Genomic DNA, 72,089 nt, shown 5'->3' with positions numbered 1-72,089 from the left:
TCCTTTTCTTTTCTTTACCATGTCCTTGGTATTTTGTGTAATCAGTGATTTATTAAAATCAACGTGATTAGGACAACATTCATCAGCCCATGACAAACTAGAAGTGTTACTTTTAATGGTCACAGCATTGAATGGAGAGGTTCTGACTGTATTCTGATCAAGATCAAGTAATTTAATCTTTCCTACAAGAGTACTTCTAGAAAGAGTATCAAGGTTATTTCCTTCAACGATGGCATGCTTCTTAGAATCGTATCTAGATGGCAGCGATTTGAGAATTTTCATCACAATGTCCTTTTCAGGAATAGTCTTACCCAATGCAAAAGATGCATTAACAATTTCAGACACTTGGTGATTAAACTCATCAAATGAATCTTCATCTGCCATACGAAGGTTTTCCCAATCGGAATTAAGGTTTTGAAGCCTAACTTCCTTTTCACTGGTATTACCTTCGAATACGGTTTCTAAGATATCCCAAGCATCTTTAGACCTAGTGCACGTAATCACATGGTGCTGAAGATCTGGGGTAATGGCATGTATGATGGCATTAAAACCATCGGAGTTTTGCTTTGCAGCACGTATCTCGGCAGCATTGTATTCACCAATGTTCTTTGGAACGTTCACATTCCCTACTACCACAACGGGAGCATCATATCCATTAACTACATAAACCCATGATTGAAAATCACGCGCTTGAAGAAAGGCACGCATAGCAATTTTCCACCATAAGTAATTATAACCATCAAAGATTGGTGGTACGTTTATAGAGATAGCACCTTTGTCCATATCAGATCGCTACAAACACAGACTTATGAGGTCTTTAATGTGTTTGCCTGCTCTAATACCAATTGAAAATGCAGGGGTACAACAACCACACCCAACAATTCGTTTGGCAATCTGAGAGGACTTACTCCAATACACTTTCTAGAGAATCAACTAGACAGTCAGACTCAATCTAGATTAAAGTATATCAAAGAGTTTAATATCTCTAACTCTTAATTCAATCCGCAATAAGCAAATAGAAATCTGCGAGCCTGATTGAATATAAAAGGAATTACTTGAACGGTACCAAAGACCAATGTTCAAGTGTCAATCAAATGTAAATCAACAACCAAAGGTTTGATATTCTAATTGAGTGATCTTAACGCACAATCTGTGATATTTCAATTATATAACAAAATATAATGCGGAAAAAAAAACACAGACACCAGAATTTTATTAACGAGGAAACCGCAAATGCAGAAAACCCCCGGGACCTAGTCCAGATTGAACACCACACTGTATTAAGCCGCTACAGACACTATCCTATTACCAATTAACTTCAGATTAGACTGTAGTTGAACCCTAATCAATCTCACAATGATTCAAGGTACAGTTGCGCTCCTTACATCTCTGATCCCAGCAGGATACTACGCACTTGATTCCCTTAGATGATCTCACCCACAACTAAGAGTTGCTACGACCCAAAGTCGAAGACTTGATAGACAAATCTGTCTCACACAGAAAAGTCTATAGTATTGAATAAATCTGTCTCCCGCAGAAATACCCAAGAGTTTTTGTTCCGTCTTTTCATAAATCAAGGTGAACAGGAACCAATTGATAAACCAGACTTATATTCCCGAAGAACAACCTAGTATTATCAATCACCTCACAATAAACTTAATCGACTAGCGAAACAAGTTATTGCGGAATCACAAATGATGAAACGAAGTTTGTTTGTGATTACTTTTCTATCTTGCCTATCGGAGATATAAAATCTTGAGCCAATTATTCCAATTGCACTCAACACGATAGAAACAGCAAGATCAGATCACGCAACTACAAAGATAATAGTTGGGTCTGGCTTCAAAATCCCAATGAAGTCTTCAAGTCGTTAACCTACAGGGTCTCGAGAAGAAACCTAAGGTTAAAGGAGAATCGACTCTAGTTATGCAACTAGTAACACACAGGAGGTGTGGGGATTAGTTTTCCCAGTTGCTAAAGTTCTCCTTTATATAGTTTTCAAATCAGGGTTTGTAATCCAAGTTACCTTGGTAACAAAACATTCAATATTCACCGTTAGATGAAAAACCTGATTCAACCAAGCTAATATCTTTCAACCGTTAGATCGAATTTAGCTTGTTACACACAAATGAAATGTACCCTCATTTAGGTTTATGTAGCCGTACCTAAACGTGTACACCATGTTGGTTCACAAATAGTTAACCGAGGTTAGCCATATGATTACTCTCATATCAACCTTATTCATCTTAACCATAACTAGTTCAAATGACTCAAATGAAACTAGTTAAGAGTTGTTCAATTATTTAGAAAACACAATTGAAATCAAATCGGTTTGATTCACTTGAATCAATCATGAACATTATAGCCACGATTTGCAAAGATTGCATTCCTTATTATTTAAATGTTTAAGTTCATGAACTTGACCGATTTGACAAAGTAACCAGCTTAAGTATGTGTACGGTATGCGTACTTAAGCAACCGGTTTTGAGTTTGTGAAGTTTCCAAACTCAGCAGAAATTTTCGGTTCAAAAACTTCCGTCAGTATGCGTACGGGTACGCATACTTAAGGTGATTGGTTTGTGAGTTTTGCCAAAACCAAACTCAGCAGAAATTCTCGGTTTGAGAACTTCATCCAGTATACATACGGGTACGCATACTTAACCTGTCTCCTTCACTAAATCCGTATACACACATATGCATACTCTTGGCTTCCGGATTATGGACTTATACACTAATGTGCGAACACACTATATATGCTTATATCCAAAGATGGTTACATCATCAACTCTTTATTTCAATCATTGATACATTCTTCTATAATGTTAATAGCCGTTTTCACACACTATCAACATCAAAGCAATTTTCAAGATATTGAAATAATCATTATTGAAACCTTCCAAGTCTTACACCAAATGATTGTATCACACAAACCATGTAAGATGTTACTCGGCAATTTTCACATGATATAAGATGAACTTGGTCGAAGCGAAAGCTTAGCAACACATATTTCGAGAAATATGTAAGCGAGATATACTCAGCTTGAAATCTCAAATGTGTATAGAGAAAACTATATCGTAACACGACTTATTTCTCAATATAGGAGATAATAGAAATAAACTTTCCAAGTGATAGATAAGTTCAAGTCTCCACATACCTTTTGTCGAAGAAGTTCCACAAGCTCCCCTTAGTAGTTCTTCGTCTTCAAGAGATGAACGTCGAGAGATTTAAGCTCAACTACACTATCTATGTCCTAGTCCGAGACATCTACAAATAGGCTAGAAATCAAGACTTATAGTTTTGATCACTAACATTGACAAACATGCTTGAGATAGCAACGCATGCGAGTTTGACCGAGCAATGCTCTAAAAATCTACTGCAACACCTATAGCATCTTTGTCTTTGTTATTTCTATTCCTAGGTTCTTGCTTCGGCTTCCTGCATTCAGTTGTATAATGACCTTTCTTGCAGCAGTTCTAACACTGAAAGTCTTTTCTGCTTTTTCTTATCCCCCGCTTCTATGTAACAAGAGCTTCTGAATGAGATGAGTCTGATGACTTCCTTCTAACTACTTCATTCAACAAACCGTTTATTGCAATAGCTATAGTTAACTTCTTGTCTTCAGCAGTATAACTAAAACACATCCTTAATGCATAAATATAACTGTCCGGTAAAGTATTTAGCAACAGATAAGATTGCATTTCATCAGGAATCTTCAAATCCATAAATGTGAGATGATTCATGATGCACTTCATCTCATTTAAATGATGCACCATTGAACTTCCGTCCTTGTATTTTAACTTTTCAAGTTTTGCAAATTGAAGAGCTTTTGCACAAGGAGATTGTTGGCCATATATCTTCTATACTTTGTCCAAAAAGAATATGCTAGTGTCTCATTAGCCACATGATGAAAAATAGAACCATCAATATATTGTCGAATAAAAAGCTTTACGGTTAAATTTACGCCACACATCTTCATCTGTCTTGTCAGGTTTTATTCCCTTCTTCTTTATAGGAGCATAGATATATTTGCAGGACAATAAGTCTTCCACCTTCGCCTTCCATATCACGTAATTTTCACTGGTCAAACTAACCATTCTAGTACTAGTGCTACTTTCCATATTTCCCACGGTTATCCCGACCAACGTAGCTCTGATACCGCTTGTTGGGGAATTACCCATCCGAGACGCTATGCACAATATAGAACCTACACAAGCAATAATACGCAACACCCAAATACGACGAAAATAATACCAATCACACAATACCAACGATTAGGGAAAAACTTCCACTATGATAAATAATGGGTTACAACGATATCTCCCAAATTGGGGTTCCACAAAACTTCAAGGTGCATATAGCACTTGGATAACAATGTCCTCTTTCTCATCGCTAACAATGGATAACCAAATTCTTTACCAAATAATTAGGTAGATTCAACCAATAACAAAATAAGGAAGATGAGAAACTTACTACTACTAGGATTTGAACAAACCCTGGAAAATACCCTTTTGAAGAGATGTAGGATGCGGTGGATAAATCTTCACCACCCAAACTGGTTCTTCGCTAGAACATCCTTCTTCTTCAATCTCACAAAATCTTCACCAAGATCCTCTAATGGTGGCTTCCTTCTTTTCTCCTTCTCCTAGTTTTTCTCACGGCAGCAAAGACCCTTCACTGTGTTTGCTCACGGCTTCTTCTTGTTTTCACGGATAAGATATATATATAGATTGAAGTTTCTTTATTATAGATGTATGTTATTCTTCTAATTTTTTGTATCATGTGAACCTTGAAACTACATTTGTTCATATTTATAACCTTTTGATGGTTTAAAAGGTGAGTATTTGTTTATCTTAAATTCTTCATGCATAGTCAAATACTGGTTATACGCAGTTGACATCTCAAAATGATTATTCTCTTAGAAGATCATCTTAAATTTTTTATACATAATCAACAACCTTGCTAATACTAAAACTTAGGAAGCCTCAAAACAAGCAACGCAAAACTAGCTTTTTGAAGCTCACCTATAATCTTTCATTTTATGATTTTAGAAGATTGTTTGCACACTTTGTAAATGGTTCATCCTTTGCACAACTCTATTCTCAAGGTATGACTCATTGTTGTATTGGTTGATTGAGATAATTTTTGTTAGATATTGTCTTTAATTTTTTGTTTAACATCAATGGATTCATGGTGCTTCGCGCCTAATTTTTGTGTCATTTATGCAGTTTAATTTGTCTTTGTTACTCTTCATCAATATTGTATTTTGTAGTCTCGATTTTGTTTTTTAATTTGCAGTCAAAAGATACTGATCAGATATGATTCTTATCTACTCATTTTTTATTCTTATGTTAGGTTCCTTTTAATATCATACCATTTAATTTCTATTTTTTTACACTATATTTTTTTATTTTTCTATGGACATGGAATTGTCCAATTATACTTTGACTTCTTCAGGCCAAAATCAGAGGATTTACATGGAGTGAAAATAAATGACGAAATAAACGATGATTCCATTGTTATGCACTTAACTTGGGTCGGTAGATAGCATTGTTTTATTGTATTTCTACTGATGTTGGAGAGCTCATACTCTTAGTTGGATTAGAGTGGTGTATATGTTGGTATCAAATGGATTGAAGTTTCTTGATTATATATGTATGTTATATTTCCAATTGAGAGACAAAATACAATATTAATGAAAAATAAGAAAGACAAATTAAAATGCAAAAATGACACAAAAGTTAGGTGTGAGGCTCCATGAATCCATTGATGTTAAACAAAAAATTAAAGAGAAAATCTAACAAAAATAATCTCAATCAACCAAAACAACAGTGAATCATTCTATTCCTTGAGAATATAGTTGTGCAAAGGATCTCTTTGTTACTCTTCATTAATATTGTATTTTGTAATCTCGATTTTGTTTTTCATTTGTCCTCGAAAGATACTTATCAGATATGATTGTTATCTATTTATTTTTATTCTTATGTTAGGTTCTTTTTGATACCATACCATTTAATTTCTATTTTTTACGGGTTATTTTGTTTTTGGTACTCAAGTTTTGTCCAACTTTTGAGTTTGGTCTAACATTTGTCCATCTTGGAGTTTGGTACTTGGAAAAGACGTTGACCCGCATTGACTCAGTTATAGCTTTACTTCTTTTAATGAGTTAACAAATAAATTTTTAGAAAATGGTAAAAATATAATTATTAGATGAGTTTACTGTCATACCCATCACTTTCTTAATATTTACATTAGATCCAACGGTTTTAATAAACCCATTTAGTCTACGGTCGTGATCAATCTATTAACCCTAACTTTTTATTTTCATTTCTTCTCTTCGTTTATTCCGCCTCTACTGTTAACTTAGATCAAAACAGAGTAAATCGAGAACAGAGAGACAGATTGAGAGAGGGGAGATTTATGATGAGAGATCGAGTGGAATTATGAAAGGAGATCAAGAACAGAGATTAGCAGGGAGATTGAAGATGATGTTGATTGAATGAAGATGAAATTGAAGAACAGAAGATAAAAATTGAAGTGACAAGAAGATACAGGTGGTAATAATGATGGTTTCTGCAATCGAAGAACACAGAGAGGAGATGGTTGTAATGGAATCGATTATAGGTTGTCAGATTTAGTTCTACGGCAAGAAATTAAACTCAACAGATGATTCTTGAAGTTACAGAGCAGAAAAGTGGGTGTTTCTGAATCGATAGGAAGAATGAAGGTTAGGGTTTGTGACGAATTAAAACATGAAATTGAGATCGAGAAGAACAAGACGCTGGTGTTGTTGATTAAAAAAATTGGGTTGCAGTCAGATTTGATTTTGGTTTGTGTGTGATTGATTTATGATGGGTATTGGTGCTGGTAGTAGTATTGCAAAGGTGGTCTAAGTGAATTTTCCCGATGGTGCGGGTGAACTTAAGCTGCAAATGGTAGTGAGTTGCTGTTGTAATTTGGATCTTGATTCAATTGTATTTTTTTGCTTTAGGAGTTGAAATTTTAAGTACTGATTTTTGTTTTGGGGATCTTGAATGTGTCAATTGATTTCCTGAAACGACTGTGAGATGGGTGATGGTAGGAATTGTTGGGAATGATTTGGTAGTGATTGGTAGGGTTGTAACTGAATTTTAGTATGCCTTAAAAGGTTTCATTATAACTTGATGGTGATAATGGCGGTAGAGTGGTGGTGGTGGTGGCGGCGGAGGCGGACGACACATCATGTAAACTCGGTGGGAACATATGGTAAACTTTACTCCCCTTCAGTTTAAAATGAAGGGCATAATAGTAAATTCAGTCAAATATTAGATTTTATATTAATTTTAATAAATCTTAAACAGAAGTCAAGAGTCAACGTGGGTCAACGTTATTTTCAAGTACCAAACACCAAGCTGGACAAATGTTAGACCAAACTCAAAAGCTGGACAAAACCTGAGTACCAAAAGCAAAATAACCCATTTTTTACACTATATTTTTTATTTTTCTCTGGACATGGAAAATTGTCCAATTAGATTTTGACTTCTTCAGGCCAAAATCAGAGGATTTACATGGAGTGAAAGTAAATGACGAAGAAAATGATGATTGTTATGCCCTTAACTTGGGTCGGTAAATAGCATTTTTTAATTGTATTGCTACTGTTTTTGGAGATTTCACACTCTTAGTTTGATTAGGGTCGTGTATATGTTGGTATCAAATGGATTGAAGTACCTTGGTTATATATGTATGTTATGCTTCTAATTTTTTGTATCATGTGAACCTTGAACTTACATTTCTTCATCTTTTATAACCTTTTGATGGTTTACAAAGTGAGTATTTGTTTATCTTAAGTTTAAAAAAGTGGATGTCTAACAACCACACCCAATATTTCGCTTAGCAATCTGTATGGACTAACTCCAATATACTTTCAAGAGAATTAACTAGACAGTCAGACTAAATCTTAAGAAAATTATATCAAAGAGTTATATCTCAATTTTTTAATTCAATCTGCAATCAAACAAATAGGAATTTGCAATCCCGATTGAATATAAGAAATAACTTGGACGGTACCAAAAACTGATATCCAAGTTTCAATCAATTTAATCAACAACCAAAGGTTGGATTCACAATTTATTGAACTTACGGACAACCTGTGATATTTCAATTATATAAACAAATATAATGTGGAAAAGAAATAACACAGACACCAGAAGTTTTGTTAACGAGGAAACCGCAAATGCGGAAAAACCCCGAGACCTAGTTCATATTTGAACACCACACTGTATTAAGCCGCTACAAACACTAGCCTACTCCAAGTTAACTTTGGACTGTAATGTAGTTGAGCCCTAACCAATCTCACATTGATCAAGGTACAGTTGCGATCCTTACGTCTCTGAATCCCAGCAGGACTCTACGCACTTGATTCCCTTAGATGATCTCACCCACAACTAAGAGTTTCTATGACCCAAAGTCGGAGACTTGATAAATCAATCGGTCTCACACAGAAAAGTCTATTGAATAGATAAATCTGTCTCCCACAGATAAACCTATGAGTTTTGTTGCGTCTTTTGATAAATCAAGGTGAATAGGAACCAATTGATATACTGGACTTATATTCCCGAAGAACAGCCTAGAAATATCAATCACCTCAAAATAGTCTTAAGCATATGGTAGCGAAACAAGATATCGTGGAATCACAAACGATGAGACGAAGATGTTTGTGACTACTTTTTATCTTGCCTATCGGAGATTAAATCTCGAGCAAATCTTAGAGAAGATAGTAGACAATCACGATAGAAAACAACAAGATCAGAACACGCAACTACAGTGAAAATTGTTGGGTTTGGCTTCACAATCCCAATGAAGTCTTCAAGTCGTTAACCTACAGGGTTTTGTAAAAACCTAAGGTTAAAGGAGAATCGACTCTAGTCGCAACTAGTATCACACAGGAGGTGTGGGGATTAGGTTTCACAGTTGCTAGAGTTCTCCCTTCAAATCAAGGTTTGTAATCAATACTACCTTGGTAACAAAGCATTCAATATTCACCATTAGATGAAAACCTGATTAGATTCAAGCTAATGTCTTTCAACCGTTAGATCGAACTTAGCTTGTTACACACAAATAAAATGTGACTTCATTTAGATATGAGTAACCGTACCTAAACGTGTACACCTTTGTTGGCTCAATAATAGTTAACCGATCTTAGCCATATGAACACTATTATATCAACCTTATTCATCTTAGACATAACTAATTCAAGTGATTCAAATGAAACTAGTTCTAGAGTTGTTCAATTGTTTATATTCTCATAGAAGTATACAAGACACAATTGAAACAAAATCGATTTTGATTGCATTCCTTAATATATAAATTCATGAACATTATAGTCAAGGTTTGCAAAAGATTGCATTCCTTAATATATAAATGTATTAGTTCATGAACAAACCGATTTTAGAACATTATCCACTCAAGTATGCAAACGGGTACGCATACCTTAGTGGCCGGACTAAGCTTGGGTTCGCTATTATGCGAACGGGTACACATACCACCAAACTCAGCAAAGTCCCGGAACTAGAACCTCACGCCAGTACGCGTGCCGATATGCGTAATTAGTTCCCAGACCTATACTAAACCAATCAGTACGCAAACGGGTATGCATACCATGGTTCCCGGACTTGGATCACACATATGCAAGTACGCATACTGTGCTTATATCCAATTGTTCTAAACTACCATTTCAACCATTGAAACATTCTTGGAAGACGACAATAGCTGTCTCACACAAACTATTAGCTTCAAAGCAATTTTCAAGTGATCGAATGATCAATACGAAACATTCCGAGTCTACATCAAATGACTGTCTCACACAAATCATGTAAGATGTTACAAGGCGATTTTCACATGATTATCTTTTGACTTTCATCAAGAATATAAGATGAACTTGGTTAAAGCAAAAGCTTACCAACACATATTTCGAGAAATATGTAAGCGAGTTAAACTCAACTCGAAATTTCAAATGTGCATAATTAAAGTCTATATAGCTATACGAATTTTGTCTCAAATAGGAGATAGAGTAGATAAACTTTTGAGTGATAGATGAGTTCAAGTATCCACATACCTTTTGTTGATGAAGTTCTACAAGCTCCCCTTAGTAGTTCTTCGTCTTCAATCGATGAACGTCGTGAAGTCTAATGCTCAACTACACTTTCTATCCTAATCCGAGACTTAGCTATAAGTAGACTAGAAATCAAGACTTATAGTTTTGGCAACTAAACTTGACAAACAAGCTTGAGATAGCAACACTTGCAAGTTCGACCGAGCAGTGCTCTAATAAAATTCTTCATGCATAATCAAATAATGGTTATTTGCAATTAACATATAAAAATGGTTATTCTATTAGAAGATCATCTTAAAATTTTTATACATAGACAACCATCTTGCTTATACGGGAATTTAGGAATCCTCAAAATAAGCAACACGGAAGTGGCTTATTGAAGCTCACCTATAATCTTTTATTTTTTGATTTCAGGAGATTGTTTTTAAGCAATGAAGAAAGTGGTTTAGGGAGCAATACAATTATGCAAAATGTCTTTTTGTGGGATGCGTCACTATACCTGTATGTGTCAGGACTAGATAAATTTCCATTCCATGCATTTTATCATTGATGCAGATGAAGAAGTTTTGGTATCCCAGAAAGGTACAAGTCTAATTTTTGCTAAAAGATGTGGTTCATATTCACATATGTGATTGCGATGAATAAATTGTCGAGTTTTCTGAAGATTATCTTGGTTTGAGAGATCTTTGTGCATAGGAAGTATGAACCCATCTACCATGACTAATACTAGATCCATCACCTATCTTTTACTATGTGGATATCATCTAATACTTGAGCTTCTTTTATTTCATTGAAGATACCAACTAACCAAACTCGGTACAAATACCTTACACTTTCTAGAAGTTGATTTAAGAGATATTTTAATATTCAGTTGTATTATCATGTTCATTTTGTGTTAAAATTATAAAATTATGCATGTTTAAGGTCTCTTATGTACTCTTAGGTCAAGGTGTAATATCAGTTCCATTTGAAAGTTTTATACCATTGGTATTTAGACTAGGTCTCTTATTTTCTTCTAGGTCTCAAACGCATATGCTAACAAAGAGTAACTCTCTTATACATGTATCGTATTGGAGGGGGAAATTTCTTTTGTTTCGATCTGCAGTTTTACTTAGTGCGAGTCTTTAACTATTTAGTAAGACAACAAGATTGTATTATTAATTTGCAAGAAAAAGCATACTTGGCATATGATGTATGCAACTTCATCATGCGCGTCATTTTTCACCGTTAAGAAAGATTCAAGGACACTTCGTATCAGAGATATCCAAGGAAATGTTGTAGGACTTAATGTCTCTCAAACCTAAAATATTATAGGGAATGATGATGTTCAATGGTCATAAAATGACTGGTCATAAATTATATTAACCCAACCGACCATGGGTTCGAGTATTACTGATAGACGCATTTATGTGTCTATTTTCATCTCTTTTGTGTATTTTGTTAGTACTCGTTTTCGTCCTTATTATGGTGTTTTGTGTGTTTGTAGGTATTTTTAGGAAATAAATAATTTTGGAAAAATCGGCTCGAAAAATTATGCGGAGCATCCCCGGAGGACATTTGTTATTCGGACTCTCTGCTTTGGATAAGGGGCACCCACTTGATAAGGGGTGACCACTTGCTATTCGCACCCCTGAACTGGATAGGGGGAGGTCATCTTCTTTGTTTGAATTTGGTTTTGGCGGGAATACTTAATGCAGACGCTGTTGATTTTGGGTCGGATTGTTGGAGGGATTTCAGTGAGATTCAATCGCTAGAAACAGTTGGGCTGGGCCTGAATACACTAGACAGGGTATATGCAAGCGATTTGATCGAGTAACTTGGGCCAGAAATCCGAGTTTGGAAGTAAACAGGGGACCGAGATATTTTAGAAGATTATGTTAATTACGGAAGCTGTGTGAAGATTGGGAGAAGATATTTGGGAAGATATTCTCTCATGATATTATACGAACAATTTAAGACAATCCAGAGATGCGTAGAAGAGTTAAACAGGGAAGAAAATCCCATATCCTGCATGAAATACAAAGAAAATATTCCCGACGTTAATGGAGATTTTTGGGAGTTATTGTGAAGATTTGAAGGCATTAAACAGTATATAAAGGCTCTTTGGGTCAGCTAGCGAATTTTAGAGAGAATTGGGAGAGGTTTAGAGCACTACAGAGCAAGAAAATTGAAGTTGCATAGATTCTGGTTCTGCTGCTGCTGCTGCTGCTGCTCGAGGAGGAAGAAGAAGAGGAAGAACAGACTACCAAAGGCAGTCGTTTACCAACAAAGACAACGACTGTCGTTCGTGGGTCATAGTTTTCACCACTATCTACAACAACATTTGAAAATACATCAAATTTTTGGCGTCGCCGACGCGGACCTGTGCTTAGCTAGATTTTTTTTTTTAGGTTTATTATTTTTTTTCCTTTTTACGTTTGTTTTTGTCTTTGATTTGCAGGTTCGAAGTGGAGTACTAAGGACCTTGGAAGGAAAAGCTTAAAGCGAAAGGAGTGAAAGAGGATTTTTTTTTTTTAGGTTATTTTTTCTTTTTCTTTTGCACTTTACTTTATTTGGACTTTGGACTGGACTCTTGGACTTTTTTTTTAAAAAAAAACCCTACGGAAGGGTAGTTAAATACAAACTGTGTGCAGGGAAGGACGGTGATTACAATATCACCTCGGCCCCTCGGGTTCGCACACGGCATATGAGTCGTGGCCCGAGTCGACGACAACGGTTCATCCCCCGTCTGGTACGGGAGGTAAGTCCAATCGAAACACTCGCGAATCTCATGTAAGCGAGTTACTGTATTCCTTAAGGTGATCATTGATTGAGGACGAATTTGGACTGTCTTTATTTTCCTAGTAAAGGGCAAGGCCTGGCCTAAACAAGATAAGGGTTCGGATTTCATCACCGCTCCCTTCTTGCCCGCTTTAGGAGAACAAAACCTAACGCGAACCCAATCTTTAAAATCTGATTAGAAAGAGACCTATAGGGTATCGAGCTTGTTAGGAAAAAATTTCGAAGGATATTGGTTATTATTTTAGCATACTTCGAAGTTCATGACGGTTTCTGTGAGTTGAATGCGTGACTACGCCGCCTTGTACTGCGGTGAGGCCTTGGGTATCAAAGCTCCACTAAGCTTTCCTCGCCTCGATTCAACTTACTTTGACTCGGATTGATTCCAGAGGGGTTTGCTTAAATTGTAACGAATTACCTTTCGAGATATAGAAGCTAGTCTAGAAACAATCTAAGTGAGCCATCATGCTTGTTGTTTGCTAGAAATCTCTAGGTTTGCTGTGGTAAAGTCGAGTCAGCCTGCTGTGTGATTGCTAAAACCTTCCTGTTAGGATTTTTATTTCTTTTTGATTTTTTTTAGTGTATGCCCGATTTTGTTAATAGGGCTTGGAAAAGAGATACTCTAGGTCGTCTGATTAGTGATAAACCTAGTAGTTCTTCTTGTGGAGGCGGGGAGCTCGAAGACTTTTCTTTAGAGAGCCCCGTTTTTGGAAACTTCAGTTTTGAGAATCTGCGTCTTTGTGAAGAAATTTCTCCTAGTCCTTTGGTAGTGCCAGAAATGGCAACTTTAAAAGCTTTATTGAACCCAACTAGGATCTCTCGTCCGTCTTGTATCAAGTTAGCTGAAACCGAGGCAAATTATGAACTCAAACCTGGGACTTTACAGATGCTCCCAACCTTTCTAGGAAAAGAGAATGAGAACCCCTATTTTCATGTTAGGGAATTTGAGGAAGTATGTAGTACTCTGAAAATTAAAAACCTTAGTGATGATGCACTGAAACTTAGGTTATTCCCCTTTTTCTTAAAAGATAAAGCCAAATCTTGGCTGTATAGTTTGGATTCTGTGTCAATTTAAACCTATGAACAACTTACATCTGCCTTTATACATAAGTTTTTCCCAAGGCACAAAACATCGTCTATTAGGACACAAATTTGTACTTTTTCTCAACAAGAGGGAGAATCTTTATATAGGTATTTAGAAAGGTTCAATGACTTAATTTCTCAATGTCCTCATCATGGTTTAGAGAAGGTTAGGTTAGTTCAGATCCTCTACGAGGGTTTAGACTATTCAACAACGACCATGGTTGAGTCCTTATGCACAGGTGGGTTTGAGAATAAAACGGTTGATGAGGCGATGACATTTTTGAATGAAATCGCCAATAAGACCCAACAATGGGAAAATAATAGGGAACCCCAGAAAACAATTCTTCTAAGTAGAGGAAATGTCAATAGGGTAGAAGGATCCTATGAGTCAGATGTTAAAATAGCAGCCATAGCCAAAATGTTAGAAGCGTTGGAATTAGGTCATTCTAGTGGTACTAGTGGTAAAATAGAGCCTTTTGGGAAGACCATACTGTTGAAGAGCAAGCCAATGCTCTTTATAACAACACTAGATTCGATAACCGTCAGAAGTTTGACCCTTATTCAGAAACCTATAACCCTGGCTGGAGAAACCATCCCAACCTTTCTTGGTCTAAGGGCCAGAATCAAGGTCAGTCTAGTAACTCTCAATCTCCCCCAGGTTTTGGCTATCCTAAGAATCCTTCAGCCACGGCACAGTTTCATAACCCTTCGGATAAGAAGATTATGAGTTTAGAAGAGTCTCTTGCTTTGTTAACTCGTAACACTATGCAGTTTCAGCAATCTGTTGCTCAAGGTATAGAAGAAAATAAGAAAATAGGTCAGGCTAACTCTCAGGCTATTTCCGAGTTGAAAACCCAGGTTAGTCATATAAATGAGTCTTTGAGGGAAAAAGGTAAGTTTCCTAGTCAAACTCAACCCAATCCTAAAGCAGAGATTTCGTACAATCATGTGAACTCTATTACAACCCTTAGGAGTGGAAAGAAAGTTGACAATAAGGTTGCCATGCCTGATAGTGAACATGTTGTAGTTCACCCTCATGAGCCAGAAAATGAGAAGACTGATAGAGTCTCCAAAGAGACCAATGAGGGTCCTGATGAGCCCGGCTTTGTTCTCAGAGCCCCGTTCCCCCTCTAGTTCCGACTAAGAGGGAGTCCAACTTTAATGATATATTGGAGGTTTTTAAGCAGGTTAATATCAACCTTCCATTATTAGATGCAATTAGGCAGATTCCCTCTTATGCCAAGTTCCTTAAGGACTTGTGTACGCGAAAGCGTAAGCTCAGTGTCCAGAAGAAAGCCTTCATAGCTAGTCATGTGAGTTCTATTATTCAGAATACCACTACTCCTAAGTATAAAGACCCAGGGTCCCCTACCATTGCTTGTACAATAGGTAAGTACCGTGTTGAGAAAGCGTTGCTTGACTTAGGAGCCAGTGTGAACTTACTGCCATACCATGTGTACCTTAAGCTAGGACTTGGTGAGATGAAACCTACACAGATGACACTTCAGTTAGCTGATAGGTCCGTTAAAATTCCTCGTGGTGTGATCGAGGATGTTCTCATAGAGGTCGACAAGTTTATATATCCGGTGGATTTTGTTATCCTAGATACCCAACCTATCCCTGACCCAGAGAACCAAATACCAGTGATTTTAGGTCGCCCGTTTTTAGCTACATCCAATGCGATCATTAACTGTCGAAATGGTATTATGAATTTGTCTTTTGGTAATATGACTATTGAGCTGAACATTTTTAATATTAGTAAGCTACCCTCTGAACTAGATGACTCGAATATAGAAGAGGTGAACATGATAGGAACATTAGTCGAGGAGTCATTACCAAACACTTTGTTAGAAGATCCATTAGAGAAATGCCTAGCTCACTTTGGGATTGATTTTGATGATGATAAGGTGATTAATGAGGTGAATGCTTTGTTAGATTCAACCCCTTTGTTAGATACTAGTAATGGATGGAAACCTAAGTTCGAACCACTACCAGTTTCTAAGTCTACCCTAGTTCCTTCTTTAGAAGAGCCTCCTAAGTTGGACCTAAAACCATTGCCAGATACCCTGAAGTATGTGTTTTTAGGCCCGTCTGAGACTTTACCTGTGATTGTTTCTTCCGACTTGGATAGAGATCAGGAAAGTAGGCTAGTAACCGTCCTTCAAAACAACAAGGAAGCTTTAGGGTGGACCATAGCAGACATTAAGGGTATAAGTCCTACTGTTTGTATGCATCAGATCTATTTAGAGGAAGACACCAAACCTTCTAGGGAGATGCAACGTCGACTAAACCCCAATATGAAAGAAGTAGTTCGAACTGAGGTTCTTAAGCTATTAGATGCAGGCATTATCTACCCTATTTCAGACAGTAAGTGGGTCAGCCCCGTTCAGGTTGTTCCCAAGAAATCTGGTATTACTGTAGTCCAGAATGATAACAATGAGTTAATCCCGACCCGAGTGACCACGGGTTGGCGTGTTTGTATTGACTATAGGAAATTGAACAAGGTCACTAGGAAGGACCACTTTCCCCTTCCCTTCATCGACCAGATGCTAGAGAGATTAGCTGGACATAGTCACTACTGCTTTTTAGATGGCTACTCTGGATATAATCAGATCGTTATTTCCCCAGAAGACCAGGAGAAAACCACTTTTACCTGTCCCTTTGGTACCTTTGCGTATAGACGCATGCCTTTCGGGCTATGTAATGCCCCTGCGACTTTTCAGCGTTGCATGATGAGCATATTTTCTGACATGGTAGAACGGTTCTTAGAGGTCTTTATGGATGATTTTTCAGTGTTTGGTTCGTCTTTCGATGAGTGCTTGCATCATTTGTCATTAGTTTTGACTAGGTGTAAGGAAAAGAATTTAGTGCTTAATTGGGAGAAATGTCACTTTATGGTTCGTTCAGGAATTGTTCTAGGGCATATTGTATCTTCAAAGGGTATAGAGGTAGATAGAGCCAAAGTTGACCTTATTAAAACTTTACCGGTCCCAAAAACCGTAAGAGATATTAGGTCATTCTTAGGGCATGCTGGTTTTTATCGTCGTTTCATTAAGGATTTTAGCTTGATGTCTAGACCTCTTTGCAATTTGCTTGCAAAAGATGTTAAGTTTGTCTTTGATGATGCTTGTTTAGAGGCTTTTGAGAAGCTTAAGTCATTACTCACTACCGCCCCCATAGTCCAGGCACCCAACTGGAACCTACCCTTTGAGATCATGTGTGATGCTTCAGATTATGCTATTGGTGTTGTGCTAGGTCAGCGAGAAAATAAGTTACTTCATGTGATTTACTATGCTAGCAAAACTCTGAATGATGCCCAGTTGAACTATACCACTACCGAGAAGGAACTATTAGCCATTGTGTTTGCCTTAGACAAGTTTAGACCCTATCTCTTAGGTTCTAAGATCATCATATATACTGATCATGCTGCTTTAAAATATCTTTTGTCTAAGAAGGATACTAAACCTAGATTGATTAGGTGGATTCTGTTGTTGCAAGAGTTTTCTCCAGACATTAGAGACAAAAAGGGTGCCGAAAATGTTGTAGCAGATCACTTGTCTAGGCTAGTTGTTAGTTCCCCAGATGATTCCCTTCCTATAAGGGATAGCTTTCCTGATGAACAATTGTTCTTTGTTACCCAATTACCTTGGTATGCGAATATAGTGAACTATCTTGTTACTGGTCGAATGCCCCAACATTGGGGTAAACAAGATCGTTCTAGATTTTTAGCCGAGGTTAAGCACTTCTTTTGGGATGATCCTTATTTGTTTAAGTATTGTCCAGACCAGATTATTAGGAGATGTATACCTGAGAGTGACCAGTCCAGTATTATTTCCTTTTGTCATGATCATGCTTGTGGGGGTCACTTTAGTGCTAAGAAGACTGCTGCTAAGATATTGCAGTGTGGATTCTATTGGCCTTCGTTGTTTAAAGACTCCCATAGTTACTGTTACTTGTGAACGTTGCCAGAAATTAGGAACCATTTCCCGTAGGAACATGATGCCCTTGAACCCGATTTGATTGTTGAGGTCTTTGATGTGTGGGGTATTGACTTTATGGGTCCGTTCCTAATTCTTTTGGTAACCTATACATCCTTGTCGCTGTAGACTATGTCTCTAAGTGGATTGAGCGGTTGCGTGTAAAACCAATGACCATAGGGTTGTGATAGAGTTCTTGAAAGAAATATACTTACACGTTTTGGTACACCACGAGCTATAATTAGTGATGGAGGGTCGCACTTTTGTAATGGACCTTTTAGGCTTTTAATGAAGAAATATGGTATTACATAAGGTAGCTACCCCGTATCATCCACAGACTAGTGGTCAAGTAGGTTTCCAATAGGGAGATAAAACGTATATTAGAGAAAACAGTTAATCCTAATCGGAAAGACTGGTCGTCTAGGCTTACTGATGCCTTATGGGCTTACCGTACTGCGTTTAAGACTCCTATGGAATGTCGCCTTATCGGCTTGTTTATGGCAAGGCATGTCATTACCTGTTGAGTTAGAACATAGAGCTTATTGGGCTGTTAAGCAGCTAAATTTTTCACTCGACAAGGCAGGAGCCCATAGGAAACTCCAGCTCAATGAGTTGGAAGAGATTCGTAGAGATGCGTATGATAGTGCGAAGGAGTATAAGAACAAAATGAAACTTGTGCATGATAGAATATTCTAAGAGACATTTTCTCCAGGTCAAAAAGTTCTTCTGTATGATACCCGCTTACATCTTTTCCCTGGGAAGTTGCGTTCTCGGTGGACGGGTCCTTTTATTGTTCGCACTGTTTTTCCTCATGGAGCTGTTGAATTAAGTCACCGGATGGTAGTAGTTCTTCGAAGGTTAACGGTCAGAGATTGAAACCCTTTTTAGAGCCCTTTCCTACAGGTGATGTTGAGGAGGTCCCTCTGGAGGACCCTGTTTACCCTTGATTGACCATCGAGGCGGATTGTATGTTGTATATTAGTTTTTGATTTTCTTCACCCAGGTACTATCTTTCCAACTTCTCCTCGTGTTATGTTTACTTTTGCTGGTACTGCTCTTTCATTAGAAACATTGAGGACAATGTTAGATTTAAGTTTGGGGGTGGGGAAGAAACTTTTTGTTAGTTTTAAGTTGCAATAAATAAACTCCAGAGCCTAGAAATTTACGCCTATTAAGGATAGCACTAACCAATCTAAGTGGATGGAAACATTTTTGTTTTAGGAGTTGAGGAACCAATCTGACTAGATGGAAACATCTATAGAGTCTATTCATAAAAGCACAGAGCTCAGGTGTTAGAAATAACATGATAGTTTCGCCATATCTCGTCGAGTCCTTTTCACTTTCTATTTTCAGTTTTCTTTTATTTCAAGTGATTTGGTGGGGCACACGATTCAAGTTGTTACCTTTGCTAGGGTGAAATAGAGTGACTGAGTTACCTTTTCAAAAAAAAAAAAAAAGACCAGACCAGTAGACCAATCGGAATAAATACTAACACTTGGATAGCAATATGTGTGTGTTCTCCCTGTCTCCGTCGCCTAAACAAGCGTGGAATGCAGGATCCACGGGAATTACCATGTAATCTGCTGACAAGAAACATGCGCTTGGGTCCACAAGGTCCAATCATGTTGTTAGTTCTTAAATAAATGTGTGTTTAATAAAGTCGACCACTGGTACCCTTGTATATGCCAGTTGTGTTGACCTAGAGTTAGGATTATTGACCACTGGTTCCCTTGTATATGCCAGTGTGTTAATATTAGTCAGACCGGTATCTCAGTCATTTAGGTTCGGTTCACCTTGGCAGAGGCCTTCAGACAGATATGGGAAACACCGTTCACTTTTCAACCATCTACATTTTTATTTTTCCATCTACTTAATCTTTTCATGTGATTAGTCTGACTCCGAGTATGATGTCCATCGTGAAACTATCTTAGTAGAGCTCTGTCACTTATATGAATTTTAGTATGCTTGAGTGAAAACTCGTGTACAGTAATTGGAATTTCGCATCAGGGTACTTCCTCTTATAATTAATAAGTATGCCAACCAAGGAGGTTATTTAGTGCTTTCCAAGATTTTGCGTAGATAGTTAGGGTCTGGAGTAAAGGTTTTGTGGGTACACCTCTGGTAAACCCTCCGGAGACAACACTCCGCCACTAGGGCCACCTAGGGGTTCAAATGATTTTCCTTTCTAGAATAAATTTTCTCGAGGACTAGCAAATAATAAGTTTGGGGGTATTTGATAGACGCATTTATGTGTCTATTTTCATCTCTTTTGTGTATTTTGTTAGTACTCGTTTTCGTCCTTATTATGGTGTTTTGTGTGTTTGTAGGTATTTTCTTGGAAATAAATAATTTTGGAAAAATCGGCTCGAAAAATTATGCGGAGCATCCCCGGAGGACATTTGTTATTCGGACTCTCTGCTTTGGATAAGGGGCACCCACTTGATAAGGGGTGACCACTTGCTATTCGCACCCCCTGAACTGGATAGGGGGAGGTCATCTTCTTTGTTTGAATTTGGTTTTGGCGGGAATACTTAATGCAGACGCTGTTGATTTTGGGTCGGATTGTTGGAGGGATTTCAGCGAGATACAATCGCTAAAAACGGTTGGGCTGGGCCTGAATACACTAGACAGGGTATATGCAAGCGATTTGATCGAGTAACTTGGGCCAGAAATCCGAGTTCGGAAGTAAACAGGGGACCGAGATATTTTAGAAGATTATGTTAATTACGGAAGCTGTGTGAAGATTGGGAGAAGATATTTGGGAAGATATTCTCTCATGATATTATACGAACAATTTAAGACAATCCAGAGACGCGTAGAAGAGTTAAACAGGGAAGAAAATCTCATATCCTGCATGAAATACAAAGAAAATATTCCCGACGTTAATGGAGATTTCTGGGAGTTATTGTGAAGATTTGAAGGCATTAAACAGTATATAAAGGCTCTTTGGGTCAGCTAGCGAATTTTAGAGAGAATTGGGAGAGGTTTAGATCACTACAGAGCAAGAAAATTGAAGTTGCAGAGATTCTGGTTCTGCTGCTGCTGCTGCTCGAGGAGGAAGAAGAAGAGGAAGAACAGACTACCAAAGGAAGTCGTTTACCAACAAAGACAACGACTGTCGTTCGTGGGTCATAGTTTTCACCACTATCTACAACAACATTTGAAAATACATCAATTACTAATGTGTAACCATGCCAATTATACATTAATACAAGTACAAAGTCAATATTCGACTTTGAAAACAGTCAATGGTTCCAAATGCAGATATAACACTTTTTAGGATATGAAAGAAGCCTTCCCAACTTAGATTCAAATTTTTGAGTTTCGAAACAAAAATTATTAATTTTCTTTTAGCACAAAATGATAATCTATTTAAATGATGATTGAACTGCATTTGTAATTTGGAATGCAATCGACAAGTAACTTTTATTCAAACCTGGAATTTCTATGTGTTCCCACTTGGGACATTAGGTTTTCAAGTTTGTTGGTATTATTTGCAACAAATATGAATGGATGGTTATCTCAATTACCATCCAGTTTGGATATCTTAACCACAAAAAAAAAAAAAATACTTGTTATTGTATACATGTCGGTGTACATCCATGTGTGGACATCCTAATCACCATTTAACAAGAAACCGATCCTCTTAATGCTAATAATATCGATCAAAGATTCGAATTCAGTTTGAGAAATATTAGAGTTCCTCCAAGTTTTCCACACTCGGCTCTTAGTAGTCTCACAAGAAAAAAAAATCTAACCAACACCAAAACAACTCATAGCCCCGTGTCGCATATCCTAGTGTGTGTGTATATATACCAAAACAAAATTGTTTCCTAACTTGACCTAACCTCCTTTATATACCTCCCCCTTGTTTGACTAAGGGACGCCTAACTGTTGGGCCGTAAGGAGTGACCAGCCCAACAATTTTGACATCTGAGATATCCCGACGGACCGAGACCAATATACGATATTCACTACAGTGGTCCGGATGTAAAAGAAAAAGATGACTTGAATGCCAGTGGTCCGGATGTAAAAGAAAAAGATGACTTGGATGCGATACTGTACTCTTATACTGCCTGAGAGCAATCACAGTCATAGACGGGACTAAATACTAAAAACCATACCAAAAGCTAAAAAAAATAGTTTTTTTTGAGCTGAAGCGCAGTGGTGGAAGACTAAAATTTAGTCTGGCGAATAATATAACAATGTCTGATAAAGAGCGGACGTATAATGAACGTATGAAAGTTAAGCGTTGATATAGTGTACGCATGTATGGGGCGCATGTATTGTCTATGCTCGATGCGGAACGCACTTATAATGCTTAAAAATAACGCCCAAACAACAAGCGGACATATAATGTACGTCTCCTCAAGTGTACATATACTAATATAATAGCTCTCCATTTGGGCGCAAACTATATCAACGCCTAATGCGATGCGCAGGTATAACTATTGTTTTCTCTTGCGGAGTTTATAATAGCGCCCCACACATACGTTGTTTTCATTAACGTTCCACACTCGGACGCTCACTATCCTCACGCCTAAATCTATACGCTCACTATACCCACGCCTACCTTCACATGTTCACTATACGTACGCCCCGCTATATTTGGGTTTGGTCTGGGTTGACGACCACTTTTAGTCTCAAATCCTAGAAATCCATACCAAATATAACTATAGTCCGTCCCATTGTGCTTCACTTTCGGACCAAATTTGGGTATAGTCCCCTAATTTGGTCGTGTGGTTGCTCTGAGAAAGTTTAAATGTAATCCATAGGCGTTAAGACTTGAGAGATCACATAAGAGTGGTACAATTGACCTTAGTTTTTATTAGCCATGTGCAGCCTCTGGTGTTTTTCAACCATGTGTAGATTTGTAGTATGGGTCCAGGTCCCATTCCCAGACCACAAACTTTAGCAGGGAGAATTGTTTTTGTTTTCCTTTTCTGAATTATTTAATTTATTATCAAAGATTTCTTGATGGGATTGACTGACAAAATCTAGCAACCACTATTTAGAGACAAGAAGCAGCAGCAGAAGAAGAAACCAACAACAACCTCTCTCACTCACTCACTCTGTTTCAGTCTTTCTGTCTCCCTCTCCTTACAAACTTTTCTCTTCAATTCCCATTCAAACACATAAACAAAAGGAAGAACAAAGGAATAGCTTAACCTGCACCAAGAAGAAGATGGATTACTGGGCACCTTCTCTTGATATTGATGATGAATTTGAGAAACTTGCTATCAGAATGAACCCACCAAGGTTAATATCTATCTAATCATATTTCCTTATGTTTTCTTCAAAATGATTAATTTTGTGTTAAAAGGCTTTTGTTCTTGTGTGTTTTGCAGGGTTACTGTTGATAATACTTCAAGCAGAAACACTACTTTGATTAAGGTAACCAATACAAATAACCAGACACTTTTTTCTATTGAGAATTTTCGCATTAGTATCCAGAAAATTTGCGTCATGCTTGACTGCAGTATGTCTGTAATTTGAGAAAATTCTCATTTTCTTTTGGTTTTGTCAGGTGGATAGTGCGAATAAACATGGAAGTTTGTTAGAGGTTGTACAAGCTCTAACTGATTTGAATCTTACTATTAAAAGAGCATATATTTCTTCCGATGGTGAATGGTTTATGGATGGTAAGTTCTTAATTCTAATGGTGTTTGTACAGAAAATTGATTACGACTTTTTCAATAAATGTGTTACTTATTTTCTGTGTTTTCTAGTATTCCATGTAACTGACCAAGATGGCAATAAGCTGTCTGATGGAGAAGTCTCAGATCGGATTCAACAGTCACTTGGATCAAGAGTGCTCAGTCTTTGGACCTTGAGAAGGTCGGTCGGTGTTCAAGCAGCGGCCGAGCATACAACAATTGAATTAACTGGAAAAGACCGACCTGGTCTACTCTCAGAGATATTTGCTGTTCTTACAGACCTCAGGTGCAATGTAGTAGCTTCTGAGGTATGGACTCACAATTCAAGAATGGCATCTGTTGTATATATAACTGATGAAGTGACCGGGGGACCAATTGACGACCCCGACCGCCTCACTAAGATCAAACTTCTACTTCGGTACGTGCTCAAAGGGATTAAAGATAAACAAAGTGCAAAAACTGCTGTTTCAGTAGGTGATACTCATACCGGTAGAAGGTTGCATCAGATGATGTACGCTGATCGCGACTATGACAGGGATAGTATTGATGAAGATATTGCAAGTGATGAAAACAAACCCTTAGTGACTGTTGCCAATTGTTCAGATAAGGATTACACTGTTGTTAACTTGAGGTGTCCAGACCGGCCCAAGCTGCTCTTTGACACTGTTTGCACATTAACGGACATGCAGTATGTGGTATTCCACGCAACTATAATGGCTGAAGAGCCAGAGGCTTATCAGGTTTGTCCTCCCAAACCTAATGCATATCTGTGTTGCCAGTCTTTGTTTTTCTCCTTTATGAACGAGATACTGATTTATATTTACATTGTTTTTGTGCTAATAGGAATTCTACATCAGGCATATAGATGGGTGTACAATTAGTTCTGAAGCCGAGAGACAACGAGTGATCCATTGCTTAGAGGCTGCCGTTCAAAGGCGAACATCAGAGGTATGTATAGCCGTAAAAGAATCTTCTCTACTTACTAGATCTTCGGGTTTGCGCAGAATTACAATCCGGTTCCAATGGATGCTAACTCTTTTCCTGTTACATTTATATGATTTCAGGGAATAAGACTTGAACTATGCGGTGAGGACCGGGTGGGGCTGTTATCGGATGTAACACGCATATTCAGAGAAAATGGGTTATCAGTTTCAAGGGCTGAGGTTACGACGAGGGGTTCTCAAGCTGTTAACATGTTCTATGTTACTGATGCATCAGGGAATGTGGTCAACAGTGAAACAATTGAGGCAGTTAGGTGCGAGATTGGCCAGTCGATTATACGCGTCAAAGAGGATAGGCTTTCGAAATCACCTCCCCAAGAACAAGGGAGATTCTCACTTGGTAATCTCTTTTGGTCAAGATAAAGCCAAAACCAAACATTAGCTAGAACACTCTCAGGATTACTGAATGTAAATGTTTTTACGGTTAGCTCTTTCGCATAAATGTAACGTCCATGTCTAATTCCTGCACGTAAATAGATTTTTTCTCTTACTATTCATTTCGAAGGCAGGAGGAAAATTTCATTGTAGATATTGTATATAACTAAATTTGGGTTGAAGAAACAACTGAACATTTTTAGCAAAAACAGTTAAAATGTGACACAAGTGGGGAAACGTTTTTGGATGGTTAAAATGATTCTAAAGGAGTTAGATTCTACAACGACTATTCTGAGATCTCGACAGTAGGATGATTAGATTTTGTGATTGATAAAAGTTTGAAGAAGATTCGTGGGTGTAAAGTCCAATTTGTTAGGAGATATTTCACTTGATTCTTTCTTTGTTTATTCATACTTTTTTGACAAGAATCAGTGTGCTTTTCAAAACCCCAGAATTTTCATCTTTTCTTTATTTATGTATGGTGGTGTGTCTCTTGGAAACCTTGAAAGGTTAAGTAAGGCTACCGACAAGGTAAACAAGTCATGGCGCAGAGTCACGAGAGGATGTGATCAGGCATGTGAGCTGAGCTGACTTCGGTTAGTAATAAAAAAAATAAAGATGCAGTGAATTAGATTAGTGGTAATAGTGGTGATGGTGATGGGTCTCATGACCCTAGTTAGTAAGTTCGTGAATGATTCGCGAATCATTCGCGAATTTTTGCGTATCACGAATTTTACCGTCTTATTCGTGTACGTTTGCAACTCCGAATCCAAGTCGCGTATTATATGGCATTCCCGGATTATTCGCGAACCGTTCACGAATTTTACGTATCCCGAATAATACGTCCGCATAATTCGCCATAAATTCTTTAGCTTTTACTTTTCAAAGACTCCATTTTTTGGGCTTTACTGCCACCCGAGCATACACGGCCGAATATTAGACGTGTTGTAATTTTTATGAAACAAAAACGACTGAAGAGATTTGAAGGTGAAGGTGAGAGAGATCTCAAGCTCACTAACCAAGCATCTAAACCACCATACGACGTCCTCTTGGATAACTAATGTTGTATATATTATTAATATCATCATATTAAGTTTATTTTTCTTTAAATAACTCACACATATGCATAAAAATTGGTCTATGACCTTATAAATACAAATTATTTGTTATATATAGATACCGAATTTTCAGAGCCGAACTCACATTTATAAACCGAATTATACACGTACGTATGCCGTTCCGAATTACTGACGAATCACGTCCCGTTGACCGAATTTTGGACCGAATCTGGATTTTACAAAACCGTATAATACTCGTACGTTTGCCGTTACGTACGTTTGCCGAATCCCGAATTGCTAACTAGGCTCATGACACACTGCTTCTTTGTCCGAAGCTGTTTCATGTGGCAATTTTTACAACGCGCTATGCTGGTGGACCACAGCGGCTAAAACAACTCGCACTAAGCATCGCAAAAGTTGACATCAAGCGTTTTCTTTCTTTGTCTTGTCTTGCAACTAGTTATGTGATAGGTAAACACGAATAATACACACGATTGTTAAAGGCCGTACTGGTTCTGCCAGGAATGGTAGCCTGGTATCAATCTAGACACTAAGTGGTATGATTATGTTGTTTTATGTGGATTGGTACCGGTTCTTTTAGTATTGGCCATTCTTTTTTCCTTGGAAATCAAGAAAATGTGTGATCCTAGTAACTACCTTGTTTAGAAAAATAAAATAAAAGTATTTAGTGATCCAAAGTCTACCATCTAAATGAACTTTTTAGTCTTGAGATTTTGTAATCCCCACGAAGAATGCAATAAACTTTTTAGTTTGGTGTGATGTACATGGAAAACTTAACTCCTCAGATATGCTTCAACACAGAGGAATTAATATTTACAGGTCTTGCATTCTTTGTGGGGATTACAGAATCTCAAGATCATATTCTCCTTCAATGTAAGGTAGGTCACAAAATTTGGTCTGCAATCACTCCTGACAAGCATTGCATGGGTCTTTCCAGCAACCATGTTTACTTTTGCTCATTCCTTGTCATTAAACTCTAAACAATGTTCAAACAGATTTGTGTGGGATCTGATTCCAACTGTTGTAATTTGGGTGTTGTGGAGAGAAAGGAATTGCCAGACTTTTCAAAAAAATTATTGTTTCAAAACTAATATGGATCTTACAACTAATGTTATAACCTTGGTGTTGACTTGGGTTGCAACTAGCGGGAAGAAAGTGCATGTAATTTTTTTTATTCAGTAACCAATTGGGACTCTGTTTTGAGCTGATTTTCTTTTTCTTCATGCTTTTTCTTTTGTCTACCTTTGGTAGACTGTTGTATATTCTCTTACTCTTACAAAATTCTCTCTTCTCATAAAAATAAAATCCATAAAATAAAATTCTTCGTAACTCAAGATTTGCCTTGTGATTCAAAACATGTCATTTCTCCTAGTTTTTATAGTGATATGAAAATTTATGGAGACCTAGAAACCACAATTTTTTTCTTCCTATAGACAATCTTTAGGATCTAATAGAGAAAGTGTATGTTAAATGAAAATATTAATAACTCATATGATCTACATTAATTATATTGATAAAATGATACGATTCAGAAATGAAGTAAAAGAATTACATGCAGATTGTGTTAAAGATGAAATTACCATCTGGTGGAAAACCCCCGGGAACTAGTCCACAGTGTTAATCCACTAAAAAAAATTACATTGATCAACCTGTTTATGGAATACAACTGATTTTAATCAAATTATCACGTTTGAATGATGTCTCGGCGCCTATAGTCTCTTCCGGACAAAATGCATAAATCACCTTATACCTATCTGACGATATCTAAACATCGATCCCATGTTTGTCGAGAAGGGTAAAAACCCCAGAGGCATCCAAGCATCTTATTCGCAACTAGGAATTATTAGACATACAAGCGTACAATTTACCTTACATGAATAACAATCACAATGATATAATAACTAGAAAACTTGTGATGTTATTTCTCAAGGCTCTCATATCCGATGCTTGTTACAGAGCTCCTTGAATTCACACATTTAGGTCTTAGCTCAACAAATGATCTCAGGGTTCTGCAAGTTGCTTATTTTAAATATACGGCTTGGGTCCTCAATAGGGTGTGAAAAAGATGGGGGTACCAATTAAGCCGTCAAATTTTAATTCAGAAACTTGTATGGACGAACTTGTCACAATTAGCAGTACAGATCAAGAATAAAGATTTGATGCATTATATGAAGACATGTTAAACTTGGACGATCTCAGAAATCAATATCCAAGCAATAACATAGTATGTACCTGAACTGTTACAGTACCGAATTCCAACAAGAACGAGTCTTGTAATATTTATTTCAAGATGAAAATTCTCAAAAATAAATCTTGTAGGTTGTATACAGCCTTTTATGCTTAATAAATGTCTAGGTCATTTAACGTACTACTTGTGATATTTCTATTATAAAGATAAACAATATAATGCAGAAAAAATAATACAAGACACCATAAAATTTGGCCGAATCAACCCTACGACCAATTCATCTTTAGTTTGCTCCTTTATGTCTCGTAGATCTCACAAGACCCTATATAACACGATTCCCCTAGCCGATGTCCTTTACAGGCCTATGAGTTTCTTCAACCTAAGTGAAGACTTTTAAGACTATTTTATCTCTAACAGAAAGCATATTTGATTTCCTTGAGAAAGATATTCAATCAAGGTATGAAAATCTATATTCTTATGAGGGATCTTCAAGATAATAAGATATCAAGCAAACTCAAGATTATGATGAACTTATTCTCTTCAAAACTTATAAAGAAGCCTAATCACTTCTATCTCACAAGAACAATCCAAACAGATCTAACCATAACTGATTTAGATATCTATCTCGTGGAATTAAAAAGTCTGAGACGAATAGTACTTTGTGATTTCTATCTATTTCGTTTCTGATCTATAGTTCAGAAACTAAAATATCAATAAGAAAAAGATATAGATAACAAGAACTATCATGTAAAATATAGTTTGACCGGGCTTCACGTATCCCATAGTGAAGTCTTTTAAAGTCGTCACCTGATACAGTTTCAACAAAGGAAACCTAGGTTTTAGAGGACGACTCTAGCCGCAACCAGGACACAAAAGTGCCAGGATTTCGATTCTAGTGTGAAGGGAGTCCTCTATTTATATTGATAAATAATGCTAAACAAAGCAGGTTTGTGAACTAGTTTCCATGTTTACTAATTGATTTATAATCAAGCAAGCTAAACTTATCCATATAGATTGTGCATGAAATCATGTGAGAAGTTTGCTTTGAATTGCAAAGAAGATGTGTGCAATTTTAGTACACCGAATGGTCTACTAGAGAGCTACGGTTAAGTAATTCTGGAACCGATAAGCATAAGTAGATAATATATCACAAGAGTGAATAAATTCGTGAACTTTCAAAACGGTTTGTGAACTTAATGTCGTTTGGTAACTCAAGAACCTTTTGAATTTAGCAAGTGCGCGAACTTTAAAAACAGTTTGTGTACTTGGAAACAAGAGTTGTATAAGAAACATCTAAAATCAACTAGTTCGCGAAATGTATGAATCAGTTCGTATACATATGCATTAAATAGTATAATCTCAAAATCACACAGTTCGCAAACTGAGCAAATCGGCTCGTGTATCAGAGTTAATTGAGATTTTAAAAATAAAGTCTTTTGTACTAATAAGTTCAAGTTTGTGAACTGGTAAAATAATTTGTGAACTTTAAGAACTACTCCTTATATTTTGCATTATTCTTTGTAATGTTAATCATTATGCTAAAGTCATATGAATTGTCTCAGTAGATAGAATGGTAGATAATATGAGTAAATAAGATAGTCAGTCTTCACATACCTTTGTTGATGAAGTTTTTATTGACGTTGTCGTTCTTCAGTCTTCAATCTTCAAGGTCGATTGGTGAATTCTGATACTCCTTTGTTCCTAGTCCGAGACTGGTTTTAGTAGACTATAACTCAAGAAATAATCTTGAGCAACTAAAATTCACAACAAACTTGACATACCAAAACTTGTGAGTTTAACCGACCAATGTTCTAACAGAGTATAATATTTGTCGTAATGAAGAGTAGTTACTTTTCTCTTTTCCTGGATTGCAATATCATGTGTGTTGGTACAAAACTTTAAGCCTTTAAAATTCTTGTAATTTTACTTGGTGACCAAGTATTATCGCACTCTAACCATAACAACAAGATCTTCGTTCCTTATGTAAACTACTTAAATAAGTCTTAATTATTGTGCCTCAACAAGTAATGTCGTAACTTAATCCTCGAGTATGCACTTGCTAAATAAGCCCTCAACATGTCTAAACAATGGTTGAAGTTATGTGGTAATTGTACTTTAAACATATATACAAGAAAATGCTAAAATCATTCCACAAATATAATAATGTATAAGAACGTGTTTCTCAGCCGGTTTCAAAACTTATTATAAATTTGTTTTGAGACCACCTTTTTACTTAGTGAATATTGTCATCATGCAACCATTATATACATATTAGCAAGTTTATATATTTATTAATTTTTGTAATCATAAAGGTAATTGCGTAATAGTTTTTTGGTTTTGAAACCATTATTTTTTTGAAACCAAGGTTGTTTCTAACTTAAGTTATCTAATCTCAAAACCCGATTGCGAGATTTGTACGTCTTTTTGACACATTTCTTGCAGAACCTTTGCATACTATAATTGTATCATCTATTTATTTATGTAGCATGCTCAGCCCATTTAAGTATATTTGAGTATAAAACTACTTAGATTTTTCACAACGTATGTCTTAAGACTCTTAATCGATTCACCTTAAGATTTATATATTTTTGTTCAAATATCTCACTAGGGCATTCCGGTGGTTTGGGTTTTCTGGGTTGGCTTATTGTGTTTTAAATCCTCAATCTTCTGCTTACATTGCTTGCAATCAGAGACGAAAATATGTTTCAAACATATTGACTATAAAATCTAAACTTTAAAAAGTAGACTTACAGTAATTTAATTGTTTTATCATCCAAACTTTGACACCCTTCCAAGCTTGGCGTAACAAACGCCCATAAGGTTCAATTGGGCCATGCCTTGACACCAAAATCATCTTCGATATTTTGCGATCGAACTTTCATCGTGATCCTAAATCTCCAATTGTGACCCAAAATACATGTCATGACTCAAAATATTCCTTGTGACCCAAAGTTTACGAATCTAAACTAAAATCTGGTCATCATAGCTCGAAACACACAAGTTAAACTGTAATCCAAATTGTTTTTATGGTCGAATTTTGTCTCGTGGCCCAAAACCTGCACTATATTGAAAATTTTCTTGATTTAGTGAAATCTCCCAACGACCATAAATCTGATGTTTGATCTAAAATTTCCCATGACCCAAGACGTTCATCGTGATCCAAAACTGTAGCGAAACCTAAATTATATTCTAGTAGTATAAATATGCATCAAGATTAAAAGAAAGAAAAAAAAAAACGATGTACTTAAAAATATCTAATATAAACCAATACGCCCAGGTTGGTCGATGGACGCATGCTTTGGCATACAAAATATGGGTATTCTTAATCCATAATTTTTTATTCTCCACCTGCTTTGTTCCTGTGTGTGAAGCTTCAATAAGTTCATGAATAGATTTTTCGTCACCAAGGTACCTAGGAAGGTTGAGAACTTGTAACCAAAATGGTGCGTACTCAAAACAACTTTCTGGGTGTTAAAAAAAGGTTCCAGTCTTCAAACATCACCACCTGGTTTCCTGCAATCCATGACTGGTTCTGTAGGATAAACTCCTTATCTCTCTGGTGTTGTAGGGATATTTGGTAAACATGCAAGGTTGAGCTAGTCTCCAAGTGAAGGAATCTTAAAGGAAAAAACCTGCTTGTAAGGGCCTTTTTCAGTAAACCATAATCAACATTTCCTCCCATAACTTTGAGTGAAATAGAGTGTTCATTGTGGGTTTGCATAAGATTCTGCATTCTTTGTGTAAGCTGAAAAATCGAAGTGGTTAGGTCTTTTTTTCATATGTTGAAAAGTTGATTAATTTTTGATTGAAGTTGGGTCTTTTGACGTAACTGTTTGATTTTTCTTTTTTGGGTGATTATTGTGATGTGGATGCTTTTAGTAAAGGGTTTGAAAGGTGTGATCTTTCTATGGAAAGGTAGTATCTCGGAAGGTGGTTGAGTTATTGGAGAAGAAGGTATGAGAGGATTCTGCAGAAAAGGATTTCTTAATATTCTCTTATTTGGTGTTAACAGAATTCGAAGGTTTTGTTTGTAAAGTGGTGGGTTTTTCCTGGTTTTTTGATTTCCCACACAGCTTTTTGGAATTTGTTGTGTGTATCGAAGGTTTGAGACATCTTTGACAGTAGGTGGTGTAGCCATATTGGTTGGTGATGGTGGCGAGTGAGCTTCCATTGGATGAGATGGGGGTGCAACAGAGCAGGTGGAGAATAAAAAAGCTTCAGGGATGCAGACACAAATTTGTTATGGTGAAGTAAACAAGCAAACTCCAATTGTACTTCCCGAGTTTGGACAAATTGAGATAATTAAGGGAAGAACGTAAAATTGATTGGAAGTTCGATCTTCAATCCATGCATCATATATGTGTTGATTTACAAGCCAAATTTTCTTGACCTTAGTCAATGCCAGACGGCTCGAAAGCGAGTGTATTTACACAATCTGTGTTGAGCTCATTTGTACTTCTATGACTTGCTTAGGCTTCAACCTAGTGGGAAAGTAGATCCGGTAATTTATATATTCATTTAATCGGGTGGATATCTATCTAATTAATGGCGTGGAGTCTATGGACCTCCCAATCTAGTAACATTTTACGTGCTCATCTAAAATGGTAACTTTTGGATTGTATTTCTATATGGAAGGGTGCATAACTTAAGAACATTGACATGAGCAAGGTGAACTTCTAAGATACAACTGGCGTTGATGGAAGTTACGCCCCTTCACCAGGCATTGATGGAAATTATATCTCCGCCCCACAACAGGCGCTAATGTACTCCCAACTGAAATCCTGGTTTAATCACCCGTCCGGGTATCAGACGTAGATTAAATCTACGCTCTGTTTCAAGCGCACATTAAAAGTACGCTTGACCAAATTTCGTTCCGCCACCGTAACGTGCAACCACGGACTAAACCAATTTTTTTAAGTCTTTAGTTTAGTTTTAGTCTTTAGTTTGATCGCATGATTGTAGACGCTCTAAATAATGTAAAAAAAAGATATTACACTACCCAATATATACATATATCATAATTAATTAATAAATGTAAAATGGATTAAAAGAACTTAAATAGATTTCTTGTTGGCCGTAGTTATATGGATTTGTCCTCCTAGAGTTTCAGAAGATTAATTCAGTTCATTTTTTGGTAATTTATTCTTCTGAAAATGCCTTACATATTTCTACAAAAAATTATTCCATTTTGATAAACCACATCACAATCAACAAATTTTAATTTCAACAGTTGATTTTCAAAATGGAAGATGGTGTTATACGTCTCGAATTCTGATATCTTTAGCATGAACTTAGATCACTACAAGAGCAAAATATTACCAAAATATTAATTCAAATTCATCATCGTTCAAGCTCTGGAAAAAAATTGGTGTCAAAATTGTGAGTTGAGAATAACTGTAAATGGATCTTCCTTAAATTTTTTTGAAATTTATAATTTTTATACTCAGGAATACACACATTCTAAGGTCATTTTCTACTAGCGATATTTATCTTCTTCTTTTTTTGATGAAAAAAATCAAGGCTTATGGAGTAGGGAATGCGCCTTAAACTCAAATTCCTAGATAAAGCAAGACGGGAAATGATTTCCTATGCAATTTCCTCTTCAGGGTTTGTTTCCCAGTTACCTTTGTTTCTTTTACAAAGTACATTATTCCCTGTTGGGAATATCATTTTTTTTCTTTTAGAAAGTTTTATCTGTCGTGAGTCGTGACACTATCGGGATACAATTTTCCAAATCCGATACTGGTTTTCCTTCTTTACCATAGGACTTGACATTCACGTTCTACTTCACACACTGATTTTCTTGATTGGTTTTCTGAATTGGCTTATCGTGCTGTAAATCATCAATCTTCTGCTTACGTTGCTTGGAATCAGAGACGAGAATATGTTTCAAACATATTGAGTATAAAACCTAAACTCTAAAAAGTGGACTTACAATAATTTAATTGTTTTATCATCCAAAAACTTTGACAACTTTCCAAGCTTGACTTAATAAACGCCCAGAAGGTTCAATTGGGCCATGCCTTAACACCAAAATCATCTTCGAGCTTTTGTGATCCAACTTTCATCTTGATCCTAAATCTCCAATTGAGACCCAAAACACGTGTAATGGCTCAAAATCTGCCTTGTAACTCAAAATGTTCCCTGTGACCCAAGATTTATGAATCTGGACTAAAATATGGTTATCACAGCTCGGAATCCACAAGTTCGACCGTAATCCAAATTGTTTTACAATCAAATTTTTTCGTGGCCCAAAACCTGCACTGTATTGAAAATTTTCTTGATTAAGTGAAATCTCCCAACGACCTTAAGTCTGTTGTTTGATCTAAATTTTTCCCTTGACCCAGAACGTTCATCCTGATCCAAAACTGTACCGAACCCAAATCATATTCCTGTAGTATAAGTATGCATCAAGATAAAAAAAAAAAAAAAGTGATGTACTTAAAAGTCACTAATATAAACTAACGCGCCCAGCATGATCGATGGACGCATGGTTTGGCATACAAAACTCTAATATAAACCAATACGCCCAGAATGATCGATGGACGCATGCTTTGGCATACAAAATATGGATATTTTTGATCCATCATTTTCAATAGAAATCTACAGTGAATTATTTAAGAAAAAATGATTGATTTATAAATGGAAATACAATATTATGACAGTTTATTTTTTTAAATTATGTTGAAAATAAAGTAAAAGTATTAGGTCCTGTTTGGTATAGTTTTCAAAAACAGTTTTCTGTTTTTAAAAACAGAGAAAACAGAAAACAGGAGAAAATGCGTTTGGTAAGGACATTTTCTGAAAATGTTTTCTATCTGTTTTCTGTTTTTAAAAACAAAAAAATGAAAACAACAAATTATTGTTTTCTGTGTTTTCTCTTTTTTTCTTTTCTTTATTCTTTTCTTCTTTTCAGAACAAAGTAAGAGATGGGGAATGACTGCAAGTGAGTCATGGCTAATATCACTATTTCTTAGACGAATCTTTACATTTGATCCGATTTAGTTGGTTTTCCTTGTTTTCAAAAACAGTTTACCAAACAATTTTTAGAAAATGAAAACAAGGAAAAAAGGGTATGTTTTTAAAACAGTGGAAAACTATTTTTGAAAACTGTTTTTCAAAACTGTAACAAACAGGCCCTTACTTTCTTCAAGATGTTTTATTATTCTCAATAATATGTTATAGGAAAATAATATATTATCCAATATTTACATATTTCATAATTAATAAATGTAAAATGAATTAGAAGAACTCAGATAGATTTTTTGGTGCCCGTAGGTATATGGATTTGTCCCCCCTAGTAAAAAAAATAATAAAATAATAATAACCTAGAGATGCCCTACATTTCTATAAAAATTATTGCATTTTGATATACCACATCATAATCAATAAATTTTAATTTCAACAATTGATTTCAAAGTGGTAGATGATGGTGTTATACGTCTCCAAATTTTAGCATGAATGTAGAGCACTACAAGAGCAAAATATAACTAAAATATTAAGTCAAATTCATCATAGTTTAAGCTCCGGAAAAAATTAATTCAAATTCATCACTGTTTAAGCTCTGAAAATGCTAAAAATGTGAGATGAGAATAACTGTAACTGGGTCTTCCCTTGAAGTTTTTTTTTTGAAATCTATAATTTTTATACTCGGGAATACACACATCCTAAGGTCATTTTCTACTAGAGATATGTATTTTTATTTAATAAAAAATTCAAGGCTTATGGAGTAGAGAATGCGCCCTAAAATGAAATTCCTAAAAAGGGAAGACGGGAAATGATTTCCTATGCAATTTCCTATTTATTGGGGCTTAAAGTTTTTGGAATTTGGGGGCTTGACATGCTATGTAACATACTTAGGGGATAAGGGGGACCTAAGTTATTTGAAAAAGTCACACATACCATTAGTATACCTAAAATCAAAACTAAATCAAATTTCAAAACCAAAATTAATTCACCTAACCTTTTTTCTTCTTCTTCTTCTCAAAATCAAACAAAACCTTAATTTTTTTTTATCAAAATCAAACAAAACCTTGAATTTTATTAAGATTTATTCTCAATATGAGAAGATTATCATAGACTTGTTATGATTCTATTGTATATAAATACATTGAACCAAAAATTAGAGATTGAAGATTAGGCGAATGAATCTGTCAAAACACATTTAAATCATCCAAAATGCTACATATTCAAAAACCCACCATTTATTTTGCCTTTAAATTGGTTTAACAGGTAAGATTGAAGAATTTATGGTTTAAGAAAACTGGTTCTGGGCAAATTACGGCTAGGAGTTCTTTACGACCTAGCCATAACTGTGTTGAAACGGTTGGGACTCAAAGAACTCCCAACCGTAAAATATCAAAAACGGTTGGGACTTTTCCAACCGTTAATTGTTCTGTATCTGTAGAATATAAGGAAATTATTCAAAATCGGTTGGGAATTCCCAACCGGAACCGAGGTTCTCAGTCGTTCTACTAGTTTCCCAGCAGTGTAGTTTTTGTCGGTCGGGTTGTAAATTTTTTCTAGCCGTGATGTTTTGTGTCGGTCGGGTTGGATAGTTTTCCCAGCCGTATTGGTATATGTCGGCTGGGTTGGAAAGTGTTCCCAGCCGTCGGTCTACAAACGGATGGGTTTACCAGCCGTAATTGTACGAATGAATGTTTCTTTGGTCTTATATAATTGTGTCATTTTTGGGAACCAAGGAAGGGAAAACCCATACATTTTTCAGTGAAACGAAAAGGAATACATATTTCATATAATAGGTTTTCATTACATTGCAAACATGGGTCTTAATAATAGTGGAAGAAGTCACCGTTGGTACTTTCTTCCACGGCATGATAACAAGCTTGAAGTTCAAGCTTCTTTCCATGAACATCCTCATATTCAGCTTCAGCCATCTCCCACTGAAAAAACAAATAAAACAATTTCTTTTAAATCGGTTTTACATAAAACAATTTTTGATGAACCAATTATCGACAAACTTACTCTTTGTGCACGTGGCATATTGAGATTGTTTTCCTTTACGGCTTCCATTTCGTCTTTGAAAGCATCCAATTGTGGAAAGATCTGCTCGAATCTTTTCTTAATGAGTTTCATCGATCTTCCATTACGATTTTCGTCTAACGCCACAAAAACAATTCGCACACGATTCCAAAAAACCTATGAGGTTTGATCTATGAAAATGAGTGCATCTTCGAAATGCTTTGATACTGTCACCCACGCTCTGAGGGTTGCAACATCTTCTTCAGTGGTGTAGGGAGTCACCATGTTTCTTTCTTTTTTTGCTACAATTGTGAGAGAGATAGAGAGGGAGTGTGTTTTGTGTGAAAATTTTGATTGGAGAAGGGACATTTTATAATAAAAAAATGACCCAACAGATAGTTTTTTCAAAAACTAGTCGTTCCTCAAAAAACGCAACGCATTAACACAATGCAGTTGGAGCATTACGGCCAGGAAATATATAAACTTCTGACCGATATTAGCTATTTACAGCTTGGTAATCTTCACTTCTCGGCCGTTTACTCAAGTTACGACATGGTTTTTCATAGATCCAAGCCGTAAATCTGAACTGTCCCTGAACCTCCCAGCCGTAATGCGTCCCAGCAGTATCATAGAAGGGTTTGCGGTTGGGACGCATTAAAAAGGACTGGGATGTTCTGGGAAAGTTGGAGCATTACGTCCTGGAAACATCAAAAATCAAGACCGTAACTGCATTACGGCTGGGACGCATTAAAAACGGCTGGGAAGTTCTAGGAAAGTTCATATTTACGGCAGGGAAGTGAAGAAATACCAAGCCTCAAATAGCTATTATCGGTCAGAAGTTTATATATTTCCTGGCCGTAATGCTCCAACTGCATTGAGTTAATGCGTTGCGTTTTTTTAGGAACGGCTAGTTTTTGAAAAAACTATCTGTTGGGTCATTTTTTTGCTATAAAATGACCCTTCTCCAATCAAATTTTTCACACAAAACACGCTCCCTCTCTACCTCTCTCTCACAATTATAGCAAAAAAAGGAAGAAACATGGTGACTCCCTACACCACCGAAGAAGATATGGCAATCGTTAGAGCGACGCTCACAGTGAGAAAGCATGACGAAAATCAAGGCATTAACGCGGGTGAAAGTGATGATTCTCAATTAAACCGTATATTTATGGTCTTTGTGACCATAGATGGTATCAAAATGGAAGATCTATGAACCAAATAAAGGATAGGTTCAAGGAGATTTACCAAGAAATGGAATTTTACGGTGCAATTAGCACGGGTGAAGGCGATGAGTTCCGAAATGTCCTTTTTGAATAGAGTGAGTATGTGCAAATGTCTTCTAATCAAGTAAGTTTTGAATAAAATACTAACTTTACTTTGATTTATTTTTTAGGTCGCCTGGGCTGTTGGCCGTTACCAAGTTATTCGTCGAAAAGAATTTGAGCATGAGAAATGTTATTGGATCACAAGAGTGTTTATTGATATTTACAACCAACCTTGACTATTTAAGTGTATTACTCCATGTTTTATGTAATGGTAACATTATTGATGAACGAAAAGTGAAAAATTTGATCGAATGGGACTACAAAATTTACAAAATCAACCAAAGCTACGGATGGGTTTACCAGCCGTGAGTATCTGTAAATATGGGAATCTTAATTAACGGCCAGAATATCCTTCCGTAAATTTTTAAATCCCAACCGAAAAAACCAGCTTCCAAACCGATATATCAATTACGGTTTGGTAACAATGGAAACTCATCCGATATGTTTGTTACGGTTAGGTCGTGGTTTGCTATTCAAACCGTAAATATGAATTTTTAGTTTTTATGATCAAAACGGCTAGGTCGGTCTGCATTAAATCCTGGCCAAAAATACTTGAAAAACATAAAACAAAATGGTGTTTCATTCATGGAATCATAAAAGCATATATATTTCATTACATTGATAAGATAAATCATAACAGTTAAAACCCTTATTCGTATCGGTCAAAATTATAGGTAGTGTTTTCTAAGATGCGATAGCTATCATATTGTTGAAACTCTTTCCCATGAACTGTCTCATATTGGCGGTGAGCCCTCGACCACTATAGAAACAAATACGATATGTTAGATAATGTTACTCAAAATGATTTCTAATGAAACAACTTATTTAAAAACTTATTGTTATCGCACTTGGCATTGTGGGATTGGCTTCCTTTTGGGCTTTCATTTCCTTTTTGAAATCTTCGCATTCTTCAAAGGCTTTCTCGAATCTCTCCTTAACGCTTGCCAAAAATCTTCCATAACGATTTCCGTTTAGTGCAACAAAAACTATGAAAACACGGTTCCAAAAAGACAAAGATGTTTGATCTATGTCAATGTCTAACCGTCGTCCATGCTCTAACAATCGCAAAATCTTCTTCATTGGTGTAGGGAGTCACCATAGTGTTTTTTTCTTATTTTTTTGGATGAGAAATAGATGAGAATCAATATGAGAGCTTATAACTAGGATTTGGGTGAGAAAGAGATGATAGAATCGTCTCCTTTTATAGGGTTTAATGACATAACAGTTATGTTTTTTGAAAACTAGCCGTTTAGTTTAAAAATAGAAGTCAAGCAATGAATTAAATGCGTTGGTTAAGACAGTTCAGGCCTATAAATGGCTGGGTATCCTAGCCGTTTATTGAATTTACGGTTGGTTGTTGAACCGTAACTGATACACAGAAGACTCTGGTTAACTGTTCGGCCAGGAGTTCATACTAACCCAGCCGTTTGTTTGAATTATGGCCAGAAATTTTTACAAACCTAGCCGTGAATGTATATTACGGCCTGGAATCCTTAATCTTCGGACCGTAAATGAAGATTACGGCTGGGACGACAACATTTTCTCAGCCGTAAGCTTTAAATAAACTCAGAAATTTTCCGTTTCAACCGGATTTGAATCAATCAAAATTTCAGATGCGGGTTCATTTGAAATGTTTTCTAAACTAGTTTCAGGATAAGTTTCATCAGTTTTTCTTCAAAGTTTTCAAAAAAGTTTATCAAAATCATCCTTCTTCTTTTTCTAGATCAAAAACAAAATAACAAAAAAAAAAATAATTCTCAAGAGATCAATCACTAAATTAGTATAATACAGTTGCTCATCGTGATTAGTTTACTTAATCATCATAATTATCACTAACCAAATCAAGGTTATATTGGGGATTATACAAAATGGAGGATAAGGGGTTATAAGAACCACTATTTCATGACCCCATTAAGCCCCCCAAAACCCGTCTTCCCTACAATCCCAATAATAGGATTTTTTATAAAGTACACTAAATTTGTGCCCGTGCTACGCACCAGGCATTTTTTTTTACTTTTAACTTGGTGTCCGCAGGGCAATGCATTTTTGATTTGGTGTGCTCGGGGCTTCGCCCCGCCCTATATCGATATATTTTAGATTTGGTGAGCGCGGGGCTTCGCCCGCCCCGTGGCTATGTATTTTAGATATGGTGTGGCGGGGAAAATACATTAAATAGGTGGAGAATATGTGCAAAAAAAAATTCTTTTAACTTGGAGTGCGCGGGGCTTCGCCCTGCCCCGTGGCAATTCATTTTTGATTTGGTGTGCACCGGGCTTCACCCCACCCGTGGAGATGCATTTTTTATTTGGCGTGCGCGGGGCTTCGTCCCGCCCGTGGCGATGTATTTTCTATTTGGTGTGGTGGGGAAAATACATTAAATGAGTGGAGAATATGTGCATATTTTATTTATTTGTTTTTCTTTTGTTTTCGCAGAATACATGTGTATTTTTGCCCCTTTATATATTAATTTGGAAAAAATAGTCCTAATATAATAGTTACTCGATTTCCAAACTGAATTTGGACTTCCAAAAAATTTCAAAACACAATAAGTTAGACTTTCCTTTTAAGTTTGTTTTTTTAAACCAGTCATACGTTGCCAAGTGTCCTCACCTAAGTATTTCCATGTCATGGATTCCAAATTGAATTTGGTTTCGTTTGTATAATCTTTTTCCTATTCTTTTTAAATTTAAATCAATCGTACGTTGCCAAGTTTCCTCACCAAAACGCTCGTTTCACAAAATACAAAAAAATCATATTTCGACCAATAGGGAACGAGGGTTTCCTCACCGTGTTCAACGTGGGAGCTTTATTTGTCTACGCCTTTAAGTCTTTATTTATATATATAATTATATTGGGAATACCATTTTTTTTTCTTTTATAAATTTTTATTTGCTAATCCAATACAGGTTTTCTTCTTTACCATAGTTGACATTCGCAGCCTACTTCACACACTGATTTTTCTCAGTGGACATTGTCTAACCACGATCTCAAATTCCGATTCATTTGTAAAAAATAAATACACACACTGCACCGATTTACAATTTTACACTCAAGTTACACTTACAGCCATTATGAGCCATAGATTTCAACTTCAACTTCAACTTCAACTTCAACAGAAACATACCCAATATATTAAAGGAAAATTTCTTGTTTGGTCCTAGGCCCATATAGTTATTTATAGTAGGGTCCAACCGGATTTTTTTTTTATCCGGAGGTCCAAAATTAATTAAAACATGGAAATGTCCATAATGCCCATTACTACCAAACGTGTGTGTCTACACTGCTTACAAATTTGAGTGCATATCTGGTACACTGCTTAAAAATTCGAGTACATATTTGCTACACTGCTTACAAATTTGAGTACATATCTGTCGTACTGCTTACAAATCCGATTATATATCTGAATGCTTACAAATTCGAGTACATATTTGCTGCACTGCTTCCAGGTAGAGTACAAATCTGTAAGAATCAATGATAAATAAATTAGAAAACGTATTACATCACATACATTGTAGGATCATACAATGTAGCAACCCAACCTTCTATGTTCCTCCAAATCCATTTGCAGCACGCCTTCTTTCAAACACACGTCACAACCAATTTGTAACTTCATCAAGACCACCACCGATTTCACAAGCTTGTAAATCTGAACCAACAACAACTCACGTTCCTATGATTCAAAATCTGTCATTTCTTGCAATAAGTTCTGAACTGCAGCTCCAGATCATCTCCATATCCAATTCCAGTACTGAATCAAACGTAACAAAGAGCATCTATTTCAGTATTTCATATACGTACTGAATCAAACATAACAAGGAGCACTTCCTATGAGTATGCGATATATGTACTGAAGATTCATGAACTACAAATCAACAGTATGACAACAACAGGTGACAGATCTATGAAAAATAAGAGAATCGAAAGACATATTACAGTATTTCACATATGTACTGAAGGGTAAGACTAAAAAAGGAGCAAAAACACAGCAAATAGCACTTCCTATCAGTATTATACATACATACTCATGGATCGAACCAAAAAAATTGGAAAAACTTCAAATAAAACAAAATTAGAAGAGTTTTGTATCAGTACGCCATATATGTACTGTCAATTCATACACGAAAAACAACTGTAACAAACCTAAAAAATGTTATAATGTTGAACCAATGATAAATCACAAATAACCGCTACAGTTTTAGTTACCTGTAACCCTGGGAAAACAACATTGTTAATCGCAGATTCCATATCAACCCAAAGAACAGGATCTTTCTTGAAGAAAATCATGCCACCTCTGGGACCTCGTAATGACTGCAAATTGAAACAGAAGACATAGTAAACAACATGACCCTTGAACCTAAACCAATAAAAACAAATGCAGCTTGTGTTGGTGTCAGTAGTTGCAGTCTTGCAGACTTCATGAATGGGACTAGGTGTACCTTGTGAGTGGTGGTTGTTACAACATCACATTATTCAAATGGGTCGGCAAGTACAGATGCAGCAACGAGACCACTTATGTGAGCCATATCCATCATGAGAAAAGCCCCAACAGAATCTGCAATCTTCAAGAAACATAGCAGGAAAGGGAATTAGGTGTGCGTAATGGGTTAACTAGTCTGATTCTCTGATCACTAAGAATCACAACTGTTGACAATCAAAAGATATGTGTATACCTTTCTCATTCGAGGATAATCGAAATCACGAGGATAAGCACTAGCACCAACAATGATGAGTTTTGGTCGAAAGAGGGTGGCAGTTTTCTCAAGCATATCATAATCAATAAGGCCTGCAAGTGAATTTGGTAATGAATGCAAATTATCAACGAATTATAAATGAACAACAATTGACCACATAGTCATTACACAATATAAGAATGCAGAGCAGCACCTGTTGATTCATCAAGACGGTAGGGCATCGATTCAAAATAAATCGAAGTCCCAGATACCCGTCTTTTAGGAGTCATAAATCCATGTGACAAGTGACCTCCATGAGGAAGATCCAGACCCTGTGCCAGTTACATGAACAAATTAATACAGCCCCATATTTTGAAATGAGAGTTGATTACATCCCTTAGGGGTTCAAAACTGATTTCAAAAAATTAGAGAGAAAGAGGCCTCAACTTACCATAATACGGTCATGTGGGTTGAGAAGTGCAGTGTAAACTTCAAAGTTAGAAGGAGAACCAGACAGAGGTTGGACATTAACTCCCCATTTCTTTGGGTCTAAGTGAAATGCAGCCAAAGCCCTTTGTTGACAAAGTGTCTCTAGCTCATCAATGTACTCATTTCCACAATAGTACCTACATTGCAGAATGAAATGATCAAATGCATTTCAATACAAATATAGGGAAAAAATACAACATTAAGCACCATCTTTACCTTTTACCATGAAGCCCTTCTGAATACTTGTTTGTGAGACAAGAACCCACAACTTCCATCACTGCGCGAGATGTAAAATTCTCTGAAGCAATGAGCTCCAAGCTGTTAAACTGACGATTCTTCTCACTATCAATTATTGAACGTACTTCAGGGTCTGCCTAACTTGAGAAGGTAATCTATCCGCAGTAGTAGTACCCAACTTGGGAAAAAAAGTTGAAGAACCTTTAGTAAAAAGATTGGGTTGTTGTACAGCAGCACCCATTATTGCAGCTCCACTGTATGCCTGCATCTTCTTCACTTCTCCTTAAACATAACAAGGAGCACTTCCTATGAGTATGCGATATATGTACTGAAGATTCATGAACTACAAATCAACAGTATGACAACAAAAGGTGACAGATCTATGAAAAATAAGAGAATCGAAAGACATATTACAGTATTTCACATAAGTACTGAAGGGTAAGACTAAAAAAGGAGCAAAAACACAGCAAATAGCACTTCCTATCAGTATTATACATACATACTCATGGATCGAACCAAAAAAATTGGAAAAACTTCAAATAAAACAAAATTAGAAGAGTTTTGTATCAGTACGCCATATATGTACTGTCAATTCATACACGAAAAACAACTATAACAAACCTAAAAACCATAAAAGCGTCAATCAAATCGATTTGATTATCAGAATACAATCAAAAAAACAAATCAAAAGAAGAAAACCGAACAAAATAATCAAACAAGATGATTAGAAAGCATACCTGGAAACAGAAAACAAATATTCTCCTCGTAAATCATAAGAATTTTATATTAGTACACCAAATATGTACTGTCAATTCATACACAAAAACAAACTGTAAAAAACCTGAAAACATAAAAACGTCAGGAAAATCGATTTCATCTTCATAATACAATCAATAGAAGAAAAACGAAAAAAATAATCAAAGAAGATGATAAGAAAACATACATGGAAACACAACAAATCTTCTTATCGTAAGTCATAACGATGCATCTTCTTCTTCTTCTTCATTCAAAATAAGCTAGGTTTCTGTCAATACAGGATATACGTACTGTTGTTTCATACAAAAAAACAAATCTAAAAACAACAAAATGGAACTAGTTAGATCAAATCTAATAACGAAATGAACCAAAAACGTGATTATTCATCTAGATCTAGTAAATAATCAAGAAATCAAACATGGAACTAGTTAGATCAAATCTAATAACGAAATGAACCAAAAACGTGATTATTCATCTAGATTTAGTAAATAATCAAGAAATCAAACATGGAGATCAAAATCTTAATCAAACACCACAACGATTAGACCATGGATCGAACAAAAAAAACTGGAAAAACTTCGAATAAAACTTGCAGAGCTCGAACAAAAAATCGTTGTGATGATTAATATCGTATGAACAAAAAATCCACCTACCGATTACACTTGCAGAGCTCGAACTCATGAATCGAACAAGGACCTCAAATAATCTTCACTTGCAGAGCTCTTCTCTGAAAACATAAATTGAGAGAATGAAAAAGAAACGAACGTGTTTCTTAGCTTAAAAAAACTTGTGGGGTGTTTTGGGAATTATGATAATACGTCACATGTGTACCGCACGTGTACAGGACCTAGGCTTAAAAAATTAGGTTCAGTTTCATGTTTTCTTTTAATTATGGACCTATGCTTACTGGGCTTTAGTGGATGGACCTGCCATTAACTAAGACTACCATAATAGTACCTATTGGTAATTCCTAGTATATTAAATACGTTCAATTGACCCCGGATACGCAGAATCTGCGTACACATCGAGAAAAACCAAACACAATGAGATATCCTTTTCTCCCATTCTAAATCTGGACAAAATTTGCCGTCTTTTATGTTCAATTACAGCTTGGGTCTATATGCAGAGATCTCTGTTCTTTGCAGCTAAGATGAGGCAATTCTGATATTTTAGCCCCCACAGCCACCAAGTTGTGGAAGATCTGTCCCAGAGCTCTTTAATGATAACAGAATCACGTGCCCTCCCTTATATAGCTGTTGTGACCTGTGTTAACCCCATTGAGGAAACTTTCTGGACCCCAATTTGGCACCCGAATCCAACCAATATATTTGGTCGGATGATTCTGTTGCCCCACCACTTTTGCATTTGGCACACCATGCCGTTTGTTTTTCTTTTGTTTGTTTAAACTTCAAACCAAAAGAGATCACACTCCCGTGGAGAATCCAAGTCCCACTCGCAACAATCCCAAATAAAAAAAAGAAGAAATAAAATTGAAGGGCCGTTGTACCAAGTTAACTATTGGGTGGAGGGTATCATTTCCGGAAGAACACTTGGGTCACTCCACATTTTTTATTTCCAGAAAATGATCAGCCTTTCAGTTAAAAAAACAAAATAAATAAAAAATCAGTTGTACAACTAATTTTTTTTTAAAAATTCGTTGCTGATCGGTTAGTGCAGCCTCGTAGACATATCCAAGTGAGCTAATCCTAGTTTGGTTAATAGTGAAAATTCTGATCTACAATACAAGTTACAAGTATAATGACCAAGTCGTAAGAACACCAACACTACCAAATAAGATGTGACCAGTCCCTGTAGGAGATGATAAAAAAAGAAAAAAAAAATCAATGTTTTAAGGGGCACGATGTCACAAAGGTAGCGTTGGCGCAATAGAATTCCCCCAAAATAGAATGAAAATAACTTTTGATACGGTACAGATTTAGTGTGTTCATTGTCAGTCTCGGATGCACATCTGTTGTGGACCATAAATTGAAAATGTCCCATAATGTGAGAAGATCCCTGTAAAATCACACTATTGAATGCAGAGAGAGAGAGACAAATATAAAAGAGAGAGAATCAGACAACTCACAGTGTTTGGTGGCCTTTGTAGTTTGTTCGTAGTGCCGGCGTATGCACAGCCCACTTGCAACGTCAACATCCAAGTGAACCAGGACAATAATACTAATTTTAAGATTCTTTGAAATTTTTTGAAATTTTTTGAAATTTTTTGAAATTCAAAAACTAAGAGTCCAATATCATAAACCTCATATTTCTCTAGTCCGATAGTAGGACTTGTATCAAGTTAGCACAAACAAAATGCACTCTCACTCCAAAAGACAAAGGTAAAGGCCTTTTTCTTCGGCAATGCAACAGATGATAAAAAAATTAGATATCTAAACAGACTAATGTATCAGAGTGATCCGTATTGGGCTTTCAAACTTTTAGGCGACAATTGGAAGCTCGCCGCATTCATTGATAGTCACTTTCTTTTTAGGACGATCACCTCTGTCGCACTCTGAGGCCTCAATCATCTTTACAATGTTCATCCCCTCCAACACTTGCCCAAACACCACATGCCTCTGATCCAACCATGGAGTCTGCATGCATCCATGCAAACAACCAAATTTTAACATTATTGTCATTTCATGTAAATCTTTAATTTAGTAAAAAACTCGTACTCACTATGTGCAAATGTCCCTTCAAGAAGTAAAGGGGTAATGATATGGGGTGGTGGAAATTCTTTGCTTCCTCGGACGATTCATATGTCCTTAGCTGACTTGTGCCTACATGTTATAGTTGGTTTTGACGTTTTGAACTATCCAATCAATGGATACTTCCTCCAACAATGAATCTACCACACTCAATAAAGAATACGTTTTGTCTCCCTCGTTACTTCTACAGCAGGTAGTAATAACAGGAAATAGGTTGTTTCTTTTCAAGTGCTGGTCAGGTCCCTCAAACAAGTGAATTGAGTCATCCGAAGGTCTGGACTCTGGAAAACCATCAGTTTTCACCATCATCTGCAATGACTTATTTCCTTTCTGCATTCTAAAGCCATGTCTTAAATGGTCTATCATGAACTGAGGATGTATATATCAATGTTGCCATAAGTTATTTTATCATATGCACTGACCTGTTTCCTTTCAGCATTCAAAAGACATGTCCCAAGTAGTTTATCATGAACTCAGGATCCATAACGTATTAGTGGCACAACCTAGGTAAGAGGAAAATATCCAAAAGACGTGGTGGACGCTGGATAGCTGTTATATGCAGTGTACTAGATAACAGCTACAGATAGACACTTCCTACGCAGCTAATAGAGTGCTACCAGGAGGATGACATGTTAACGAACCTTGCCTTCAAACAGAGAGCACTAACACTGTATAACCCAAGATTGAAAATGCCTAGACCACTTGACATCTATTAAGCTAACAAACATAGCTATCTGACTGGGGACAACAGACAAAGTTCTTAAAAAGTAGTTTTATCGGGAATCATAAAATAATGTGACCATTTCAGTTATCAAATCAAGTTGCTAATGCTTTGGAGTGGAAACTTCTACAAAAAAAATGGAGCAATTACAATGGCCATTAAAACGACAAGAAATAACAGGATTCAATGAGATAAGCGTTGGTTATTACCTTGACAGTGCAAATGAAAAACTGGCTTCCGTTGGTGTTGGGTCCTGCATTTGCCATACTAACAACTCCTGGTCCAACATGAGCCACTGCAGAAATGGGCAACCATAAAATTGAACAATAGTAAACAAATAAGGTGCAGTCTGCTACGCAAAATATATTGCTTATTCAGCTCTAAATGATTAACATCCCATATGTTTGAGAAAACAAATTCACATTTAGTACCCATTACAGAAGGTCTGAGTCAAACTTACATTTGAAGTTCTCATCCTTAAATGTACGACCATATATGCTTTTACCTCCAGTTCCCTGCAATTAATTAGCACATGAAGGAATTAGAATCCAATAGAGGGCTTGTCGTGCAGATTATGATAAACTTTAAAACGCCAAAGGGATTACATTTACTGACTTGTACCGACCAAAAGATAAAAGATGATAACTTCCATCGGCCTGTTAGTTTTTTCTGCTAACCTAGTCTATACAGACACACATAATATTGTGCAAGACAGTTCCTTCTAAGGTGGGTGAGTTGCATATATAAGCATATCAGTCTAACAGATGAAACCTCCTGTTTTCATTTTCATACAAAACCTAGCAAATAACTAACAGTTTTCAGCTAATACAAGTACTGTGTGAAAGATAAAGTCTGTAAGATTATAAACACAGATAATTCATCTTTCACCTGTGTTCTAGCAAAAGTTTGTATGATATCAATAAAGATCAAATTACATGTTAGGCGCCTATCCCTTCATTAATTCTTGATTCGTGAATAGTTCGTATTTTTGGACTCAAAGAGCAGTCCCTTTGTCTAAGCAATTATCAGACAACTTACAAGACCAATATAAACTACACCATGCTACCCAAGAATACTGGTTAGCACATCAAGAGTTTAAGAGGGTAAATATATACATTTCCCTTATCAAAATCTCCTCCTTGAATCATGAAATCTTTAATAACACGGTGGAATGCTGAACCCTTGTACCCAAAACCCTTCTCTCCTGTTAAGACACAATATAGTCAAAAATCCAATCCATAAACAAAAATAAACAGTTTGGAGAACTCATTTCATTCGAACCTTAACCACTCCTACCAAGAAGCACAAATATTATACTAACAGACGAACCACAAAAGAAACGGTTAAACAACAAGCTAAACCTGTGCAAAGAGCCCGAAAGTTCTCTACAGTTTGCGGGACATCATCACCAAACAAACCAATGACAACCCTGCCGACATCCTTACCAACAGGATTACCAATTCCTATATCAAAATATACTTTGTGTGTAACTTTTGATTGCAATGCCACTTCCTGAAAATTCCACGGTAGACAATGAATTACAAAAGGGGATATTATAACATAAATTGTGTAGGTCGGGTGCTTGGTAGTTCTACCTCCCACCAAAAGCATCATTTAATACAGAAAAAAAAATCAAAAAAAGAAAAAAATCAAAACCGTAGACATTGAATTGTTCAAATTCACAAAACTCTGAGAAAATGAAAACACAAACCTGAGAAGAAGCATGTGTAACAAAACCATTTCTTCTCTGAATAGAAGGAAATGAAGATGAAGATGTAAGGCGCAATACGGAACCAGAGAAACTAGAAGAAGAAGATAATTTTCTTAATCTGAGAGAATTACAAGAACTAGGGTTTATAAACTTGGGCTTGTTGGTAACATTTGCAAAGCTAATTTCCATCTGCAAAAAGACACAGAGAAAAATGAAAATCTGTTATTAGTGAAAACTTGATGAAAATACAAGGGTAAATATGGAAGGCAACTAATCTACGGGGATAAATTTACCAGAGGAGCAAGTGAAGTCGCCATTGTTGAGAAACTGGGGGATTGTAGAGCGAGGTTTTCCACTAAATGATATAATGATACCGACAATTACATGTTTTACCCTCTAATTTATAAAGGGAAACTTAGTGGGAGATCAAAAAAAAAAAATATTTTCATTGTCAGACCCACGATTAATTTTAAGTACCGTGACATCCATAATTATTTCTGTGACACCAATAATTATATGAATTATTAAAAAATGTATGCATGACTGATTATGCTTCCGCATGACAGGTTATGCATCAGGGGTATAATTGGTAATGCAATTTGGATATAACATATCTAAAAATCCGCGCCTTGGAATTTTATAAATTTTATATCGTTGGAAATTTTTTTAAGAGAGCTACGCAACGAGTACGAACAAGAATATCGAATTTTTGTTTTTCACGAAAAAATCGGAGGTGATCATCCATTTTAGGCAAAATTTTCGAAAACTTGATACATAACCATTATGCATCCACCAAAAAAGATGCATAACACATTCTGCAGACGCATAACGAATTATGCAACCATTTTCTCCACTGCATAACAAATTATGCATTTGGATAACAAAGTTATGCATCTATAACAAGTTATGTAACCATTGTTTTGGTTGATTTTAGTTCGCACATAAAAAATTGACGCATAATGCAGTATGCATCCATATTTACGGATGCATATCAAGTTATGCATCTATTTTCTCGATGCATAAAAGATTGTGCAACAATTTTCTCGATGCATAATGCATTATGCAGTCATATTTTCGGATGCGTAACAGGTTATGCATCCATTTTCACGACTGCATAACATGTTATGTAGATATTGTTGCAGGTGCATGACAAGTCATGCAGCCTTATTTTTTGTTGGTTTCAATACTAACAAAAAAGTAGCTGCATAACGTGTTATGCAACCATTTTCTGGACTGCATAACAAGTTATGCAAAAAAATAACAACTGCATAACGTGTTATGCAACCAATTTCGAGAATGCATAACAAGTTATGCAACAAATTTTGTAGATGCATAACCTATTATGCATCACTATTCACACCTCCATTTTCTTTTAAATGCACGTCACACGCACACCAAACCCATTTGCACTTCCATCTCCTTTGTCTTGCCACTGCATCATCCTTTTAGTTCCATTTCCTTTTACTTCCCTGCAACCTTGTAGGTATTACTTGGATTGGATATTAGTGGAACGAAGAAACAACAAAAACAAGACGAAGAAACAAAAAATAGAAAGGTCAGTCAGTTTGAACTAGCGCATACCCAATCAAAGCCACCTCACAAGTACGATCTTGTTTCCACCAAAAGTTCCAACGATTGAAACAAAAAGTTCTTAAATATTATAACTTACAATAAACTTCAGTTACAAAGAAGAATGAAAATCTAAATACGTTCGACGTTAACTAGTTCATCCCAACTTGAACTAGGCTAGTGTAAACTTAGTAGCCGATGCCGCAACCAATGATAACCTTCATAGTGCTTAAGATGTCTTATCTAATAATCATGGAAGAAGTGTACATCAGCAGCTTGCCTACTGAATTTATGGCAAGCAAGTTTAGCTAGTAATGAGCAGAGCAACACCTCTCCAAAATACCCCTTAAAATCGAGTATTAAACAACAAGTTACGCTAACAGTCGCTGGAAAAAATTCATTAAGTAATCCCTGATCTCCCGTCGAAATTTTGTGATATCTTCGACAAATTGAACTTGTGTGAGCTGGTAGTGTTTAGCTTAATGAATTCACCTAGAGCATCAAGTAAACATATGATAAATTCAATTAAAATGAAATTTCTATAGTTACGAAAGCACCACCCAATTTATCAAGCCTCCAATGCTTTGTGGCATAAAGCCTCTTCAAATGTTTCTTCAATCCCCTCGTCTAAAATCCTGCTACAGCAACATATTATAAACCACAAAGAGAACTTAAATTATTGACCGAAGGCATGCTCCGGTTACCTAACTAGTTCACCATCTCAAAGTAAAAAACAAATGAGCAGGAAAAACAACAGCAATGGGTAATTTCTGGCATAATTCAATCAGCAGGGAATGAAAACAAAGTGAAACAGAGATAGATTACGAACGGTTATTGAGTTTTGGACCTTAAATTAGGTTTTCCCTAATTTTCTATTCCTTCTTCTTCTTCCGCCTCTGGAGCTAATTCACCACTATTACGAGAAAGAAACAAAAACCCTAACAAGTTTTATTCTCATCAATGATCAATCACACTTCAAACCTAGCCTAATTTCTCACAAACCCTAGTTCCCCGAATCATAATTATAGAATCAAAAAAAGAAAAAAAAAATCTTGTACTGTCGATTTATATTACTTCAGAGTTGGGAGCTAGGAGGATGAGAAGAAATTGAAGAAGAAGATAGATGGCGCGTGAAGAAAAGAAAAAAGAGGCCAGAACATAATTTTATTAATTTTGGGTTTTAGGGAATTTTTTTTATAAAAAATGGGTGCGCGCCTGCATTTTTCAGGGCGTGGGTTTGGTAGTGGAAATAAACGGGAAAATGGGTTTCACCGTAGTTTTCACGTTTATAAATATTTCGAGTTTTGTGATAATCAATAGGCCCAAGCCCCAAACGTTAACATGGCCCATTATTGTGAAAACTATGTTGTTAGCATTGTCGGGAGTGTCCCGGTTTTCCCTCGTCCGCATCCAACTATTGTTTTGGGGATTTGAAGTTTAACATCCGCCTCCAATCCAATATCTAATGGATGCCTGAATAAACAGGTTGGATGATCCGATGAATTTCTTCTGTCACAATATTTAAAATATATAACGACAAAATTAAGAAAACTGACTTATATCACTGTCATTATGATTTTTAATATTAACTCAAATACAAACAATTGTATTGACGTCATCTTTACTCTCCTTCATCAAATACTAGTAATGAAATAACATTTCAGATTTTATTTAATATAATATCGCCAGAAAATTTATATGCTAATACTTCAATTAAGTAAACAAGATAAGCATATCGAAGAAAAATAACTATTGACTAATTCAATTGGTATGGATGTCCAGCGAATTTTTAGCTTTGCATCCGCATATAATCCAAAATCTATTGGATTTGAAATAAAGCATTGCAGTCCAATTTATTAGTGCGTGGATTGGGGTGTTGTTGATGGTGGGTTTTTGCTAAAGGTGAAAATTTACAACTTATTAGTGAACAGATTAAGTTGTTGATGACATGTTTTTTCAAAAGGTAAATATTATAAATTAATTTGTGTCATATATCATATATATATAATTCATGAAATTTTTTCTGATCCCGTATCAGAAATATAAATGTCATAAATATAAAATTCATAAATTTATTTATGATTATCATAAATATATAGTTTGTATATATGTGCTCGTTCGAAAAAAATCACTGATAATAATAAGTGTTTATCCCTAGGATCTCAACTATATAAAGTTGTATGCTAAAACTTCACCCAACTAAATTCAGTATTCTATATATATACAGAAAAATATTTAACGTATGACTTAGTATTTCATATTTGTATCGTATAACTCAGTATCCGTTTATGTATGAATTTTCAAAATATTGTTGTTGTTTGCTGCGATACTCCCCAAATATTCTTTAATTTGTACGAATGGATATCAAGATTATAGATGGATTTCCCATTAGTATAGAGCATTTTAAACTCGTTATAGTGCAATATTTCACAACTGAATTTTAGATTTTATTTTATGTTTAATTTTATACTTTATTGAGTACCATTGATTCATTATTGTACTCACAGTACCTGTGTGATCTTATTATGTGCAAAAAACTATTGACATGAGATCTCGAAGATGCAATACTTGCACAGTTACTCAGGAAATTTATGCCAACCTTGAGAAAATGCACTTGACGAGTCATATATCATAGTTTACACACATGCACAAAGAAAAAACGTCTCATCCAAATTCGTCTACCCCCTTGCCAACCAATTTCTCATGCACGATAAAGACTTGACACTCGCGCCAAGCCCAAGCACCATCTCTCACTGCTGACCGAGATTATTCCCAACACCCGATAAGCAATCTTCCCATGTTCGGCTGAATTTCCTCTCATAAATGGATAAACTTCTCTTCCATGAATGAAATCCCAACTCCCTTGGACGGATAAGTATGACACATGGCTAGTCAAGCTTGTTCCCGTGCTGGTCTGTGCCTAAACAAGTTTGCGACAAGTCAAACTAATTAAAGGTATTTTCGCTTCCTTCTCAACTAAGTCAAGCCGAGCCAGAGGAAAGTGTTGTTTTGGTGGAGACCCAAACAAGCTTAGAAGTTGTTGAGCAAGTGGGTGCCTCGCCACAAGTCCAACCTATGTAATGACTAAAAAAGAGAAGAATGGTGCTTTTCATGCCACAAGGGATCTAGAAGGAAGACTAAATCGAGCTACGTATATAATATATGAAGAGCATTTAGAACAAGCCCCTCTACTCATTAGCCCATTTGTTTTGTCCACCAACAAGATCGATGGGGATGGAAATTTTGGTTTTCACATTGCGATGAAACAAATCAGACATTTAAGCGTGGCAGTTGCCCAGAATATCACCCCATGATAATATTTAATAAATAAGAAGGCTTCCCAACTATTCAAGGACAATGAATTATATACTGAAATAATGAGAGAAGAAGATAGATAATCAAAATAACAAGAATTCAAAAATTGATGTACTCGTATAAAATTCTAAAAGTGCATAAAGATAAGGAGCCAAGTATTGGATGCTAATGCCGAAATGTGGATATTTTTTAGCAGACGTTTTGAACTACGTGGTACATTATTTTTGTCCTCCTTTCTTGGGAGTGAATGTTATGTTTGCGTCCACTATGATGGTTTATGAGGAGTTAGTCAAGGATAGAAGAATCATTATTGCATGGGTGAATAACAATCATTTTATCGTTTTAAGCTTAAAGAAAGATTTCCATCACCTCCATTAAGTAGGTGGTTAGGATACTTCCCAACAAATCATTGCAACGATTTGGTAAAACAATACGAGTCCAACATGCAGCGTTGGGATCGTGTCACAAGTACTGTCAAGACAGTCTGTGAACTAAAAATTCGCCTCGTAACTTTTGGATTTTTTTATATTGACATATTTGCGAAATATACAAAACAATTTGTGTACTTGAAAATAAAATATTGACATGAAACACACAAAATCAACTAGTTTTGCGAACTGACCAATCAGTTCGTGTATGCTGAAATAAATAGTGTCAAGTTGTTGATGGGTAAAAACTATTTACTGGTTTTGGAGTAAAAGTGGGGAGTTGTGGAGTAGGAGGATACTTGATTAAGCAAATCGTCTAAAACCTTAACATATGTATTGCACAGTAGTACTTGAATTCGAGAAATCAATTTGTAAGACTCCGGCCTAAACCAAGAAAATGGTCGTCCCGGAGTCAATTTGGTCATAAAGAGGGATTAGGGTCGATCTGTAGGAGGAAAGCTAAGAATGTGTGAGATCAATGGTAATTAATGGATTATGGATGTGTTGAATTTTATGTGTTTGATAATGATAGATTGTTGTTGGATTACGATGAGTTCTGATCATTAAAATACGGTTAAGTTCCGGTTGTCCTCAAATCATAGGTTTATGAACATATTTATTGCAGAAGTAGTTAACACATTGATCTCCAGTAAGGTAATGGTTGAAGAGGAGTGGAAGAGTGGGAAAGTGAGAAAGTGGGAAATCGTGGTTTAACTTCGCATTGCGTGTGAGACTTGGTTGATTGTCAATCCACTACTTCACTTACTCTTTCAATTGCTAACACGACTTACTCACATTTATCATCGTAGATGTACTGCTACATCGCACGTGTTGTAGGCCGTGAAACCAAAACCCTTGTAAATATCTCTCATGTGACATGATCGATGTCTCATGTGAAGTGTGCAAGGCAGACGTGTATTTAGTTAGTAAATTGTTGACTTGGCTAAACCGTGAGTCTTAGCTTTGATAAGTCGAGCGTAATTATCGCTGACGAATGTGATGATTTAAAAATTTTCGTGTGGTTGTAGTAATAAAGGTTCAAACTCTCGGACTTGTGAAGGTAATGGATTTTTAGATTTATAAAAATTATATACACAAAGATATTAACAATGGTGCAAGAGGTACTGGGGTTTAGGATTCCACCGAATTCATTTCTTAAGGTTCAAATAATGATTCTTTTAACAATTATAGCTCAGTAAATATATAAAATATATTGACTCTTATTTTTGCCAAGATAAATTCTCCAAATATTAGATGTAAATGTTAAGCATGAGGCATCAAATCATCTAAGCTAAGCATGCCGCATCAAATCAAATGACAACTAATTTTTTCAAATCATAATTTCAATTAAAATTAGTGCAAAAGTCATGAGAAGAATTAAATATAATTACCCAAGTGTGAAATAAGGCTTTCTCCATCACCCCAGTGTTGGGGTTTAGCTCCTCATATTAATCATAATCTCAAAATACACGTATTAAGCTCAAAAAGTTGATTAAAGGGAGTAAAACAAGTGAACAGAAAAATTGCAACAGAAATAACTGTTGCAAAGGCGCTGTTCACCGTTACAAAAGGAAGAACGATAAAAAGATAAACTGTTGTTGTAGCGTTTTAAGACCCACACTACGACCCACGAGCCGCTGTCGCTGTCACTGTTTAAGAACGACTGCTCTGGCAAGTCCGTTCTTCGTGTTCTTCAGGCGTGTTAATGGCAGCAGCAGCAGGTAACTTCTCTGCAACTCCTCCTGCGCCTCTCTGCTCGCCTCCAAACCTCCCCAAAACTCTCGACCCCCATTTTAGTAGACCCAAAGATCATATTTATACTCAAAGACACGCTGAAATCCCTCGCCATAACTCCAAATAATTCGTCTTTACTCGGCAGTGAATAACATTATTTTTGAATATTTTCTTACCAGATTTAGAATTTCACACGTAAACTTCGATCTTGCACGCTCTAGTAAGCCTTATACATGCCTCATAAGTCATCCAACTCCTCCAAAACACTTCCATGCACAACCAAAACACACAAAACACCGTGTACAGGTCGTGTTCACTCCGTGTAGCTCTGTTTTGAGATCGAGAATCAAATCGATATTTCCAGCCAATTCCGATCAAATTCGACACCCAAACTATCTTCCATAGGCTAAATCACATCTTTCTGCCAAAATTCAGCCATTGAATCGACCTACAACTACTTCATTTCTTCGATCGAAAATTCTCCTGAACTGTGAACATTTTCCCGCCAATTTTCAGTTTTCAAATTGTTGAAGAAGGTGCCCCTTATCCTGGACTGGGGTGCGAATATCAGATGCCTTGGGGGTGACCTGGGGGTGCCCCTTAGTAATTAGGTTACCCCTTATCCAAACTTGGGAGTCCGAATAACACGTGTCCTCCGGGTGCCAAAATCAACTTTTCGAGCCGAATTTTCTTAAAATATTTATTTCCAAAAAAATACCTACAAATACATAAAATAACAAAATTAGTACAAAATCGAGTGTCAACAATATATAGTATTGAGAACAAATTGGACACAAAAATGTGTCTATCATGTGACATGCTCTGTAACTCATCATTATGATGTATTAAGCATAAGGCATCTGCAATGAAGCCTAGACGTCGAGTCTGATGAATTGTGACATATTATTGTGCCAGCTGAGGAAACAATGATGTTCGAATGATTTAGATTGATGAATGTCGGTCTAATGAGATTGTTGGATCGATTATGTACCAACATGTATTCTGATATGTTAATTATTTGACAGGAAATCAAATATTGTTGAGTTATTATAGAATACTCATCCTTCATCCACCATGTTATGAGTAGTCCAATGACAAAGTAGAGATATTATAATATTGGAAGATATTGGATGATCGACCAAGTGGATGGTCATCCAATCCAATTGATAGTGAACCAATGAAATGTTTCTTCTTGGAAAATCGAGCAACAAAAATGTTGGTAGCAACAAAAATATTGATAGTGAACTAATGATACCTAATTAAATTTTGATATATGGATCAATATGAACATTATTGATGCTTAGATTTGACCAGGATCATCAAACCCTAATTTTAGGAAGCCATGGATCCAGGAGATGAAGGACTGTCCAATATGGGTAGAGAGCCCAACCAACCAATAGGTATAAGGACCGACCATCGGTGGTGCAGATACCGTCTGGGAGGTGTAAGGAGGATTGTCCAATTAGGGTAAAGATAACTCACCAAAACATATATGAAGGATTAATCAAAGTATGGATTAAGGAATGGTTGGACCGGACGGCCATGGTGGCCAAGTGCACCAACCGGCTACGGTGGTGCACGCGTCACTATGTCGATGATCGTCCATTCCCGAGAATTTGGGTATTTTTCAATTGTCATTCGAGAATTATTTTGTATTTTCAGAAGAGTTTGATGTTGACTGAAACTCTCAATTTTTCTTGAATGAGCAAGAAGGATTCTTGCTTAAACGTCCAATGTTTAAATATTAAAATAATAATATTTTAATATATTATATGGCGTAAAGACCCAATGGTCGTGGGACCACTTGCTTAGTTAACTATACGGTGGATTGAGTAATATTTGACAAAGATATGAAAAATCAATAGTTTGCTTGATGAGGAAGTCAAGGTTTAAGGAATAAAATAAAAATGAAAGTGAAAAAAGGGGGGGACCGGCCAAGGCACCAGAGGTATGGCCGGCTGGTGGGCCCGGTCCGGCGCTTCTTTTTTCATTACTTTTATCTCTTTTCTTTTGGTGAATTTTCTATATGCTCGTTTGTCTATGCTTTTGGATGCTCGTTTGAGCATTATTACTAAGTACACCCGCACTTTTCCTCGGGGCTTACTTGGTGGTAACCCTTATGACCGAAGGTGAATATTCATTACTAATCCATGGAGTTCATCCAGGAAAAGCCATGAATTGAAATAATAAACCATTATTAGTAATCGGTATATAAATATTACTAGCCATGAATTTTTAGTAATATTTGTCAGAAGTACGCGTACCACGAAACGTCCGATTATAAGAGCTTCAGTTTGCATATTTTTTTTGTTTCTAAAAAATAGTATAATCGATATATAACACATACCATGAAACGTCCTATTATACCAGCTTCTGTTGGCACATTTTTTATGTTCCCAAAAACTAGTATAATCGATAGATAAAGCATACCGCGAAACGTCTTATTATACTAGTTTCAGTTTGCACCTTTTTTTTCCTTTTTCCCAAAAACTAGTTGTTAGAGCATCACTCAGTCAAACTCATAAGTTTTGGTGTGTTAAGCTTGTTGTCAATTTTAGTTGGTCAAAACTAAGGTTTGATTTATAGTCTACTTAGTCTCAGATTAGGATTAGAGCATGGTAGTTGAAAATCAGAAATCACCAATCAACCTTGAAGAATTGAAGACTGAAGACGCCGTCAAGGGAAAGTTTACCGCCAACGGTATGTGAAGACTGGCTATCCTATTTATTCACATTATCTACCATTCGATCCATGACTTAGTATTATGTTGAGCATTGCAAAGAAGAATGCAAGCTATAAGGAGTAGTCATATTAGTTCTTAAAGTTCAAAAACCTTTTCCCCAGTTCACAAACTTGAACTTGTAAATATAAAGACTTGATTTTTAGTTTCTCAAATAACTCGCCTAGACGAACTAAACTGGTCAGCTCGCAAACTAGTATATTTTGAGAAAGTACTGGTGTTGATGGTGGATTTTCCACAAGGGGTAGACTTGTAAATTTATAGTTTTGTATATTTATGACCTGGCTTCATACGAATATATGAAATTCACATTTTATAATTTAAACATGAAAGCTCATTTATGACGATCTCCGACTGATCATGTCACCTCCTCAAAACATAAAAATATGAAAGTAATATTGAGACCTCCCCGACTGAGCCCTCGATACTCCATATATTGTTATATACTGCCTAGCTTAGTATTCAATTCTTTATAGAATCTTAAGGATTGGAGGCTTCTAGATGGATTCACCACTATTGTAGAGCGGTAACGTCTTCAATATATCATTAATGTCCCCTGACTATGCATATTAAATGTTCAAAACGAGGATGATGCTTCTACCATCTCATACCTCGATTCTCGAATAAATATAATGCTCCTAGACATATTTCATGTTAGTATATAGTCATTAATTAACTAATTCTAGTGTTATATTCATCGATTGAATTCCTAAAAAATATTTTTTTTCACGATATAAAAATAAATATCTACCGATTATGAAAGCTCCTAACAGACTTTGGAAAAACTCTCAGAATTGTTAGATATGTAAATACACTACTGATTATGAAAGCTCGTGACAAATATTGGGAAAAAAATCATTGAGTCGATAGATAAATAACAACATCAACTTCCGACTATAACCAAATTCTGAAAGATATTGAAAAATTCCCAGAATTGGTAGATAAAGAACGACATTAACTTCCGACTTTTATATAAAGATATTGAAAAAATTCCCACAAAATCTACTCAAAAACTACTATAAGTATCAATCTTCATCGAAGGAACTTTTGTCTGCCTCCACGAAACCCGACATATGATCTTGGGCATATCCGGAATTTTGGACTTCATGGATTCGTAAATTTCCTGAGGTATAAATTATTCTCATCTTTCCTCTATTTGTAGTGTATTTTGTGAGTGCCTCTTACACAAATAAACAAAAAAAAATATAACCAAACTTATTGTGTTAATATTTTTTAATCGGAAGATCTAACAACTTAGCTGATGTAAAAAAAAATCTAAAGATATTTACAGATTGTTTGATCATCAAACTAAATGGGCACGGTTAAATAGTTGTTATTGTGTATAACTATATAATCAAATATTAATTTTTGGATAAGTCAGTAGCTATCGTGAATTTGTTGCAGAGATCTTTTCTTCGGATTTCCATAATCTCACACATATTGGATATAATCCTCCCCAAAAGGTTTCGGATGCAACCCTTTTGGCTATGACATCTTCATATCGGGTTTCATTATCCCATGTTTTGGTTGGCCAAATTTTCAGATGAGTCAAATGATGTCATGCATGTGTATAGAGATATGAAGTGAATTGAAATAGTAGATGATGAAATTGAAATTTATAGAGCATATGAAACTAGGTGTGTGTAGTTTCATAGAAAAAACAAGTCTATTTGTAGAATAATTTCAAAAACTATCCATTGATTCATTGATTGTACTTTCAACCTAAATCATTGTACTTGTACCTCTACTTATCAATATACTTAAATCTAAATCATAATCGATAGATAAACATTACCATAAGCTATCGATTATTGTCATTTTTGTGTACAAAAAAGGGCATTTCCCCTGGATAAAGAGACTTACCAACTAGTAATCTTCAAAAAACTAACCATAAAAGATAATAATCGATAGATAAATAAGAATTTTATCTACCGAGTATGGCCGTTTGTTGTCTATACACAAGTTTTGCAAATTGGATCCATACTCTCATTGTGTAACTCATATAACCATAAACAGAAATCTATTATTCTAACTTGTACAATGTCCTTCATGAGGAGTATAAGCGTCATAGACAAACCATAAATGAGTTTAATTTTTCCATCACCTTAAGGATGTTGTAATGAGCTTCGCAACAATAACTTGATCTTTTTCATCTTCGTCATTCCTCAAGAGATATCGCTATAACTTCATTATTAGTTTCACCCCTCAATCATTATCGATTGACAAGATAAATTAAATTTACAAATTCATCGACTGCATTGCCTATTGAAACACATCGACGGAAAATCTCAGCTCTATTACGGTTATTGGGGTCACCGGTGTCAATGCAGAAATGTTCGTGAATGCTCCCCAAATAACTCATACTCATTAAACTATTTTTCCATTGTTCTTCACCCCATCTCGGATAGAATTGCATAAAATGCCTAAATAGAGATAAATCTTCTCAATCGCGAACTCGGCAGGATTATTTTATGGTTCAACCATTATTTTGAAGATGAATATTTTGATATTGGAGAAGTAAAACGTATTGGTGGTGAAATTAGCCTCCTAATATAGATTAGGGTCCCCACGTCTCTTTGTTTAAAAAATAACCGCTGAGGCGAAATGTAATAAGAGTGTAAATAAACTATGACTTAAAATCTTAAATGGATATCCACAATCGGTAATCACGGGCTCATTTTATCTACCGATTGTTCGTAATTGGTTGTTTGATAAAATCATTGTCTACCGATTACATAGTAATTTCTGTCACGGAATCTAATTTTAAGTTTTAACAAGTTTAACCGGTAGATATATATACACCTTATCTGCTGATTAGGTGTGTTTTTTAAGGCACGACTAATTTTGTTTGAAAAAGAAAAATCGTCGTTCGGTCTTTCATGTATATAAGAGAACTCTTATCTCACACCCAGTTTGCCCCAAACTTTTCACTTTATTAAAATAACTTCTCATACCTCCTCACTCAAAAAACCGGGTATTCCTTTTACTAAATGTGAAGATGTTGTTATTTTCAGAGGATGGGTTGCGACAATAACTCATGATATTACCTTCTCGATTCATGAAATGCAACCTCCAACACAATTTTGGAACCGTGTTTATAGTCTTCGTGCGTTAGGTGGTAATCGAAATCGAAGATCATACAATGACATTAGAAAAAGATTGGATAAGATTTTCAAAAAGTTTTGGGAGACAAAATAATCTTTGCTAAGGAAGCTTGTCCAAGATGGTCCATTGATCGTAAAGTAAGTACCTTAGTAATACTAACTCAAATCAACTTTGAATTATTACTCAGTTGTTATTTTCATAGAAATCTTACTGGTGAACGGTATTCACTCCTTTATCGCAATTTTTTTGAATGTTATGATATCTTGAGAGACAATTTCCATGGTTTTAACCAAGGGTTGAATATTTATGTGTAATTTTATGATTAATGTTAGGACTTTTCACTCATTGTAATGCTATGGATTTATGTGTTTTTCTTTAAAATATAATGTTATGATCTACGTTAGGTATTTTCTTCCAATGCAATGTCAAGGTCTTTTCCTTCAATGTAATATTAAAACTTCAAACAAATGCATTAATTCATGTTCTCAATTATATATAATAATCGGAAGAACGTCATTTATCTTGTCTACCAATTATTAAGAAGAATTTCAACAGAAAAACCAAGTGAGGATCAGTCTGATCGGTAGGTCAGTATTCAACATATATAGCGACTATAATGAAAAAGTGAGCAAAAAAAACCAAGACACTATCAAAAGAATAATCGTTAGATATTATACAACTTATCTAACGATTATGATGTAGAACGACAACTGAAAAACCAAGCCAGTTTCAAAGGGATAATCGGTAAATAATTATACAACTTATCTACTGATTATGCTGAAAAATGCCAACAGAAAATCGAGAAATTTTTTGATGGGGGCAAATTTGGATGAGGCATGGGGGACCAACGAGGATGCGACATTTTTCCTTTTCAATTGGAAGGTTTTAACGAATCTAGGTTTGGTTTTAGACACCCAAATTATTATTTTAAACAAAATATCTTTAGTTATCCAAAATAAAAACTAGCCTAAATTAACATCATCACAAACAAATTGTATAAGGGAACTCTGTAAAGTGTAAACTGGCCTAAACATCTTTAGATATCATAGCTTTGTATAATGTAAGCCTATAAATAACAACTAACTTAAATATCTTTGGATATCATAACTCTGTAATTATATCCACGAAGAATGAATGATATATAACGAATAAAGAACTGCTTCGCTAATGTATATCAATATACAATGTAGTATTTTAATAGATGAATGAGCTAAAATAATTCTTCGCTAATGTATGTCAATGTACAGTGTAATATCAATCTATTAACTCCGTAATTTAATAGGTGAAGGAGTCCAATACTACAATGTACATAATTCAGTGTTTTGTGGCTAATGATGCAACTGTAATTGGTAAAAAAAAAAATCAGTAGAAAACTAATTGAAACTCTAAGATTGTACAAGGTTAAGCGGTTTAGTCATCGAAGTTTAATTAGTCTTTGGATTTTATATCGAGAAGAACGTAACCAATAGAGGAAGAAACTTTTAGGTTTTAAAAGTTAATAAAAATAATTCTACAAAGAGAAACATATATTATTATATGAGATCTGTTAATTTAGACTAGTTATTTTTGGATAGCTAAAGATACTAGTTTTGATTTGAAGAATAATAATTTGGGTGTCTAAAACCAAACGCAGATTTGTTAAAACCTTCCGATTAAAAAGGACAAATGTCGGTTTCTAGTTTGTCCCCCATGCTCCCATCCAAATTTGCCCCCATCAAAAAAATTCTCCAAAAAATCCTAGTTTGTTTCAACAGGTATAATCAGTAGATAATTGTATAATTTCTCTGCCGATTATGCAATAGAAAAACAAACTTAGTTTCAACGGGTATAACCGGTAGATAATTTTACAATTTTTCTACCGATTTTGTTTAAAATTTTCAACAGCGACTTAGCCAGTTTGAGTCGCTTGCAAATCAACCGATAATTCATAATTTATAAAGATAACAATTCACAAGTATAAAGATAATGTAAGAACTTATAAACTGAAAATAAATATTAAATGCGACATAATCCACAAAAAACCCGAAAAGTAATGTCCAAAACAAGCAACTATTAACACTAAAGTACCATGTTAAAATATATCATCGGCCTTGTTTACCACGACCACGATCACCACTACCACCACAACCAGCATTACCACCATCATGAACACCATTATAACCACCTTCAGGATGAGGGGCATTGCCTTCATTGTTGGCGCTTGTTTAACCCCGAGATTTTTTTGAGCCCTTCAATGTTGGCATATTAGCCTTCTGAACAACTTTTCCCCCAAATTGACTAGAATAAGCTTCATTATCAATATTATAAACTAGGTATTTGTGCTATTTTTTTCTTAGTTGGCAAAGACACTCCCGACTTTATACATGCGGCTATCTCCTATCCCCAAAGAAAAACCTATTTATCTGTTTTCATGCAACAACTTACAACAATTAATACTTACAACATTGAGCCATAATATTAAGAAACAAAAGAACAATACATATTAGTCTTTCATAAAAAGATGGTTCGTCTTTGATGATACAAGTATAATCAAAAGCCTTATTAGTTTTTTTATCTTCACAGACAACATGAAAATGAGAAACTATTTGGTACCACTCGATATACCCTGGAGATACTTCATCACCTTGGGTCATATGTCTCCCAATATTAACCATAAATTGATGTCTAGTGTTCCAATGGTCAACATATAGGTTAAAAAGTGAAATTCCTTGATAAAGTCATGGCTAGACTCACAATGTTCCAACTCCAAGGAAAAGTGGCTACAAATGCGATGCCATGATTTTTCTTATACATAATTGTGTTGTTGCATCATCCTTAAGCCATTGTACATCTCCTATCACGTGGGGTGCCACAATGATCCATAATAACACAATAACTTAGACCTTATTGTTATATGTCCTTCAACTCGGTCTTCCTTGTATGGATAAAAGCATACCTCTGCGGCCTTCATCGAGTCTAATTTCTCAACCGCAGAAATAAACTATTACTCCTTACTCCTAGAACGGTTCTGACCAAAGATGTATTTTGCTTCTATGGGTGTACCTTTCTGCCACTCCGGGTTAACTTGGGCCAATTTCGAGGTCGTGAAGTGGTCATAGATCGATGTCTACATGAAACTAAATATATATGAAAATTGATTCTTAAAAGATAATACAAACTATAAAATTAAAACATCGATAGAGTTAACAAGTTACCAGTAGTATGATCACATTCTCGGCAATCTGGTTAGTTGCTTGCCTGGAGGGCATTTCTAAACTCTTCCATCAAGTACGTCAGGCATGTGGTTCCCATGAATAATTAAGAACTTTATGTAGAGGATGCAATAGTTGTAGAAGGTCGGCGGGAACCCTGTTGTCACTATTATTGAGGAACATGACACATCCCGATACAAAAAGCAGATATGCAATAGCCGCGACATTCACCTCGGCCTCACTCAACGCTTCATTCTGTTCCTAGTTCGCCTTGGTGACGATGAACTTCTTCCTCAACTCGACCATGTTGAACTGTCTAGTTTTGTAACCAAAACACCTCTTGAACTCAATATCAGATGTCGCTTGATCTCAACCGAAGCACTTGTTATTATGATCATAAAGTTGAAGTCATCTTAACTGCTTGGTGTATACATCCTTGACAACTTTATCATGGTCATAGAGACTTAGAATATGCATAACATAATCAGGGGTAATCATCATCTCGCCAAATTGGAAGATGGAAGGTATGCATTTACATATACGTTCTCTTTACAGAGGCTGATATTGCCACCTTATCATGATCTATCTTGAATTTTTGGCTGCAGAAGATAACCCTTGGTTGGATATAATTTCGTTGAACCTATCACATTCACCTTCTAAATCCCATTCATCAATTTTAGTTTGCCGGTACAATTGTAGGTTTGAGTAGACGAACGCATGAGAATTATCTTATTATACACGATGCATTATAAAATAAATAGAATAGGTTGATGTACTTCTACATATGAAAAGGAAATAACTTAAGCAAAATATTCTGATTATTACCTCGGCTGAATAGATAGCTTTGGCCCAGGTGTCTTTAAATTTTTTCCTTTATCTCTTGGTAGCCAGGGGTTTGGCCTTCCTAGATACCGCTGGTCATCAAAAAGGTGGGGCATTCGTCCTCACTTCTTCTTGATTGGCTTTTTTTCCATTTTCCTTTACCTTCTCCTTGCTCTTGTTCTCTCCCATCTGGAACACTTGTTTATCCTTCTTCATGTTCTCTAACTTCTTCCGCACTTGTGGTTCTTCTTGTAAACTTGGTTAACTTGGTTCTTCAGTTCCATCATTAATAGAGATTCTAAGAGCGCTCTTATTTCTTCATGCACTAGCTGTTAATATTTGACCCCCAATGCGACAAGGCTCTGAAGAATCTTTATCTTGCCCATCCTTAGTTCGCCTTTTCATAATAAACAAAATAAAAAGAAATTGGTTCGTAATAAAATATTTGACTCACTATATAGTCGGTAAAAAAATATTAAAAAAACTACCGATTAAACGTAATCGGAAGATTAGGTCCAGTATTATCTACTGATTATGCATCATTTCTGGATTAGAAAATTTAAAGTTGTCGAGACAAATATAATCAGTAGATAAATAACTACAAATAACTACAAATTAAACATAATATGTAGGTCGTCTAAAAAATTATCTACCGATTTTGCATCATTTTTGGATAGAAAATTCAAGGTTGTTGAGGAAACATAATTGGTCGATAAATAATCACAAATAATTACTGATTTATATGTAGTCCTCAAATATTTATATTTTTAAAAACTATAATCGGTAGTTAGTATTATAACTTGGTTATTGATTAATTCATATTTTTGTTCTTCTACTTTCTCTAATACTCTGATATAATCGGTAAATATATATACATTACCTACTGATTATGTCTAAATTTGGATACATAAACTGAAAATACCAGACAAAAGCGGTAGAATTGATTATGGTTGATGTTCTTAAGAATGAAAAACATAACGCATAGTCGACAGATAATTACCAATACGTAACTACCGATTATGTTGCGAAACTGAAAACCCTAGAATTCTTTTATACCAATGTTGATGGTGATTTTTAGTTCAGGGATAAAATTGTAAAATCCTGTATTTAATGCGCCATCATTCTGCAAAGAAGAATGATCCATGTAAAAGTAATGAGTGCCCATGCCTCTTTACTTACATATGTATTGAGCAGTTCAGTATATTTATATGAAATTTATCCAGAATGGTGCGTGTAGCAACAATCCCAAATATTCTGTAAATTTATGAATATTTATTCTATGTCATATTCCCCAATTGAACTCTTAATACTGACATGACATGACGACTAATGCTCGCTCCCAGCCGTATAGCATGAATCTCCCGAAGTGTCGGGATTAGGATGCCTGTGGAAGTACTCAATCAGAGGCATGCAAAAGTTATGCTGCCATTTGACATTAAATTAGTGATTTTTTGTATCAGTATGCAAAACTCACCAAAAATTGATTGATTTTGCGGCGAACCGCAAAATTCATCTCTTTAACTTAATTTTATCATTATGCAAAAATTAGTTTTTTTGCGCCCGACGCGATATTACAAACCCTATTGGTCGAAACTAACCCTAGATACACTAGGAAATTGATCCAACATGGAACTAGTAGGAGCAATATCCTACCAAAATCAGAAAACAAGAAATAAAAAGGAACTGCGGCAAGTAAAAGCAGCAACAAAGGGAGGCGTGGCCACGCCACTTGGCCGACCGATCTGCTCCAACATGCGCAGTCCGTGGCCGGTCGGCCACACTCCACGTTGCCGCTTTCCAGCCCTCTTTTCCATCGACCAATCAGATCGTTTTAAATGCACCACACGAACTTTTAAATAAAGTTGGAAGTTGGTTGGTCGACACACCTAATTCCTTAAGGAATTTAATATAGGCTGCCCATGTCAGTCTTAACACGATCACGGCCGCACGTTTTCGCCAGTCGATTTATCAAACCTAGTCGCCTCCTAATATGGTCGGACAAGCGCCATCGTGTACACCGGCGGGCCTACTAACGCCTAGGCCGATCGGCAACTCTCCGACTCGCAAGCAGAGCCACTAAACGTTTACCAAAACAGTTGGCCACACGAGTTACAGAACCCTAATTTCTATTAAGCGGCATTAGATTACTGTCGCGGAACAATCTTGGTCGCCCAACTTCGTCAGCCGAATTGATCGGCCTAGCTTCAATCTCAATCAACGGGCAAGGTGCGGATATTTTCAACTGAGGCCCGGATATTGTGTTGGTCGGTCGAACAACTCCTAGCGCGCGGCTAACACCAAAAACCGTTAGGCCAAAATAGGTTGGCCACACGGCTTTTTTAAAACCTAAATAAATCAACGGCAGCCATTAACTGCCGCAAATCATCTCGACCGCCCAACTTCGCCAGATGAATCGGCCGTCCAAACTCCTATTCTAAGCGTTCAACAAATGTCGCCGTGACCATTGGACGCTCCTCTTCCATAAGGAACAATCGGACGTGCCGCGACCTACCCATATGGCTCCTAAACGGTTGTCCGAAGATGGTTGGCCGTGCTTCTTATAAAAGTCTTAAATAAATTAGCGACAACCAATAACTTCCGCAAATCATCTCAACCATCCAATTTGGCTAGCCAATTTAACCGGTCTAGATTTAACTTGGAACGACCAATAGGATGTCAAAATGGCTACAAGCCATCACTCTCCTATAGGGATTGACCGACCTACCTTTGGCATGCATAAATAGCTCCCAGCAGTTCCCTGAAAGTGGCAGGTCACGCTCCTTTTAAGACGCTAGGTTCCGCGACCAACCAAGACTAGCTATATACAACGATGCTTCACATGCATCGATTATTTTGAGCTGCTTGCTTAAAAGCGATGCTTTACATGCATCGAGTACATACGATATTTTATGAGTATTGGTTTCACAAATAATATAGTTATTTAACATAATAGCGCCACATGCTATTCTTTGCGGCAAGTATCATGACTTGGCTCGCCACACATGATCACCCGCCACCTAGCTTGCGCGTGGTTGGCCAGAATAACTAGGTCTTACAAATAACACCCATTCAGCAGCCTGCTGCATATTTTCCACGAAAATACTCGAGACATCAAACATGTCACAGATTGGGGGACATTCATCAGGGTATTGGTCTGGAGATTTACAACGTGTGGCGTCCAACACCCCCATTATGAGAAAGTGTCAGGAAAACGGGCAGTTAGTGGCAGCAGAGAAGTAGTGGATGCAAACCGACCTGTCTCCCCTCATAGTGGGGACGTCGTTTTCAACAACCCCACTTCTCCATCACTCCACTAGTTCTACTTCCTATGAGATCAGGGTGCGTTCAACTATGACTTGTATAAATAGGTTTAAAGTTATTTCAACCAATGACAGAGTTTTGGTTATCAACACAGTATCCAGAAAAACACTAAGAACTGATAGCTTACATTCCGCAAGCTAGTTCCATATTCTGATACAAGTCATAAAACAACCACACCTTCAGAGTTAACCATTCTGATCTCAACACCTTCTTCGCTTCCCTCTCTAAGATCAACCCTTCTCCTTCATTTTGTGACCGAAGAAAGACTGGAACGACCATTTCTTTGTTTAGGCCAGGATTGTACAGATTGATCTCTCGAATCTAAATTACTCCCGTGTAGTGTATTTGTTTAGGGTTTGAATTCGTTTCTCATCAGCACACCCAAATTTACCAAAACCAGCAGAATCTGTTTTTATCCCAAAACAACTGGCGACCACAGTGGGAGATTGATCTCTCGGTTGCAAATTTAATTTCTCGATTTTCATTTCAATCTTCCCAATCTCAAGATGGTTAATCTTAGGTCTGGATCATCAACAAATTCCGATGTTACTAGCGCTGACAACATCCTTGGCGTCAACATTCCTGCTATTGACATCAATGTACCGCTTACCAGCACGATCAACGCATCTCGTGGCAATACATCCTCTACCACCAATACCAGCGGTGCAGGAAACATTCCCTTCGGCGTGACACCTCCTATCACCAGAGCCAGAGCCGATGCCGCCACTCCCAATGTTTCTTCGAGTGTAATAACACCCCCAACCATTACCAGAGCTACTGCCACTTCTCCATCAGGACGAGAGGCTGGAGGATCCATATGAGGCCAACCCCCTATTACCATTGTTTATTTGATGGAAATACAAGAAGTTCTCGTTAAGTCTCAGACAGACATGGCTACAACCCAGAAAGAGGTACTTACTTTCCTCAAGACACTGACGGAGCGGCTACCACAAGAACCACACCAACCCCAAATAGAGACAATAAGGAATACTTTTAATACTACCGGCATAAGCACCTCAGGAGGGCGCGCCTTCATAGAGGAAGAGGCTCGTTTTTCTCCTGAACGTTCATTGGAAAGAAATCAGCCATCCAATTTCATCACACATGAGGATCTGGAAAGACTTCTCCAAAATTGAAGCAAAGAAAACCCGGTAGACCTGCACCAACATCAACCTCCTTATATATCCTCCTGATATGCAAAGAGTTCCTCTCCCGAGAGGATACTCTTCTACTCAATTTTCCCTTTATGATGGTACTGGTAACGCTCGTGAACACATCTCTCGTTTTCTGGAATCTTTGGGAGAGAACGAATACAATCATGTCCTTCGCCTGAAAGAATTTTCAAAGTCACTTACCGGAAGGGCGTACACCTGGTACAACAACATCGCACCAAACAACATATCCAACTGGTGTGAGATGGTTACCGCTTTCTACAAGAAATATTTCTTCGTATCAGAGCAAATCACTTTTTCAGACTTGGGAAGAATGTTTCAACGAAACAATGAACATCCAAATGATTATGTCAAGAGATTCAGGATTCAAGCAGTGGATTGTCATGATACAAATGTGACTGAACAATAGTTGGTGGAGTCGTTTATTAACGGTATGGTTCCCATCTATCGCACTTTACTGGATAACCTGCGTTTCCATACATTCTCTGAACTCCATGAAGCTGCAAAGCGGTCGGCTACAACAGCACCAGCACTGTTGGAAAGAATCAGACCAGCCAGGAGTGAAGATGCACGTTAAACTGGAGGAAACAAGCGTCTCATTGACAAGCAATATAATACCGGTCCCTCTATAAGTGTAGTGGGTGAAGGAGGAAAGAGGAAAGCTCCAGCAGCGGAATAACAACCCAAACGTGTGGCACCAACCCATCAGACAACTCCACCCCGGAAGGCCGCGGCCAAGACCCATGTACAACAACAAGAAACTGAAGACGTTGCTCCGAACTTCCCATTTCTAATTGAGGAAGTAATTGAACTCCTGGAAGCATGGATTCAAGATGACGCCATCAAGCTACCTCCTCTCAGATGTACA

The 72,089-nt window shown here is 36.3% G+C and overlaps 2 protein-coding genes and 1 pseudogene across 2 annotated transcripts; 1 reads left to right on the top strand and 2 right to left on the bottom strand.

The window, feature by feature from the left end:
- Window positions 1-14,007: 14,007 nt before the first annotated feature.
- On the bottom strand, window positions 14,008-14,107 carry LOC113284870 (annotated as a pseudogene).
- An 8,810-nt stretch (window positions 14,108-22,917) lies between these two features.
- LOC113281430 (ACT domain-containing protein ACR4-like) lies at window positions 22,918-25,144 on the top strand. Its single transcript, XM_026530159.1, has 7 exons — window positions 22,918-23,184; window positions 23,274-23,319; window positions 23,453-23,567; window positions 23,655-24,322; window positions 24,426-24,530; window positions 24,647-24,920; window positions 24,975-25,144. The coding sequence occupies exons 1-7, from the start codon at window positions 23,111-23,113 to the stop codon at window positions 25,022-25,024; spliced, it is 1,332 nt and encodes a 443-aa protein (XP_026385944.1). The 5' UTR covers window positions 22,918-23,110; the 3' UTR covers window positions 25,025-25,144.
- Window positions 25,145-46,892: 21,748 nt separating this feature from the next.
- LOC113281429 (photosynthetic NDH subunit of lumenal location 5, chloroplastic-like) lies at window positions 46,893-50,211 on the bottom strand. Its single transcript, XM_026530158.1, has 7 exons — window positions 50,118-50,211; window positions 49,825-50,013; window positions 49,475-49,625; window positions 49,229-49,317; window positions 48,574-48,628; window positions 48,323-48,408; window positions 46,893-47,278 (listed from the first exon to the last, which is right to left on the bottom strand). Exons 1-7 carry the CDS (start codon window positions 50,139-50,141, stop codon window positions 47,123-47,125), a joined length of 750 nt encoding a protein of 249 aa, XP_026385943.1. The 5' UTR covers window positions 50,142-50,211; the 3' UTR covers window positions 46,893-47,122.
- Between the last annotated feature and the right edge of the window lie 21,878 nt (window positions 50,212-72,089).

Source organism: Papaver somniferum, chromosome 5, assembly GCF_003573695.1.
Source record: "Papaver somniferum cultivar HN1 chromosome 5, ASM357369v1, whole genome shotgun sequence".
Taxonomy (NCBI): Eukaryota; Viridiplantae; Streptophyta; class Magnoliopsida; order Ranunculales; family Papaveraceae; genus Papaver; species Papaver somniferum.
The sequence above is the reverse complement of the archived record's forward strand: the minus strand, read 5'-3'. Positions and strand labels throughout refer to the sequence as shown.

Bases quoted from the DNA above. Each gene is read 5' to 3' on its own strand.
- LOC113281429 (XM_026530158.1), bottom strand. From the start codon at position 50,141: ATGGCGACTTCACTTGCTCCTCTG. The intron at 49,626-49,824 runs GTTTGTGTTTTC...TGGAATTTTCAG, and splicing joins TTACACATGCTTCTTCTCAG to GAAGTGGCATTGCAATCAAA. The intron at 47,279-48,322 runs GTAATAACCAAC...GGATGCATGCAG, and splicing joins TTTTCATTTGCACTGTCAAG to ACTCCATGGTTGGATCAGAG.
- LOC113281430 (XM_026530159.1), top strand. From the start codon at position 23,111: ATGGATTACTGGGCACCTTCTCTTGATATTGATGATGAATTTGAGAAA. The intron at 24,323-24,425 runs GTTTGTCCTCCC...TTGTGCTAATAG, and splicing joins AAGAGCCAGAGGCTTATCAG to GAATTCTACATCAGGCATAT. The intron at 24,921-24,974 runs TTGGTAATCTCT...TAGCTAGAACAC, and splicing joins AGAACAAGGGAGATTCTCAC to TCTCAGGATTACTGAATGTA.